This window comes from Pipistrellus hanaki (genome assembly GCF_964339955.1).
Source record: "Pipistrellus hanaki genome assembly, chromosome: 3".
Taxonomy (NCBI): Eukaryota; Metazoa; Chordata; class Mammalia; order Chiroptera; family Vespertilionidae; genus Pipistrellus; species Pipistrellus hanaki.
This window is the reverse complement of record NC_140505.1, coordinates 133,307,396-133,374,488: the sequence shown is the minus strand read 5'-3', so window position 1 is coordinate 133,374,488 and position 67,093 is coordinate 133,307,396. Positions and strand designations below refer to the sequence as shown.

At 40.6% G+C, this 67,093-nt stretch overlaps 1 protein-coding gene and 1 long non-coding RNA gene across 2 annotated transcripts; both read right to left on the bottom strand.

The window, feature by feature from the left end:
• Positions 1–14,503: 14,503 nt before the first annotated feature.
• LOC311619361 lies at positions 14,504–40,234 on the bottom strand. Its single transcript, XR_014794485.1, has 3 exons — positions 36,404–40,234; positions 34,451–34,618; positions 14,504–15,330 (listed from the first exon to the last, which is right to left on the bottom strand). It is a non-coding gene; the product is annotated as an uncharacterized lncRNA (long non-coding RNA).
• Positions 40,235–59,629: 19,395 nt separating this feature from the next.
• On the bottom strand, positions 59,630–60,182 carry LOC311619017 (transmembrane protein 254-like). The gene has a single exon (XM_084876891.1). It carries the CDS (start codon positions 60,170–60,172, stop codon positions 59,792–59,794), a length of 381 nt encoding a protein of 126 aa, XP_084733017.1. The 5' UTR covers positions 60,173–60,182; the 3' UTR covers positions 59,630–59,791.
• Positions 60,183–67,093: the final 6,911 nt, after the last annotated feature.

The window sequence follows — 67,093 nt, the reverse complement described above, 5'->3', positions numbered from 1 at the left end:
AGCAAAGTACCACAAACCGAGCGGCTTAAAAAAAATAGAAATTTAATGTCTGACAGTTCTGGAGGCTGGAAGTCTGAATCAAGGTGTCCACAGGGTTGGTTTCTTCTGAGGGCTGTCCACTCCAGGCTTCTCTCTTTGGCTTGTTGATGGTTGTCTTTATGTTCACATGATACCCTCTCTCTATGCATGCCTGTCTCTAAATTTCCCTCTTTTATATGGACACCACTCATGTTGGATTAGGGCCCACCCATATGACCTCATTTTAACTTGCTTACCTTTAGAAACACCCTATCTCCAAGATAAGGTCACATTTTACAATACTGGGTGTTAGGACTTCATCACACAAATTCAACTTAGGACACCCAAATTAGATTATCCAGCAGAGCGTTTTGGTAACTTGCTGGGGGTTTCTGAATACCTGGAGGGCAGGAGGACTGGAGAGTCGGCCAGGGAAGAGGAAGGGAGGGGAGGGGTTGCAAGGACCAGATTTGGCTCTTACTCTACTGTTGCCTCTGTTTGGCCCAACTCCCTGATTCCTGTCAAGCTGGCTGTACCAAACCACGAGGAGTAATCATTGCCTTTCACAGATAAGGAGGAGGTTGAAGTCACTTCCTTTGCACTAACAACCATCTTGCAAACAGAGAGGATCTTCTCCAAATGAATATCTCCCTCTTGTCATGGGAGAGCTTAATCCAGAGTTAATTTTGACCTTGGCTCTTTGGTGAGAGTCACCTAATCAAAGAATTTCTCCGGAGAAATGTGGTCTTCATATCCTTGCCTCCCACAGCAAACAGCCTCCTTCTGTAGGGCTCAGAGTTACTTGGCTGTCAGAATTATGTAGTGTCTAAGGACAAATCCAACGAAACAAATACAACGAAGGCAGGTTTCAGTTCTGTGTGGAGCCCCTCAAGAGAGGGCAGTTAATAAAAACCAAACTATTTGAGATGAATTTTGATACTTTTTTTTTTTTTTAAAGCTTGTTTAGGCAGAACAGAATCAAAGTTTCTGTGTGCCTCTGTGGGCAGCATCTTATTAATTGTCTTGAGGAATTCTCTGGAAAATGTCAGTTGATTTGAACCCTCCTATTATTTTTATTTAATTTCCAGATGTGCTCTGATGTTCTTTGGAATAAGCCCTCATGATTAATAACCCCAGCAGTGTTCAATCAGTAGAGATGCTTGGGCTGCAAGTGCTATTTCTCCTTGCCTAATCTCTCCCCTCCTCCCCTTCAAATAAAAGATGAGACTTCATTGTACCAGGTAAGGGAGAAGAAAGCAATATTTTAAAAAAATAAAGATACAGCAACTTTCTGAAAAGCAAGCTATGTGGAATGAGTTTTCTTCCCCTTCCCTGGCAACTACTCACTGTGGAAGTAAGATGACAGAAGAGACAGTTTGGAAATATAACTCAGAGCTGGGAAAGAGTCATTCATTCTTTTAGGATAAGGAGGTAAAGGAAAAATGCTAACTAGAGGTTCATTTTCTTCACGAAGAAGGTCTGATTAATTTTTAGATGCTTCCTTTTGGGGCCCAGACACTATATGGATTTCTGCCCCTTCATCAGGAGAACCTGACGTTCATTTCTACTTCTCCACCAGCGGAAAATGTGGACTTGCCCAGGCATAACTGTCTGTCTGAGAGACAAAGGCTCTGGGATGAGTGCTTTCTAATAGTCAAAGGCATAGCCAGGAGTTCAAAACTAATGCACCACACTTGACGAGCAGAGGGGCAAGTTGAATAATTTGGAGGAGTCACTTAAAGTCTTCAGCACTGTGAACTCTGTATGGGCTGGGAAATAATGTTTACATTTGAACTGAAGCAGAGATGGGACAATTTTTCAGGACCCTGTCCGTGTGATTGTGTGTGGACAGTAGGATCATTTTGTTACTGTCGATATTTAAAGGAATGTAATGTATGTAGAGTTTAGAACAATGCTTGGAATGTGGTAACTAGACGGCCACCTTTTTGACAGAAAATTGTCTGGGAATGTGTTAAAGCTACAAGCACATCATTTGTAAGTTGGGATTCCAGCTTCCTGTTTGGCTCTTCATGTGTAATTTTGGGAAAGTAGGACTCTGTGAGCTCTTCTGCAGAGTGAAAAATATTGTCAACGGAAAGTCATTTTTCATTCTTATAATTTCACAAGTCATTAAAATCAAGATTGTACTATTTGAGAGATCAAGTGGGACAATTGATAGTAAAAATTTATCAGGGGCTTACCATATGCTAACTGTTCTGGACTCTATGCTCATGGTTCCATTTAATTCTCTTAACAGCCCTGAAATGTAGCTTTCAAAAAGTAAAATGATTTGTGTAGTCACTCAGTTGCTGGGTAGAGAGTTTGAATTTCAACCCCAAGTCCATCTAACATAAAAGCTGGGGCTCAGACACTGTGTTACATTTTGTGTAGGCTAATAGTTTATCAAATGTTTAACCCTGATCATGGGGCATCAAGAATTATGCAGCCTTTTAATCCATGTGCAGTTAATTCTTTTTATTTACAGTAGTTATGTGCTACGAAGTCACTACAAACACTGAGTTAGGGAACACTGACTCACAGCTCCTAGAGGAAATGTGGGGTAAAATACCTGTCTCTGATCACAACGTTTTTGTTAACCAATCAACACATAACCTTGTTTAATATGTTTCTGTTTAAAGTTTCCTTATCTGTTTTATTCTATTGATTTATTACCTTTGAACTCACGGCTAAAAGCCTTATGTCTGAACAAAGCTTATCTCACAAAGCTTATATTTTCTCCATAAAATACTTCACAGCCTTCTTACACTTAGGAACACAAGACAGCACTACATGTGTGGGGCATTTTAAAAAGGAAAAATGCCAAGAAAAAGCACAAAAATGCAAAAAACATGGCAGGAAATAGATCACAAAAGGGAAAAATTTTTAATTGTATGGGAGTTGAAAAATGTGTGTGTGTCTCAAATTTTCACCATTGTGTTCATGTCAGTGAAGGACTGCAAAAGTGCTGTGAGTATTGATTTTAGGGTTACAAATAAATTGTAGTGAGTGACAGTTATTAAGCTAGTTCAGGCAAAGAAATCTCACATTTCAGAGAAAAAATGAAATACTGTTCTTTCAGCCTAAATATTTGAGTGCAAAAACCAGATCATTGCTAAATATATGCCTTTAGTTAGTACTCATTTAAATTCTCTGAGTCTGAAGTTGCAACTCTTAGTTTATTGATTTGTTCCATGTAGAGAAATACTTTTACAAAATGCATTTACCTTTGAAGTTTCTAAAATTTCTTTTATTGTAAATTAAGTTCTTTTTTGTTTGTTTGTTAATCCTCACTGGGGATATTTTTTCTGTTGATTTTTTAGAGACATGGAAAGGGGTTGGGGAGACAGAAACATTGATGCGAGAGAGACACATCAACTGGTTGCCTTAGTCAGGGCTAAATGAAGTTCTTAACAAAAATTTTGCCTCTCAAGAGATGAATTCATTAAACAAGAGTCTATAAGTGCAATACTTTCTTTTCTTTTTTTTATTCTCTTATCAATTCTTCTGTAGGCTTTTAGATAGCTGCTCTGCCCAATTCAGTCAAAAGTAGTATCATCAGCCATTTAGCTTCATCAAACCTGGGACACAACTTCTTTGAAATCTCTTAAAGACCACCAGACTCGGTTTTCACCAATAACAGAGATAGGAGGGGTTAAGTACAGGATATTTTGTTAACCACTCACCTAACACACAAAGTCATTTTCAGAAAACTCCATGAAACATGGAAATCAAGATGCTGAAAACCAGAGAAGGTATTTCCAAAATTTTTTCTTCGTCGTGGTTTTTCTTTATAATGAGTGATTGGTGACCACTTTGCCATTAAAGGTGGGGTATGGATGGATAAGAGGATACTTTTTAGAAAGGCTTGCCTTTCCTCTGGCTTATATAGTGGAACAAACTCTTATTTCTCCTTAAAGTCACAGTCAATTTTTTAGCCTGGCAGTCAAGGTTTTCTGATTTGGACCCAGTTTTCCTTGTGCTCTTACTTCAGTGACACTTCAGCTTTCTACCAGTGCCTATTCAGAATTTCTGTACCAGCCAAGTGAGTATTTTCTAATCATAACTGTTAGGAATTTAGGGTGTAGTTGAGATAAAACTGACACCCACAAAAGTGAAAGATGTAAAGGTTTTATATCATTCATTAAGGTGGCATAGTCTGTAGAGTATATATGAGTTTAATAAGAGCAGGGGGAAGAAAAGAGAGAGAATGAATAAGTCAGGAAAAGCACGGTGAATTCAAAATTGTTCTTAAAGAATGTTGAGAATTTTTATAGATCTGGTTCGGGGGGAGGTTGGAGACAAAGAGGAGAGAAGAGTGAATGCAGAGGAAGGATAACAAAGGAGTGAATGTTCACAGGTGGGAATGCAGAAGGTGTTGGTGGAACTGTAAACAGACCTACCTGAATGGCCAAGGCAATGCATGTGGAACAGTAGGGTGTGAGAAATTTGGAGACACAGTAAGTAATTTAGTTGATATGGGCAAATAACAAGTAGGTAGAAACATTGAAATTGGGTGAAGTCGAAAAAAAAAAAAAAGGCAAAAGTATTGAAATTTGGTGACTTTGAAAATAGAAAGCCAATGGAGGTTTTTAAGAAAGCATGTCAATAAGCCACACTTGCACGAAACTGGATGACTAAAATATTAATTTCCCGATTTTTTTAAATTTATTTTTTTTACTATGCGTAACAGGATTTCTGCTAAGAATTCAGCCAGCTTTTAAACAATTTTTATTGAATGACTACTATGTTACTAGGCATTTTGGAAAGTGATAGAGTCATAGGAGTGGACAAGATTAAAATGAAGATAAAAACAGTGTTTATACTCATGGAAATTATAGTCTAGTAATATTAATTTTCATTATTTTTTTTTTCTTTTTTGACTCTATATCGTGGATGAAAACGTTTTCAGGAAAAGTGATAACCTTTACTTTTTTGTGTTTGTAAATAGTTTTGTGTTTACTTAGCTTTCTAAAAATTTGGTACATAAATACAACACTCTAAGCTAAGAGAAGCCTTCTTTATTCTCTCCAAACTGGTCAGGAGCCCCTCACCCATGCTCCTCATACTCTGTGCTTGTCATTATTTCTACATAGTATTTAGATATAGCCTACTCTTGTCACAGCTACTTTCTTGGGATCTGCTGTTGACCTGCTCCAACTAGACTACAAGCACACTGGGTCAGAATCTTTCTTCATCTTTCCATTACCACTGTTGCTGATTAATAAACATTTAAATGAACTGAGTGAATGGAGGAATGAATGTGAGTTTTCCTTATCTAATTTTATTTTCCTTTAGGGCAATTTTTTTTGTGGGGGGGAGAGCAAGGATATGTCTAGTGCAAGGGAAAAGATAAGTTCCATCTTTCTCGTTCTCTGTGTGGTAGCCTTTGTGCAACATGCTTGCTTGTTCTCATCGGGCCAGTGGGAGTGCAGTGACACAGAGCTGGCCATCCCGCCTTAAGGCGATTTAAAAATGACAAGATTCATGCTGTTCACTTCCCTCACAGCTGAAATATTAGTCCACCCCATAAGTCACAACAGTTGGTTCTGTCTTAATGCCATAAGTATTTCTGTACTGTAGACTGTTTGATAAATTATCAGGTGGTTACTAGTAAAAAAGGCAAATTTGATTTAACCGTGGGCATCTTCTTAGAACCTTCCTACTTGCAATTCATTGTCTATAATTCTCCCTGGCAGCTTTGCAACACAAACCTTGGAAAGCGCCTGGAGAAAGCCATTCCTCCTAGAAAACTGGGAAGTCCTTTCAAACCACTCTGAATGCCAAGGACAGTGAGTGAAATTATTTGTCTTGTTTGTGTATTTGCCTGCTGCTGTGCTCCTTCGCTCATTCTTTTATTTGTCTTTTAACTATTTATCCATTCAATTTAAAAAGAAAAATAGCAAAAAAAGCTTAGGTTTTTAAACAGTGTACTCTATGGCTGGGACAATGTGTCAGTCAAACTCTAGGTGGCGCCCCACAGCAGCCTGGGATGTGGGGGAAGGAGCATGGCAGCAGAGCTCTCAGAAACCGTGGTCACTTTGTTAGGTATATAAATGTTGAATAACTATGTTGTACACCTGAAACTAATATAATATTGCATGTTTAACTATATTTTAATAATAATAATAAAAGAATGGAATAAGAACCACAGAACACCCAGGCTGATCCTGAGAGAAGGGGGTAGCTTCCTGTGTGGGGGTGGGTGTAGGGTGGGGCAGAGCAAGATGTGTGCTTGGGTTTCATTTAGAAAAAACAAACATTATATTGCAATATAATTTACTTCTAGATTTTTATTTGGAAAATGGTATAAAAATACCCAACTTTTTTTGTTGAACACCTCCCTCCTCACCTCCTGAATTAGGTTGAGGTCCCTTGTATTTCTTCATTGCAATTGCATTCACTTTAACTGTTAACGTATTTGTTATTATTTGTTTAATATCATCCCTCCTTGGACTATAAGTTCCATGAAGCAGGGATCTGGCAGCATTGTTCACTGCTGTGTGCCTGGTGCCTAACAAAATACCACCTAGCAAATCGTGTGCACTCAATAAATATTTTGTTTTGTTTGCTCATTTGCCCGCTGCTTTTTTTCCTATTCTTTCATTCGGTCATTTATTTATGCATTCCTCTATCTCCACCCACCCCCTTCCCACTCCAACCTGCCTTTATCTTCCATCCCCTCCTCCATTCCCATCCCACCACTGTACCCCATTCCCACCCACCCTACCTCCCTCCCATTTAGCGTGAGTTTTAAAAGTTAACAAGTGGGGAGAGATTAACCAAAGAACGTATGCATATATGCATGTCCCATGGACACAGACAATAGTGCAGCGAAGGCCTGAGGCGGGAGTGGAGGGGGTGGCTAGAAGGGGTCAACGGTGAAAAAACGGTGTATCTGTATTACTTTCAACTATAAGATAAATAAAATAAAAGAAACAAATGGAAGTTAACAAGTGGAGGAAACTAAATGTAGGAAAGCAATCTTTGAAACTCAGACCTTCCAAATTGAGGGAACGAATATTTGAAGGTAAGAAAAGGACATTTGGTCAATGCCAAAGGGAAAGTGCGGTCTCCCCAGCAGCCTTTTCCCACGCGCTGCGGCTTCCCCGGCAGGTGCTGCCCCTCCTGGATTTGGACAGCCAGAGGCGGATTGGCAGAGTACTTCCCTCTCAATGGTCTGGCCTGGGGACAGTTGGCTGGAATCACAAGTGGCTTCCTGGCTAACCCCAGCGGTACTTCAGCTTTCATAAATGGCTCATTTGTGGAGCTGCAAGCTTCCAGCACATGAGGGATTTCCCTTTGTTAGATCCTGACCTGCAGAGCTGTGTTCCCATGCCAAAGCTGTGTGTCAGACTCTTAAAGGGGAAGGAAGGAAGGAAGGAAGGAAGGAAGGAAGGAAGGAAGGAAGGAAGGAAGGAAGGAAGGAGAAAAAAGAGGGAGGGAGAAAGGGAAGAAAATAAATAAGGAAAGGAAGAAATCAAATTTTGGGGAATATTGACTGTTAGACACCTAATATGTTCTTTGTTAAAATATATTTTTAAGTTAATGTGACCTAAAAGAAGTTATTGTGATATTGGCAGCCCCTCTCTGCTCTGCATTTCCTTACATGATTGCACACTTAAGAAAGAAAACATAGTGCTGGAAAGGAACTTCAAGTATAAATGCCAAAGCCTTCGCTGCACAGATTAAAATAATGAGGATCTGAGGTGAGTGACTTATTCAATCACTTAGTTCAGGAGTCAGGGCCAAAACTCAAGTCTTCTGACCAGTCCTGGACCTTTCTGCTCCACAGACTGCAGTTTTTGTTTTAGTGAAAGTGAATTTCAAACAGACCATCCTCCATAAATGTGTTTCCTCAACTCATTCGCCTGTGTCAAAACCTCACAGGGGGCCCAGCTTCGGATGGCAAAGGACAAATATTATATTCTTTAAAAAATGGTCAGAAGAAAACTTGATATCTCAATGCCACCGGACCGTGTGAATAGGAACCCGTCATTATGGTGTGGGCAGTAAAAAGACAACAACAACAATTAAAGAAACAGATTCCATCCCAGCCATGTTGCTCAGTGGTTGAGCATTGACCTATGAACCAGGAGGTCACAGTTCGATTCCCTATCAGGGCACAAGCCAGGGTTACAGGCTCAATCCCCAATGTGGGATCAATGATTCTTTCAATGATTTTCAATCAATGATTCTTTCTCATCATTGATGTTTCTATACCTCTTTCCCTTTCCCTTCCTCTCTGAAATAAGATGATATATATTTTTTAAAAAAAGAAAAGAAACAGATTCCAGTTAATTCCACGCACACTGGCTGCCTTTGAGGGGGAAAAAAGGAATAAAAAATATTTTCCCAACTATTCTCATGTAGACTGCTTGCATCTGCCCTATGTAACCTGAAGGTGATATTTCCCCTTGTAAAATCATTTGTGCAAACCCACCAATGATATTAATCATTTTGTCTGTCTACTGTCTCAAAATAATTGATCTTACATACATTAATCTAATTAAAATAGCCAGGCCCTTTCTTTGAAGAAAACCCAAAGGTCTTTGTAAACTGTCCTTCAGAGGTCAGAAAGGCAAGTCTTCTGGAAGGGTCTAGAATTTGCTTCAATCCATTAAGATAAAACCAAAGAATGTGTTTTTAATGCATCGATAAAAACATACATTAAAATATTTGGTATTTTTAGTCAGTCTCCAACTTACTAAACAGTCATATCCCAAAAGTTAGTGAGTAAATGGGTTGTCTGGAATTCAGCGTGCATTTTCCCATAGAAACAATGTCACCCATAGGACTTAGTTCCCAGACTGCCCTCGAAGTGCTATTTAACCCATAGTGTAGCAAACTGTTATGCATTTTTGTGTTATAATTTACGTTTGATATTCCTAGTGAATTCGCATAAAAATAATTGATTACTTAGTACATTACTTAAAAGGCTAACATCTAAAAGGACTAGATTCATTATAGATTTTTGAGCTAAAACATAGAGACTTTGAGTAATTTCTGTAGAAGGCTAAGGGGTACTTTTAAAACACTAGAGGTAGATAATATTAGGTCTGTAGGTATCTGATTCCAGTTGGTCACTATGACGAAAGGGGGGAAATAGAAAGAAAAAGGCTTGTGGTGCCCATTCAACTTCCATTACTATCAAGGTAATAGGACAAGAACTTGGAAAGGAGAAGAGTACAGTGGTTAAAATTATGTACCCATGTGTGTTCACTGAGCAGGGAACAACGACAGAAGGAGGGGAGTAAGACACACACAAGGGAGGGGAAGGAAAGGGACCTGGTTCTGAGAGTTCTCTTTGTTGTTCATAGTGTTGTTTGTAGTGCTGGCCTTGGGCCATGCAACAGAAAGTTCAAAAGGGAAAAAGTGTTAGGGGGTAGTCTGCTTGTGATTGTATACACTGATATATAGGATATTCAACCAACAGGTATTTGTTCTCCAGGAGAAAGAACCCAGGTTGAATGCATATACACACCTACTGAAGAACTACATTGTCCCAAGAGCTGGGGGTTGGGTGGGGAGGGGAGATACAAGGTCAAATGCAAATATTACCAAGCTATCATCCTTTACTGGTGGACATAATAGCTGGCATTTCTTACTTGTTTTTACTCATTTCATCTTCACAATGACTATATGAAGTATTATTATTATCATCCCATTGTAAAGTTGAAAAAACTGAGACACAGAAAAGGTAAGTAATTTGCTCAAAGTCAGATGGCTAGTAGGTAGTGGGCCAATATTTGAACTCAGTCTGAGGACTGAGCTTGTATTCATAACCATTGGGCTATACTTTGCCCCGACATTTCTCTGGACAACATTCTTGTCTCTTGTCTGAGCCTGATTCCATCTGGGATTCAGAATGCCCTCGGAGAAGTGGCTGTGTCTGGAGCCTGGAAATGGAAGAGGCATCCAAGATCATGCCTTTTAGCCTGCCTTCAAATTCTACAGTTACTGTGAAGAAAGTTGCATTCCCAAAGAGAACATGTCAGACTGGAAGAAAATTATTACAAAAGGTCTCCAGAAGGACCTCTGAAACTTGGATCCTTTTTTTTTTTTTTTCATAAGCCGAAAGCCAGTTTTCCTAAATCACAGAATGAAACAAAGTACATCTTTATCACGTATTGTTTTGACACCATTGCCCTTCATATGACTGAACAGGCATTCCCATTGTCTCTTTAAATAATTTTTAAATCCTCCTGAACTTCGGCTTGGAGACTCTCTTTTGAAACAAATCTACCTCCCTGGACAGACTAACTCATATTTTTTTTTTAAATTTCGACCTGGCAAAAGTTATTATCCCTCATAAAACTTTACTTTCTCTTTTCTCTAAGCCAACACATAAACCATTCTTCCTGATTATACATGCCTCTTCTCAAGCTGTAACCATTACTCTGTCAACTTCCCATTGAGGTTAATCTACAAGTGAGAATTTAAGTGGACCCCTGGGGCAGAGTATTCTCACAGTGGACAAAGCTTAGGCTGAAATCAGCCAGTCCAGGTTGAAATCCCAGTTCTGCCATGTGGGGCAAGCTAGTTAACCTTGCTAAGTTATTGTTTCCTCTCCTGTAAAATGAATACGATACTAATAACATGGGTAAACAGTACAGTTGTGCTGAGAATTAAATGAGATATTGTATATAAGAAACTTAATTCAGGGTAAAATCACCATAAAATTCAACAAATGTTAGTCTCCATTTATTATTATTATTTCAGAATGAAAAATAATCAGAGATGTATACAAAGATAGATATTAAGAGATGTTCAACACAATTTTTTTATGAGTAAAAAATTTAGAAGCAGTTTATGCCCTACCAGAGTTAAATACACAGCCAGTTAAAAGGTATGTTCAGAATATTGGGAACTATGCAGACTATATCAGTTCAGACTATATTTAAAAACTGAACCACAAAATCTGTAGAGTATGATATCTGAGGGGGAAATGTATATATAGAAAAAAGATGGAAAGAACCTATATCAAGAGAAAATTGCAATCATCTCCACAGAGACAAGGGGTACGAAGTGCAGATGGGTATTGGAATTATGGGTGATTTTCAAAAAAAAATATGTTGTATTTTTCTGTGTTTTCTAAGTTTTGCACATTTTATAACTAGGAAAATTATATGCTATTGAAAAATACTATATGAGGTTTAGTCCTCCCAATGATCTCCTCCTGGCTCCAATTAATTCAGACATCCAGTTCATCCCCTTCCACAATGCCTTTCTCACTCAGAGTTGTTTCCTCTGCACAGCTGCAGCTGGTTTTGGATACTTGGCAGGGTCTGTAGTTGGTGTTTAGATATATTTATGTGGGCTCTTTCTCCCTCATCAGATTGCATTTCTGCAAGAGTATTTTCCCTGTGTTTTTGCTATAATTGTGCAGTGACTTGGAAACTCTTTGTCCCAAATGTTAACTGATTGAGGTCATTGTAAATAATTTGGGGAGAAAAACAAACTTGCTTAAATTGCTTCATTAAGAGCATTAACATTTATTGGGAGCTAGGTTCAAATGTCAGGAATGGAGAGGCTTATAGACCAGTTGAGAAGCAGGCCAGGTGCCTGATACATGCTATATATTTCTGAAGGTATTTCATTTCTCCACAGAAATATCACATTTCCAAGGCCTTTTACATTGAAAAGGTGGTCACAGGACTTGTTCTGTCCTCTAGAATGGGAGAAGTGGTATATGCCAATTTCAGGCATTGAATCATTTCTCTGTTCTTCTGTGAATTCCTGTTTCTTTGCTGGCTGGATAGTGCCAGGGTGACTTTGAAGCCAAACTATGGTAGAGCCATGAGATGAAAAGGACCTTGGCCCTGGAGTCTTTGCTTAGAGGAAAACCACCCAAGAGAACTACCTGAACAGAAACATCTTAAATGAATGGTATTCATGAAAAAGATAAGGCTTTGCTTTGGCAAGGTGGCTGAGTTGGTTGGAGCATCATTCCATATACCGAAAGTCTATGGGTTCAACAATTCCTGGTCAGGGGACATCAAGGTTGTGAGTTTGATCCCCAGGTGGGATCAAATATTCAGAAAGCAACTGATCAATGTTTCTTTCTCACATAGATGTTTCTCTCTGTCTCTATCTCTCTCCCTTCCTCTCTATCTAAAAATCAATGAAGACGTATCTTTGGGTGAGCATTAAAAGCAAAGAAAAAGATAAGACTTTTATTATATAAAGGCATTGAGATTTGAGTATTTGTTCTTGCAAATAACCCTATCCCAACTGAAAAAATAAAATTATAAGTAAAGAGTTCAAGATAACATATTCTAAGCACCAAACAAATAGTAGAATATACTAAACAACATTTGTTTATTGCTTTACTTTCCACCAAGATTTTCTGACTCCAAATACTGTGTTCTTCCCCCTATTGCATACTGATTCCTTACCTCTAGGCATAAATACTACAAGAGTTCAGAGCAGTGACTAATGATTAATTGTTATGCAATAGAAGATGTATTACCTAAAATGTTTAGGCACTACTTCTCAAACATTGGTTCTATGAGAAATTAATACTCTACTTCCAAAAAATAGCATTCAAAGAACAAATGAGTTTGGAAATTTAACTGGGTTAAACAAATGTTTTCTATTTACTGCCAAGTTCTCAGGGCCTTTAACTTATAAGTTGGAAGCTCACATAGATAAGGTATGCTTGTCTTTTACTTCTTTCTACAGTCATCAGGAATAGCGAATACTAAAACCCCGAGAAAGGCTGTTCTGGATCGTTTCCTCAGCTCTCCATTGCACCTTGCTTCCATGTTAGTTTGCTCACTTTCTCTCAGTTTATTTCTCAGCTAGTGTGTTAGAGACAGCAAAATTCTCAGATAAGCCCATTTAATCAAGATTAAATGGGACTTCCAGGGGATTAAAGAAATGGTTTTATTTTTTAGCTAATTCCAAATAAGAACAGAGCATATTCATTGCAACTGAAAGATATACAAATTTGTATGAGAACAAAAATAAAAAGATGTGCACCAACCAACTTCTATCAAACCCAACCAGCAGAGGCAACCTATGGCATTTACTACCACAGGAGACTGCCGAGGCAAGGGAGAGTAGGATTTGAGGAGGGATTAGATAATTTTATGAGCATGACTAGCATTTAAAGCTCTGTGAACTAGAACAAAAAAGATACGAGGAAATGAAGTCTCATGTTCCAAGATGTAAAGTGATCACATGTAGAGGGAGGGGCAAGAAGGAATTCTCACCTCGCAATCCAGCGTGGGATATTACACAATGGGCCAGGTGCAAGGGGCTTGACTTTCCCCTCTTTATTTTCCTTTTCCTTTTCTCTGGTACATCTGATTCTGGCTAAACAGGAGGTGGGGATATCAGCTCTGACAAATAGCGATTTGATCCCACAGGGCAACTCCGATTGAAAATCAAGATAACACAAATATTTTCAATTCTTCAAGTTGAACCCAGACTAAGTATTTTGTTTTGTGGGTGATCTCTCTGTTCTCTTATTAAGGGAAGATCGTTTTATGAGAGCTAAGAATATTTGCATTCCTAGCCTGGGAAGAATTTAAAATTTCCAACCAACACATTGTTCCAGTGAATAAAAAGAACTAGAAGTTTCTGCAAGGTAAGGTAGGATTATCTGAATTAGTTGAGACTCTTGAACAAGGATGAACTCACTTTTGAAGTACTGGCTATATTAAGAGATGCTTTCATCTTAAGCAGAAAAATCAATTTGAGCTGCAGTACTCTGAGCTTAGTGATGATTGGAGGTCCTACAGGAGGCGATGGCAGTTTTTACTGAGTTGTATGTGTTCTCACCCTCCATCTCTCTATGGGAAATTTTATGAAAATATTTAACTCCACTGATTCCGTGAAAAACATTTGGGCCCCAGGGAATCAATGAGAGCTAAGTTTTACAGAATGAATCCCATCTGAGACTAACAAAATTAAGAAAGCTATGGGAGACAGGCAGGAAGGGCAAAACCAGCCTCATGGTTAGTCTTTCAGCATTTAATCAGTTAACCCTTCAGCATTATGATTCTCTAAGACTACAATGCAGAATCAATCAGATCAGGGATAGTGGGCATTTTTCACTGTAGGACCTTAGTTGAGTTTTTCCTTAAGTCCGAATTATTTGGTTGAGCGCCAGTCCTGCATTCCAGTAAGAACCCTAAACATCATGTTTGTCAGAAACAACTTTTCTTCTTGATATCCAGCAGTTTTTCTGAACTTACGGCAATGGCAGACGATGATGTCTATACAACCCAGTTTTCCAGCCTACCTTGTACCTAGGGTTGGTTATGTGACTTTGTTCTGGCCATTTCTACCTGGGAGAAATCTAGAACATATTTTTCTCTCTCCTTTTTAATCCTCACCTGAGGACATGCCTTTATTGGTTTGAGAAAGAGAGAGAGAGAGAGAGAGAGAGAGAGAGAGAGAGAGAGAGAGAGGAATGAAGAGCGAGGGAGAGAATGTGACATTGACATGAGAGTGAAATATCAATTGGTCAACTCCTGCATGCACCCCAACCTGGGAATAAACCAGAAACCTGGGTATGTGCCCAGACTGGGAATCGAACCTGTGACCTTTTAGTGTACAGGATGACATTCCAACCAACCAACCCACTCAGGCCAGGAAAAATATTTTTCTTTTTGATAAAAGGAGAGAAATATGGGAGGAGAGGTGTGTTTTTTCCCCTTGCTACCTCTTCTTCTCCTTTTTGATGTAGTTGTGAAAGAATATGATGCTTGAAATTGTGGCTGCCATTTTGTGACCACAGGATGACAAGCCTGGGGTACAAGTGCACTGTCATAGGATTGGCGAATTTCAAGGGCAGACATGTCTTGATGTTGTGATATCATTGAACTACTGTTACAATCCTGGCTGGGACCATGTGCCTCTTGATTTTTTATTGAAGCCACTGACAGATGGATATTGCATTCTAATTAAATACAACTGAAAAGGTGGCCGTGTGTTCCAATAGAGAACAGAACTATGAAGAAACACATTGTGTGTGGCTTCTGGTCATCCCTAATTCCTGACAGTCATAGATGTAGTTTGGCATGTTCACCCTGGGAAAAATGGGAAACCAGGACTTGCCTGACCTTGTAATTCACTGGCTAATGTTGGCAGAGCCAAAGGCCACAAACATTCTCATCATTACTGAGGAAGCAGCAATCATTGATGTTACCACTTCAACACGAGAAAGAAAAGGAGGATTTTATCCTATATTTCACACTGTGTTTACCTTTCTCATTTCTCACAATCCCACTTTTCTTTGTTTCTCACGTTGACTTAGGAGAGCTTCTTTTACTTTTCTATTTGGTGAGTTCTGATGTCATATTTCTGCAACACAATGAAGCAAGAAATAGAAAGCTGGCTAACTGATTCAGAGCACTGCCAAAAATGTATGTATGGAATGCTAGGACATGCTGTATTGAATAATTGGAAATTTAGTTAATCTCCAAAGGAATCCAACACTGCCGCTCCCCACCACCATCCCTGTCCAAATGTCACATCCTCTGATCCCAGTAACTGACTCCCCAGACCGGCAAATCTTCCACTCTGCACACCCTACACTAAAAGCCGCAACTACTGTTACTGAAATGGTACAGCTCAAAGGCCTGTGAGAAACTTTGCACTATGGGAACATATTCGTTTAGATTTTTGTTTATTTCAGAAGTTCCTGTCCAGATTTCTCTTCTTGAGGAGTTTGACTTTCATCATGCATGAGCAGAGGACGATGACATGTGGCATATTTTGCAACTTAGTTAATTTGAAGATATGCACTTTTCCCCCATTTACATCTGCTGGATTGTTGATTAACAGCATTACCATCCGGAGCTCAAAGCACAGAATAAGAGATGATTAGCGACCAAGACATTCAGATTTCAGTACTGAAAGTAATTTAGAGAAAATTTAGTTTTTCTGGAGGACCAACATTTAGCATTCTTACCTGGAATGTGCAAGAGGAAATAAAAACCTTCCAGAAAAAAAAAAAATGCTGCCTTCAAAGCTACGAGGGTCTACTGGGTATTCCACAGGTGCTTCATATGAGTACGATTTATGTTTTTGTTGGTTGTTTCTGTCTTGTCAGAAGCCTTTTTTAAAATTTTGTCTCTCAGATAAAGGAAAGAAAGGTTTGCCTGAAAATAAGCAACACAGGTTCTGCCCCGCACGACATGCTCCTGGCACTGTGCTGTTCAGTGACTGCTCTCTCATTTCAGGTGTCTATTTGCCAAGCATCACCTTACTTCTGTATTGCACAGACATGGCCAGACCTAACTGCCTCTTGGTGCTGAGAAAGCTCCTTGGCTCCCCTCAGAGGAAACAGCTCTTCAAGTTCAACAATGCAGCCTGCATTAGGTGCATGGCTAGGAAAACTATGATTTATCATTCCTTACCTATAAAAATTAGAGACAAATCAGGAAGCTTTCTGGGCTTGTTTGCTCTGCTGCTAAATATGGATGGTTACTCTGAAACCGGTTTGGCTCAATGGATAGAGCGTCGGCTTGGGGACTGAAAGGTCCTGGGTTCGATTCCGGTCAAGGGCATGTACCTTGGTTGCGGGCATATCCCCAGAGGGGGGTGTGCAAGAGGCAGCTGATCAATGACTCTCTCATCGATGTTTCTAACTCTCTATCTCTCTTCCTTCCTCTCTGTACAAAATCAATAAAATTTATTTTTTTAAAAATATGGATGGTTACAATGCAATCTTTTCTTGCAATGTTGTAGGAAGGAATGATTATCCTGTCTAATGAAGAGGGAGTATGCTAATTGATCCTCACATTGTCACAAAGATGGCAGCACCCACAGCCAATAAGGAGGGAATATGCTATTTGAATGCCCTGTCCCCAAAGATGGTGGTGCCCACAGCCAATAAGGAGGGAATATGCTAATTGACTGCCCTGCCCTCAAAGATGGCAGCACACACAGCCACAAGATGGTGGCACCCAGTCCCGTCAGTCCTGCCTAGGCTACAGGCACTCAGCAAGGGCCCATTAGGGAATGGTTTGCCTGGGAGAGTTCCCCGGTCCCTTCAGCCTCCCAGCCGCCCAGGGCCAGCTCGAGGCGCAGGCAAGTCTCAGATGGCAGCTGCCCAGCCAAAGCCCAAGGTGCAGGCAAGCCTGGGATGGAGGCTGCCCAGCCACCCAGGGCCTCTCAAGGCTCAGGTAACCAGGGCCAACCAAGGCTTGTGCTGCTGGCAGTGGCAGCAGAAGAGGTGTGATGGGGTGTCACCTTCCCCTAATCGCTGGGTTGTCTCCTGCCTGTAAGGGCTCCTGGACTGTGAGAAGGGGAAGGCTGGGCTGAGGGATCCCCCTTCCAGTGCATGAATTTTCATGCACTGGGCCTCTAGTTAACAATAATTATATAAACATTATATAAAATGTTCGCCAACATTTGTCATTAGGAAATGGCTAATTGAACAATTATGAGATACCAGGAATTCTCCTTCATTGCTGGTGGAAATACAAGATGGCATAATCATTTTGGAAGACAGTTTAACAGTTTCTTACAAAATTAAACATACTCTTCGCTTCCGACAAATGTGTATTTTGGTATTTTACCCAAAGGAATTGAAAACTTATAACTACACAAAACCTATATAAGGATGTTTATAGTGGCTTTATTCATAATTGCCATAACTTAAAAACAAACAAGATCATATGTGAATATATAAATAAATTGTTGTATTGATATAATGGTACTAAAGGCCCAGTGCATGAAATTTGTGCACAGGAAGGGGGTGTCCCTCAGCCCAGCCTGCAATCTCTCCAATCTGGGACTCCTCGGGGGATTTCCAACTGCCAGTCTAAACTGGCAGTCGGACATTCTTTTCGCAATCCAGGACCACTGGCTCCTAATTGCTCACCTGCCTGCCAGCCTGATCCCCCTAGCTACTCTTCCCTGCCAGCCTGATCATCCCTAACTGCTTCTGCCTCAGCCCTGCCACCATGGCTTTGTCTGGAAGGACGTCTGGAAGGACATCCAGAAGATCTCTGGTTTAATTAGCATATTACCCTTTTATTAGTATATATTATTCAGCACTAAAAATAAATGAGCTATCAAGCCATGAAAAGACATTGAGGAACTTTAAAAGCATATTACTAAGCAAAAGAAGCTAATTTGAATTATATCTGATTCTGGAAATGTTATAGACTATATGTTTCCAACCATATGACATTCTGGAAAAGGCAATATTATGGAAAAGGTAAAAAGATCATTGGTTGCCTGGATTTGGAGGAAGGAAGAAGAGACTAATAAGTAAAACATAGGGGATTTAAAAAGTATATACATATATATATATATATACACTGAGTGGTACATTATAATAGGTACAGTATAATATATATAATTAGAGTCCCGATGCATGAATTCATGCATGGGTGTGGTCCAGCCAGCCTGGCCAGGGGGAGGGGACATGGGCAGTTGGCCGGCCTGCCTGCTGGTTGAACTCCTGGTCTAGGGGACAATTTGCATATTCGCCTTTTATTATATAAAATATACACCGAGTGGCCAGATTATTTTGCGCTCATAAATCATAATAATATGGTCACTCAGTATATCTCTCTTCCTTTCTCTCCCTAAAACCAATAGAAAACATATCCTCAGGTGAGAATTAAAAATAAAAAAAACAAATGAATTGTTATAAAGTAGAAGTGTCTATATTTACTTACTTATATGAATTGGTAGAAATAATTATTGAATGTATGCTTTAGGATTTGGTTCAACTTTATATGACAGTAATAACAAGGACAAAATAAGGGGCTTAGGAAAAGATAGATAGAAGACTATTTCTCTGTTATGCCAACAAGGCCTAGAAGTTGGCAGTCCTGACCTGCAATGGTGACTCTATAGAGATTTTGTAGACCAAGGCTTCTGACTTTGCTGAGACTCCCACCTCTGCACTACCTACCATCCTATTGTCTGATATGGTTGCCAGAGTTCCAGCCATTACATCTGCATTCCAAAAAGCAGAGAGTGAGGAAGGGGAGAACAATGGTATGCCTTCATCTCTTTTATGTAGACTTACTAAAAGTTCCACATTATACTTCTGCTTCTATCATTGGTCAGGCACTTAGACAAATGGCACACCTACTTGTGAGAGTCTGTCAAAGTTTTAACTATTTAAATTATTTTAAATGTGAAACAAATCGGGAAAGGCCCAGCTACATAGCAGAACTCTATTTCTAAGTAAAGGGAGAGGAAGCATGTTGGAATAGGCAGCCAGCAATCTGAGATATTGAGCAGCAATTGCTATATTTAAAATGCAGTGCTAGATGCAAAGGATGTAAAGACATTAGTTCAATAAGGGAAATAAACATATAAGCATATAGACATTATATATGATGGTAATTTGTTAATGACACAAAGATTTCAGAAGAGGAAGTGAGTATACCCAGTGGGGTGATCAGAGAAGGCCTCCGGTAAGGACAGATATTTAATAAGAGAATTTGGAGAATAAGAGGTGGAATATAGGGCAAACTTAGTATATGGATGGCATGAGAAAAGGCAAATTGTTACTTGATAATGAAGACTATGCCTGTCATTGACCCATTTTACATTCTGCACAGTTACAAACATTTCCCAGACAAGGAGAAATTGATGTCTGTAGTTTGGGTATACACACTAATGATATCAGTTTCTCTCTTCCCGATCTGTCCACCATCCCCATGTGATGGGGAGTGAGAAAGAATTCCATTCAACAATGCACACTTTGAGTATTGCAGGCCAAGAGACTTTTTTTGTTGTTGTATTTATGATAAAACACCCAAATATATATCCAAGTGGGATTACCAGTCTGGGTTGGATCCAAGAGACTTTGGTTACCAGAGCTATTTCTCATCATAAATCCCTAAACAAGTTGAGTTTTTCACTTCCTCCCCTCATCTGCCATGGAGCACAGCCGAGTTGCTTGAAGTCATCTACTTTTTGGCAGTGGCTACAGTTCCAAGATGATAGAGCGATTCTTTTCCATATACATCATTATTATTTCTAATGTAAATATTTATCAAGCACTCACTGTGCAATGGAGAAGAGCTCCTGCTTGGTGGTCTCCCCAGCTGAACAAAACAAACATGAGTCAAGGCCAAGGGAAGAGGTGGGAAGAGATCCTCAGCTGGTGGGAAACAATAGGAATTGATTCCTCACCCACCCCCTTTTATTCCTTTTGAATAGTACTTGAACTTGACTGCTGTATTTCTGATATGTAAATTAAGTGTGTTTTTATTTGTTTAACATACACATTATAGGGTGTGCTACGCATTGTTCCAAGCTTTTTACAGAAGTTAACTCATTTAATCGTCACAGGAATCTTGCGAAAGAGGCATTACTTATTATACCATTTATAGATGAGGAAACTGCAGCATAGAGTAATTTGCCCAAAGTCACCAAGTCATTAAGCTCTAGAGCCACACTGTCCAGTAGAGCTTTTCCTGCTATAAGAAGTGTTCTATATCTACACTGCCTCAAAGGGCCCTATGTAGGTTCTGAGCACTTGAAATGTGGCTTGTGTGAATAAATCACTGAATTTTTAATTTTATTTAATTTTAACTAGCTTTAACTTAAGTAGCCACTTGTGGCTAATAGCTACCATAATGGGCACAGCAGCTAAATTAAAGCCCATACTTTGTGCTATTGTATTATGGTTTTCTTTTCTTTTCTTTTTTTTTTAAGAGTAAAACCCAAGAACATAGGTATTCTTGTGTAGAACAGAGTTCCTGTCTGGTGCATTTGCTGTTTAATTATGATAAACAGTGTGAGATGAAAGTTTATGGGAGAAAACAAAGAGATTCTTCAGGTAGTGCCATTCCCCATTTATTCCCTGGCTATTAAGGAGGACTATAATAAAGAGCACTATCTCCAGTGAAAGTTTCACAATTTGTAGCAGATGAGGTCAAAAGTGAGAGACCAGGGCTGGTGAGATCATGCATATTTGGTAGCATAAAAATGTTTTTAAAAACAAAAGATGCCCAGCCAGCATGGTTCAGTGGTTGAGTGTCAACTTATGAACCAGAAGGTCATGGTTCAATTCCTAGTCAGGGCCTGAGTTGGGGGCTCGATCCCCTGTGGGGGACATGCAGAAGGCAGCCTATCAATGATTCTATCTCTCCTTCTCCCTTCCTCTCTGAAATAAATCCTATATAATAAAAGGCTAATATGCAAATAGACCGAACAGCAGAACAACTGAAACAACCAAACAACAAAGCAACTGGTCTCTATGACATGTGCTGATCACAAGGAGGCGTGTGCAGAATATGGCAGGCATTGGCCATGGCAGGATGGTGGAGCAGGTGAGTGGGGGTGCCAAACCAAGGTGGAGCACCAGTTGCTGCCGTTGGGGTGAGCCTTTGGCGGTTACTGAAAATTCTTTGCTCCCACGTGTTGCAGTTCTGCCCAGTGCTCACGCCCAGCACTCACGCCCAGCCCTCACACCTGCTGCTGGTGCCCAGCGCTGGATCTGATTGCTTGGCATCAATGGTGGTGGGGGCAGGGCTGCTGGCAGACAGGGGACTGGACCATGGTGGGAGAGACCGGGTGGGGGCATGGAAGATGGGCTGAGACTCACCCTTGTGCGCTCCGCAGCCTGATGGCCCACAGTTCCTTTTAAGGTGAACGAATTCATGCACTGGGCCCCTAGTCCTATATAATAAAAGCCTATGTGGTCATAATGCCCTCACACTGTGACAAATTCATGCATAATGAGTGATCACCAGGAGGCTGTGTGTGTAGTGGGTGCACACAGGTGGGCAGGGGCTTGACACTGCGTGCACAATGCAGAGGCAGGTCCCACGGCTCTGCATGGAACAGAGGCAGGACCCCTGCTCTGAATTATCTCTTTGGGGCAATCCATTGAGGAGCCCAGATGGGTGGGCAGAGCCTACCTCTTTGGGGTGATTGATCACGGGGAGGTGGGCCCTTGCACTATGAGAGGGCACAGGCTAAGCTGGGGGATCCCTCCCAAACAAGTACACAAATTTTATGTACCAGGCCTCTAGTATCCTAATATATAAAAACCCAGGGTCCATAACAACTGACTGAAGGCTTGACTGAACACTGGAAGTCAGTCCTGCAGTCAGTGCTGGGTCCCGGGTGTAGTGACCCAGTGCTGACTGCTGAGGAGGATACAGATTAGGCCTGTGTAGAGGTCTGGAGAGAGAGGCAGGGTCTGATCCGCAGGTTCTGTGGCAGCTGTTGATCATCTGTTGCCTCTCTCTTTCTCTCCAGACTTCACCTTTATTCTTTTTCTCTCCAGCCCTCTACACGGGGGCTGCTGATCAGTCCTGCCTCTCTGATCAGGCCCAGAGATAGGCCCAGAGAGGCTGACTGGCATAGAAACTGGCCAATCAGAACCAAATCTGGGTGATCTGTAAGGAGCCAATGGCTGCCTAGGCGGTGGAGCTTTTGACTCTGACTGGCATAGAAACTGGCCAATCAGAACCAAATTGGCCAGCAGAAGAGGGCAGTTGGGGACAGGATCAGGCTGACAGGGGAGGGCAGTTAGGGGCAATCAGGCAGGCAGGCAGAGAGGTTAGGGGTGATCAGGCAAGTAGGCAGAGGTAGTTAGGAGCGATCAGGCAGACAGGCAGGTGAGAGGTTAGGAGCCAGCAGTTGAAGATTGTAAGAGGGATGTTTAACTGCTGGTTTAGGACTGATCCCACAGGGCAGTCGGACATCCCTCAAGGGGTCCCTGATTGGAGAGGATGTAGGCTGGGCTGAGTGACCAGCCCCCTCCATGCACAAATTTCATGCATCAGGCCACTAGTGTATATGTATATGTATATATATATATATATATATATATATATATATATATATATATGCAAAAGGCAACATTATAATATCTGGTATCTGCTTAGAAAGGTAAAGAGCAGAACAATGTCATTGTTCTAATTTCATGAAAACTCACATTCCTGCTTTCTCTCTTTTCCTCCCTATTCTTATGCACCTATATTCTACTCTCCTTTCAAAGCTGACCTCAAAGCCTCCTCCTCTTTGATGACTACTCTCATCTCTTCATCTGAAAGCAACCTTGAGAGTGTAGAACCTGTTAAATATCAGAAGAAAGACACAGTCATGCTATGTCATTGTTATGTCAGCACAAGCCCTAACTCTCCTATTGCAATGATTATCTTTGTACTTTTTCTCCATAAAATATGCACAATTCCCAGCTAATATTCTAAAGATGATTTTAATTTCATCTCTGTTTCCCTATGAGAAACTCTAGTACTGTCATTTTTATTATAGCACTAGAGGCCCGGTGCATGAAATTTGTGCATGAGGGCAGGGGGTGTCCAAACTGCTTGCCTGACAGCCTGATCACCCCCTAACCACTCCCCTGCCAGCCTGTTTGACCCCAATTTCCCTCCTCTGCTGGACTGGTCACCCCTAACTGCCCTCCTCTGCAGGACTGATCACCTCCAACTGCCCTCCCTTGCAGGTCTGGTCCCTCCCAACTGCCCTTCCCTGCTGGCCATCTTGTGGTGGCCATCTTGTGTCCACATAGGGGCAGGATCTTTAACCACATGGGGGCAGCCATATTGTGTGTTGGAGTGATGGTCAATCTGCAAATTACTCTTTTATTAGATAGGATAGAGACCTGGTGCACGGATGGGGGCCAGCTGGTTTGCCCTGTAGGGTGTCCTGGATCAGGGTGGGGCTTCTCTTGGAGTGTGGGGCAGCCTGGGTGAGGTGGCAGTGGTAGTTTGCAGGCCAGCCACGCCCCCTGGCAACCCAAGCGGAGGCCCTGGTATCTAGAATTTATTTACCTTCTACAATTGAAACTTTGTAGCCTGGAGCAGAGCCAAACCTCCTGCTTGCTCCATGGCGCAGCCATTTCTGTTGGAATTTGTGTATCTTCTATAATTAAAACTTTGTAGCCTAGAGTGGAGGCCTGGGCCAGCCAGGGTGTGTGGAAAGCTTTGCTTCCACCATTGCCAGGGGCAACCCTAGCTTCTTGCTCTTTCCAGCTCCATGGCTGCCGCCATTTCTGTTTGGATTTGTTTACCTTCTATAATTGAAACTTTGCAGCCTTGAGTGAAGGTTTAAGTTGGTAAGGGCAGGCAGAAAGCTTGGCTTCCTCCATTGCCTGGGAAACCCACGTCTCCCTCCTGCTCTCTGTGGCTGTAGCCATCTTGGTTGGGTTTATTTGCATACTCACTCTGATTGGCTGGTGGGCATGGCTTGTGGGTATAGTGGAGTGGTGGCTAATTTGCATATTACTTCTTTATTAGGTAGGATTGACTGGGTTATGTTGAAAAATTTGATGATAATCTCTCTCCAAGATTACAAACCCTTTTAGCACAGCACCATTTTCGTAATAGACACTCAATAAATGGTGAACAAATATTTGTTAAAGAATTGGTCAACATCAGAAATTTGAAGTATATTTCCTTGTCTTTTGTTTAGAAAAAAATAGGACGCTGCTCCAATGGCATTATCCTGTACTAGCAGATTAAGCATTAGGTTATACCAAGCTCACCTCATCATTTTATCAGAGCACTGGGTGGGGAGGGATAAAGCAGAATTATCATAGACAATGAGGAGATTTTCTTGCTTAACTTTGCCAAGGAAACACAGGTTATCTAAAGAATTGAATTTCTGTGCATTGTACAGAACCCAGTATATAAAAATTGTGTGAAAAATGACCATTAGTCAAGACACTGCACTTTTCTACAAGTTAATGAAGCTCAAACTTAAAAGAATACTTTTGAGAATTCTAAGAAGTGTATGTGAAGGATGTTTTGACATTAGGTGAAGTGGAGGGAGGAGCAGAGAGAGGCCGAGATAGACCAAGATCACGTTAACAGCCTTTGATTTAGTTTAATTGATTGAGCGCAAAAACAATAAAGGGAAGAAAAGAATGAGGCGATGGCGAGGTTGACAAATGTAAAACGCTGTAACAGAAATTGCTGTAGCTTGCCTTAAGTAGGAGTGGAAAAGTTTGTTATACTAGGAAATAGTCATTTAAATGGAAAGATGGTTTTTCATGTCTTTTATGGCTGTTGTAAATGATTAATTAAATACTCTGAGTGTTTCATTAAAAGTATACATTCCTTCCAAATTAAAGTGTGTAGAGACTTGTTATAAATAAATTCATTGGGTGAATGAAAGAAGCATTTACCTCTAAATGAATATTACTGGCAAATTTCATTCTTGACACTGATTAAATAGACTGAATTTATTTTAATGTGCAATGTGAACAAATTACAGGGCTAATTGGTTTTCTACCTTATGATTGCATTATTTAATGCATTTATAAGTGATCCAACGATTTTAAGAATTCACTACACATAAAAAGCATTTTGTTATTGAAAATAAAAGAACAGATAAGACATGTGTTCTGTTTCACTTATTTTCCACCTTCATACTTCCTGGAACAATTTTAAATGCCTACTATGTGCAAAGCATTTTACTAAATGCTGCAGATAATAGGAAGAAAAAAAAAATTAAGACATTTCTGCCCAAGTTCAAAATGTCATAGAAAAGACATGCATAAAGAAACTTTAATATAAGACAGACTCAGGTAAGTAAGTGCTAAAATAATAAAGGTACAAAGTGTTTGGGGAGTGTAAGGAATGGAGGGATTAAGTCTGATGGGGAGGGGATCAAGAAAGGCTTCTTGGAGGAGGAAGGATTTGAGCTTGGCCTTGAGAGATGGTTGCGAATTTAACAGGAGCCACAAGGGGAGAGGAGGAGAGACCGGGTTTGTGTGGTCTGGGTTGCTGGGCTGCTCTATGAAGAGGTTTTAGCGTTTCTCTGGACAATTGAACTGTCATGGAAGAGATGTGTCACACAGAAAATACACAGATCAACTAAGGACTGGTCTGCAGATAGAGCTTTGTGACTTCTGAGAGAGAAACCATGTCAGGCTGGGATGTGGGCTACAGAATGACAGGTATAATTAGACATTGAGCAGATCAGCCTTTTTTGATTAATAAGCCCAGTCTTCCTATACATTGACTCATGGGCCTAAAAGGAACCTCAGGAAGTGATTTAGGTCACCTCTGACTGTGATGTTTTTCTATGTTGTTCCCTTAGCCTTGGCCCTATAATCCTTCAGGCTCTGCGTGAAGACCAGTACAATAAAACTCAGCAGTGGCATCGGCAGAAACAGCCTCACAACAACACCGTTTTGTAGCTGTATTAGTGCCGTTGTGTGGGAATTGAGGCAGGAATTCATGGGTCTCTCTGCACCCACCGCAAGATACCTCCTGCTGGTGTCCTACATTCTGGCCTTAAGAAAATGTATCCCTCTCTGGCTACCAATGAGAAGCATAAAGTTATAGAATGTTAGAGCTGGAGGAGCTATTAGGAATAAGCGACCCAACCCCTTCATTCGTCATTGAACACTGGAGGAAAGAGACTCACTGGGAGAAGTGTTTTGCCTCAAGTCGCACAATTAATGAGTGGCTTACCTGAACCAGAACTGGAATGCAATTCTGCAGGTTTCCTAACTTTCTGCAGTTTCCTTCCTCTGCACCATACTGGCTTCTTTATTTACTTGTATGGGTGAGTGAGTGAGCGTGGTGTGTGTGTGTGTGTGTGTGTGTGTGTGTGTGTGTGTGTGTGTATGTGTGTCCACGTGTGTAAATATTTCCAAGAGTTCGGCTTAAAGCATTCAGTAGGATCATATAGAACAATGCATGCTAAGCTACAGGAGGAAAATGCATTCCATCAAAACCCTCCCACTTGGAAAAACATTAGAATCCTGGGAATTTCTTGAGATGTAAGAAAACTCAGCCCCCAGGACTTGCAGTGTAAACACTGTGGCTAATTTGTTGAAGTGAGATGCCATTGATGATTCTCCCTGCCTGAGAGATGACAGGACTTCCCGATGGAACAAAGCAGATTGCTGTTAGCAGATTTCAAAAAGTGATCAGGAAAAGACAAGACATTTTACTGAGACAGATAATCTTTCTTGAAGAGGAGATGGGGGTGGGGGGTAGTCGAGGCGGGGGAGAGACAACTAAAAAGGCATTCTCCCATAAAACTTGCCTTTCAGAGGGCACCCTCTTCCACAGCTCTGCCTCCGCCCAAGAATGTTGGCCATAACCTGGAGGAAAGCTTGGTAAGGCAAGTGCATCCGTTCTGCAAAAGCAGTTCTGGGAACAGTGGACAGGATACCATGGAAAGCAACCTGGACACTTGACCTAGGCATTTGCAATATCCAAGTTAGGTGAGAACTACATTCCACATGTTTCTAGGCTCTTGTTATTTTTTTAAGCTTACCCTTATAAATAAAAGATACGCTGCTTCTCAGTCTATTTTCTTATCAAAGGAAAATGTCCTCAATTCTTTCTGTAGAATAATCTGTCTAACCTACAAGGGTTTTGCTATTTTGATGTGGTTTGGTTTGGGGTTGTCCTCTTTCTTCCCGTTTACTTTGAAAATTATGTTTATAGCAACAGGATAATGTAATTTCATGGAGTTTTGTTTTTACTCTTTAAAAAAATTATTGTTCCCAGCCATCATTAGAGTACTTTACTTCTATTGCTACATAATAACTTTTCTTCTGCTTCTACAATAAGGAGGGTTAACTTGATGTTACAGCAAAAAGCTACCATAGCAGCCATGGACTCCCATACCCTATACTCTGGTGGGTGCAGGGACATCCAGGGGTTAGTAGACATCCCAGGTTCACTCAGAGGAGGAGCAGGCATAGTCGGGCTAGGGCTCATCTATCTGCTTCCAGTTTTTAAAAAAAAATATATTTTTATTGATTTCAGAGAGGAAAAGAGAGGGCGAGAGAGATAGAAATATCAATGATGAGAGAGAATCATTGATCAGCTGCTTCATCCCCACACTTAGATTGAGCCCACAACCCGGGCATGTGCCCTGTCCGGGAATGGAACTGTGACCTCCTGGTTCATAGGTCGATGCTCAACCACCAAGCTGTACCAGTTTGGCTGCTCCCACTCTTGTGCTCTTTCCTGCAAGGTCATTTGCCTTCATTAAAACACCACATTAAATCACGTCTCTCTTAGGAAATACTACTCTTTTTGGTTTTTTACTTTGTTCACCTTCAAGGACGTTTTAGGAAAACCACAAAATGCCTTCTCTCCAATTTAAATGGAAGGTAGAATTTTCTTTCCGTCTTAAATTCCAGGGAAGGAGAGCTACCATTGTTAAGCTCATTATGTTTATTTATGACTATATTGGTCATCTATTTAATGCGCTACTTCTGGGTAACAACCAATTCCCAAATCTCAGGCTCACTGCAACAAAAATTAACTTTTTGTTCCCAGGTGTATGGCTTGTCAGGAGGTTCGGTTCAGGCTATAGGCTGAGTTCAGGTTTGCTCTACCTGTCTCTCATTCTGGGACCAGTGGCTGATGACTACTTGTCCATCTAATGGCAGATAGCAAAAGCCCAGGATAAGATAGAACACTCAAGCACATTGAAATCCTCTGCTCAGAACCCACCTGCTGACTTTCCATTGGCCAGAGCAAGTCACATGGCACAGCTCAAAATCAGAGATGAATGCTCTGCCTGCTCTAAGAGGCACTCCAACTTCTATGGTGGGGACATGGGATCAGGATGCTATTATATGACGGGAGTGAAAAACTGAGACTACTATTCACATCTACCAGTCTGACAATTAAAATAGAAAGGAAATAGTACCCATCTCTAGAATCAGAAACTATTGAGTTCTCCAATGTGCCTAAGATAAGACAAAGCCTTACCTAAACATTTTCATTTTCTAAATGCCTTTATTTTTCTTGTATTATCTAGCACAGAGTAGATTATCTAAATATTCAATAAGTATTCGAGGGATAAAAAAAAATATACTGTGTCCACTAAAACACTGCTTCTTCTGTAACATTAGCTCATTCATTCATTCAAGGAATATTTGCTGAGTGTTATCATGTGCCAGGCACTATTTATGATTGTATAGGATATATCAGTATACAAAAAAAAAAAAAAAAAAAAAATGCTTGCCTTGTGGAGTTTATCTTCTAGCAAGGAAAGAGAATTCAAAATAAAATAAACATAATAAGATAAGTAAAGCCTATAGTAGGTTAGTATTTGCTGTGTGTTTTAAACAAAGAGCAGGCCAAAAGCACTAAAAGGACTAAGGGAAGGTGGAGAGAGTGTGCAATTTTTCTTTAGTGTGATTAAGAGATATTCTTACCAATGAGGTGACGTTTGAGCAGATATTTCAAAGAGGTGAGGGATTTTCTCGGTCTTCTCCAGGTAGACATAAAGTCCCATAGTGGATCCTTGGAGAGCATTTTGAGAGTGATTGTTGGGGAAGGGGTGCTTGAGGGAATACTAAGAATCAGGGTGTTCTGCTACTTCCCACTCACTCAGACACAACCAGAGCACTTCCAATTTTACACTGCAATTTAGCCATAAGATTTATTCTAAGGAATATCCTGCCATTGAAAATGTATATTAATAAGTGCCTCAAAATATTACATTACACTGTAAATTCATCAAGGTCAAATATCTGGATTAATATCTTAAATAAGAACCTTGACGAGGTTATTAATTAACTTAATTACATTTTTATGATGGCTCAATTTTGTAATAGTCAACTGCCTCAATTGACTATTGAGACAGTGGCAAATCTTTCTCTTCTCTCATTATATTTCTCCTTGGATATTTCATCTAGTCCTGTGACCTTAAATACCAGCCATGTCTTAATGATTCCTAACTTTATGCTATCCCTAATGCCTCCAATGGACTCTAGACAGTTCCACTTGGATGGCTGAACATTCTGCCTCCTCCATCATAGCTCCACTTGCTCAGGTGTCCTCTTCTCTGCAAATGGCACACACCGTCACTCATCTTTTTCCAGCACCTTCAGCTCCACATCCAAAATATGTCTTGTATCTTCTCACTTCTCTCCATCTCCACTCTTGCCCAAGCCCCATTTTCTCTTGCAACAACTACTGCTATGGCCTTCCAGCTGGTTTCCCTAATCTACAATAGATCAACTATAATATACTGTAGTCAGTTATCTTTTAAAAACACAAATTATAGCATGTCAACTCCTCTAATGCTTACATGACAATGAAGATAAAATAGCAACTTCTCTATATAATCTATAGGACCCAGTGTCATCTGGCCCATGCATAGATCTCTGACCTCTTATCCTTCTCTCCCCCCAGCACCCCCCCTACACACACATGACCATAGTATACCACGTTTGTCTCCATCTTAAGGCCTTTGAATTTGCTGCTTCATTTCCCCAGAGAGCTTTGCCTCCACCCTTGACCCCATATATTTGGATGTGGCTGGTTTTCACAAGTGAGCCCCATCTCAGCTCTTCAGCAAAGTCCTCTCAGATCACCCAGTCATTCTACTATATCGTATCATCCTTCATAATGCTTATCACTCTGCTCAATTATGTTGTTAATTTGTTTATTTGATCATTGTCTTTTCCCAGCACCAGAATGAAAGCAGCACTGAGCAGAGGTCATACTGATGTATGAAAAGCACCTGGAACAGGTGCTTGAAAAGCAGTGGATGAATAAACGATGACTGATGTCAGTGCCTTTTCAGGGAGAGGCATTGCTAGGGAGAAACTGGAGAGGGCCCCATGGCACAGAGTGCTGCGAGGTGGCCGTTGGGATGGGAATTGTTGGCTTCACAGCCTGGAGGAAATGGAAAAGAAATGGGAGTTCCAAGAAACAAATTTTTGTTGCTGTACAATTACAACTGTGTCCGGCCCCAGATATTGGCCTTTTTGACATCTCAGATGCACTTCGTCTACCTGGATCTACCAGGTTCTTTGACTACAAGCACAGAAACCCACACTGAAACAGCTAAGAAAAAAAAGAGAGAGAAGAAGAAGAAATAAAAGAGTCAAAAGATTAAGGAATAGCTCATAGATGGGAAGCGAAAAATTTAAAACAGCAGATCTTAGTACAGGAAAAGCTTCAAGGACCTGGGGCCAGGAATAAATGGACACTTTCTTCAAGCCACTGAGGTTGAGGTGAAAGAATTACAGCCATTTTCATTTTTGACACTTTATTCAAGTTTTAATTTCTGAGGTAGCAATGTCTTACCCAATTGGAGTTTGGGGCCTGCTCCTGGATCCAGGCATAGAGTGAGCTCCCCGTGCCGTGAGCCCAGTGGACTGTTATCAGAATAACAGGTAATGGACATTGGACAGGCAGCACAGCAGCTGTCCACTCCAAGCCATGCATATCTTAGGGTGAGGTGTTTTATTTTAGAAGGTTATAATCTAGTCTGTAAGGAAATAAAATGAGAGGTCACTTTTCTCAGCGAAGGTACTGTGTTATTGCTGGGAAAGGAAGGCGTCCTTCCTGTTGACCTATGAGAAACTAACAGAGGTTTAGACATGCATTTTCTCTCCTGAGGCCCATTTAAGATCAGTGTCTTTCGTCTCCTGCAGACTGTCAGCTGGGACAAGACCTCTCCTGCTTTCACCAGGGCACTGCTCACTCCTGACTGCAGGACTTCCTCTCCCCTAGTTCTCTCCAGATTTCAGAGCAACGTGGGCAACAAATTTAAGTGTTAAAGTAACTCTAACCATAAGCCTCAGTAATTCACAATCAATTCTTCCAGTGCATATAAAAGCATAAACGTATGCGTGTGTTGTGTGTGTGTGTGCGTGTGTGTGTGTGTGTGTGTGTGTTGTGTGTGTATATGTGCATGCATACATATGTGTTAATGAGAGTTTGAGGCTAAGGGAAAAGAGTATAAAAAGGGAAGGAGAAGAAAACTTAGGAATGAAGGCTCAACAATGGAAAAACAAAAAGGATATCCATCTGGTGAAAAGATTCTATCCCCCAAAGCTCATGGATTTTAGGGCAATTTGCCCAGTTAGGGATAGGAGAGTTTGAACTATTAAGAGAAGAGTGATCACATGCATGAAGATTCATTGTTTTATGTCAATAGATATAGACTATAATTTCTATGCCTATTTGTTTCTTCAACAAACCTTTGCTGTGCTTGTGCTTGTACATACCGGAGTGATTCAGGGGTGTTTCCCTCCTTCACGGATCTGCCAGGGCACTGGCGGCCGGGAGGCAGGTGGAAATAACAGAGACCTGGATGAACATTTTTTTTTTTTCCTGGGTTGGGGGGTGGGGTGAGGTTGCCATGGACTCCTGTCAAAGGAGAAGAACAGTGAGGCCTCCATTCTATCATGAATGATTAAATTTGTTTTTGGTGTTTTTAACTGTTGACTTTAGTCAATTTTTGGCTTCCAACCTTACATGTCTGAAGATTGAAAGAACTTTCCATGGACTAGCTTCTGTCTCTGAATACTTCAGACCTTATTTGTCCTCCACAACTCATATATTTCCAGTGCTTCTGCGATGTGGTATATAGGCTATATTCTGGTCCTGACAGGACTTCTGGCCACGCCCCTTTGTGCCAGGAGTGCGTTTCTTCCAGGAGTGTCGCTGGGAGTCATTCCAGCACTGGGGAGGCCAGAAGAGCCTGTGAGCTACGGAAACATATCTCAGTAAATCCCCATGAAGCTCAACTTTCCCTTAGCTGGTTGCCAGAAATGTCCCTCACCACGAGGGGAAGTATGACAGAGTGGAAGTGGTAGTGGAAAGAGACAGTAGTGTTAACTGATGGTAGTTGTCTATTACTCTTTCACAAGTTTCATTACCCAGAGGACCATGTGAACACATGGTATGGGCCTTCTCCCGGCCCTGAAAGAAAACCGTGCAACTGAAGGACTTTGAAATTTGTTAGACCCTGAATAGACCTACATATTCAAGAAATTTCAGAATAATGACTCATTATGCAAAGATAAAAACAAACAAACAAAACCCCACAACTGAGGATCAACAAGAAAAAATCTGTAATCTAAAGTGTTAAGACCTGGGAAACAGGCCTGCTATTTCAAGGGGAAGAGAAATGTGTGAGGTTCATAGGGTGTTAACAAGTGCCAGGGTTAGTTAGAGCTTCTGCACTTGAAAAAGGACTAATCCAATATAATAAAAGCCCAGCGACCGAAACGGTGGAACAACCAGAGACCAGAACAACTGTGACCACTTGTCCTGACCACCCCCACTCTCCATTGGGGATCTCCACCCTGATTGAGGGTGTGGCTGGCCTGCAAACTGCCCACAGTCCCTCGACCCTGCTGGCCCCACATCCCAGTGGGTACCCCCACCCAAATCCGGGGTCCCAATCAGGGCAGGCCGGCCAGCCTCCACCTGTGCACCAGGCCTCTATCCTATATAATCCATATAATAAAAGGATAATCTGCAAATTGACCCTAATGGCAGAACTATCAGAATGATTGCTTGACCTCTTGGTTCCTCCCCCCAGTTGGCAGGCTCCCATCTCCTGATGGCGAATGGGGAACCAGGGATCTGTGGTGGGAGGTGTGGGTGGCGCCAGGCCAAGGCCCCCCAACCCTTAGGTCACCTCACACACGGAGGGCAACCTGCAGCAGGGGCAGGGCTGTCAAGCGGGTGGGAATGGCCTACCTCTTGGTCCTTCCTCTACCTCCTTTCCCCCCAGCCATCAGGCTCCAATCACCCAATGGTGAATGGGAAATCGGTGGTGGGTGGCAGCAGGGGGTGGGGCCAGCTGCAGGCAGCCAGAAAAATGGCCCTGATTGTAGGCCAGGCCTAGGGACCGTACCCACAAATGAATTTCATGTTCCAGGCCTCTAGTCCTAATAATAATAATGATGATAATTAAAATGCTAGTAGATTTCCCTCAGTACTAGGTATTGGCCTAACTTTCCATGTACATCATCTCCTGTTATTATATTTGTCATAGCCAAGGAAACTGAGGCACCAAGAGGTCCAGTGAACAGTTCAGGTCACACAGTTCATAGTGGAAGAGCTGACATTTCAACCAACATCTGTCTGTGCCCAAACCTTCTCCTTCACTCTCACACCCACTCCTCCAAGCTGAAGGAGGAGTGGGTGTGAGAGTTACCCCCTTCCTAGCATCCTTTACCCCATTGCCCCACCATACCTTGTCCCCAAGGAGGAATCTTTTGTTTTGGGCTAGGAGGGGCTCTGCTTTATAAACTACTGGACATAAAGTAGAAACAGAATGAAAACCTAAGCAATAGAACCAAGAATTAAAAATTGGATCCCAAGCATTCCAGTTGTGCAGTGCCAAGTTGGTTATACCCCATGGAAGTTTAGTCTTACATTTTCAGGATGAAACATTGAATCTCACCTAGCCAAGGCCTTCCCAAACCAAGTGCTCTGATACATAACAGATGCACTAATGTAGCACTCGCTGTGTGCTAGCCATTGTTCTAAAAACTGTAGATGTGTGGACTGATTCTAGCCATTGTTTAAAAAACTGTAGATGTGTGGACTCAATAGTCCCATGAGGCAAGAGTGCTACTATTACCTTCATTTTTATGCAGTTTATCCACATGTTTGCACAGCTAAATGAGTGGTTGTTCTAAGATTTGAGCACAGAAAAAGTTTGGCTCCCGCATCCATTCTCACACGCCATTTGCTATACACCATTGTCTTTTTCCCCTCCAGCCTGCTCTCACCTGGTGGCTTGTGCTCTGTCAGTGGAGTCCAAGATTTGATCCTCATGTTTGTGAAGATTTATCCGTGAGCATCCTTGAACCCCTGCTATAGTGAGGGGATGTGCTAAGCACTCAGTATAAATTGGTTGGAGATAATAGACATGCTCTTGCCTTTCCTGAGCTTGCATTCTAAGTGGAAGCAAACAGGCCTTAAAGTGATAAACATCTGCATTCAAAATTAGAAAGTCAATAAATAAGAACACAGCTTTCAATCATATTAAATGAGATGAAGGAAGCAAACAGGCACTCTCATAGGTGATTACAGGAGGGTCTGCTTAGGCATGTGGTCAGGGAAGCTCCCCTCTGATTTGGAACCTGAGAGCTAAAGGGTGAAAGTTTAAAAGTGAGATAAGGGAGGAGACACTCCAGTTAAACCTGGAAGACAGAAGACATTCATTCATCCTTAGCCCTTCCACAAACCCACCAAAATGGAATGTAAAGAGAATTATTAATGAGAAAGAAACTGAGAAGGACAAAGAGAATGGGTGAGGAGAAAGAGCCTTGTGGTTGCAAAGAGGGAACACGTTGTTTTTTTTTTTTTGTTGTTTTTTTTTTTTTTTTTTTTAAATATATATTTTATTGATTTTTTACAGAGAGGAAGGGAGAGAGATAGAGAGCCAGAAACATCGATGAGAGAGAAACATCGACCAGCCGCCTCCTGCACATCCCCTACTGGGGATGTGCCCGCACCCAACATACATGCCCTTGACCGGAATCAAACCCGGGACCTTTCAGTCCGCAGACCGACGCTCTACCACTGAGCCAAACCGGTTTCAGCGGGAACACATTTTTGAAAGATAAAAAGTGGAAGGAGGACTTAGCAAAACGAAGGACACTGAATGCCAAGTGCTTGCTAACAGGGCACTAGTGTAAAAGAAGCCAAGTCACAGCACTGAACTCCCCAGAAAAGCTGCAGGAAGTGAAGACGCCTATGTGTGGCAGGAAAGGGTGAAGGCACGGGGAAGGAATCAGGAGGATGATATGAAAGTCTGCATAGCATACACTGAGATTCCCAGATTCACCCCTCCACCTCATCTCTCCAGACCACTCTCCCTCCCTCAGCCTGCCAGCATTCCAGAGGGTTTTTATTCCATGGAAAAGTTGAGAGGCTCATATCCAAGAGGCCAGGCCCAGGGGAAATGGGTGAGATGTGCATGGATGTAAGATTCTAAGCACAGTCCATACATTGAATATGATTTCTATAACCCCAGTCTCCCAACCTTATGGGTTTGGGTTATAATCTTGTAGTATTATTTGACTCTTCAATTGTGTGCTTTTATTCCTTTCATAAAAATTATACATGCACATACACATCTGCTTTTAGGCATTCTTAGCAGAGGGAACAGTATGTGTGAAGGGTCTGATTGGTGCATTCAGGGAAAGGAAAAGAGGTCCCTGTGGCAGGAGAGCAGGGGAGGGAGGAGATCTGGGCTCTGGGGTTAGAGACAGAGCAGGGCCAGACCATGCAGGACCTTGTGCACCATCAAAAGGAGTTTGATTTTTCTTTGAAATGCATCCATGAAAGGGTTTTCAGCCATGGGTAACCTGATCTTATTTAGGTTTCAGGAGTTACTCTGGTTGTATAAAGAATAGATTGTCACATATTTTGCTGGGCCTTCTCATGAAAAATTATGTATCCCAGTACTTTAGAGCGGAAAGGACCTTCAAGATCATTTAGTCCAACCCTTCCTTTTAAAAGATAAGCAAACTAAGACACAGAAAATTTATGATTTGCCCAAGGTCATATAGCTAATAACTGTGTGAGGCTTTTAAACCAGGAGTTGGAGGGTGATAGATTATACTTTTAAGAAATCATTCTACTCTATATTTCCTTTGGCCAGAAGTGATGTCTCCCTTTTCTGAACTTTCATCTCACTGTATTTTTCTCTCCTATGGTACTTACTCATTTATTACCTTGATCATAGGTCTTTGTGTTCACATCTTGTCTTGTCCCTTTTTTGAGATTATAAAGCAATTTCTGGAGAGCAGGAAGTACGGACTCTACCTAATGTGTCTCTGTAAGGCTTTGCACATGGTAGGTGTTTAATCACCATTTGTTGGATGGATGGATGGATGGATGGATTCTCCATATGCTATAAACAAAACAGAATGTCAATTGACTGGATACACACAAGTAAATTTTATTCACTCTGATTTATCATTTTAGATTACCTCCTAGCTATACTTTCATTCATATGAACATATTAAAAAGTGGTCATTTTTTTAATCAGATGAAAAGAGGTGGCCTAGAAAAACATTGTATTTCTAACTCAGACAATTCTTTCTCCAAAAATTAGCAGTAGGGAGAGCCTCTCCACACGCTGCCCCCCTGGCTGGGCTTATACATTCTTTCTACACACACAATCCTTTGGGAATTTATTTTTTATTAGAACTCTTTTCCCCCAGCCTCCTGCCTCCCAAGAAATGCCCGAGACTGCCCATAAGAAACCAATCAAGTGTCTCAGGAAAACACAAAAGAAAATATGTTTTGCTTAAGTACTAAACAGAAAATGCTGTGTTGTACCTATGCTCTCTCTAGTGGACAGACAAACATAACATTGAAAACTAATATTGCCAATAGTGGAGAAAGCCCTGGATTATATCCCTGCCTCACTTCAAATTTGATTTGGTGAATGGCTCTGGTAATCTTGAAAAAATTTCTCTCTCTCTTTCTCTCTCTCTCTCTCTCTCTCTCTCTCTCTCTCTCTCTCTCTCTCTCTCTCTCATCTCTCCTCATTTATAAATGAGAGATGAAAATATTTGCAACAACCACTCATAGATTCAGTTTCTACTACAACTAAATGACCAATAAATTCTGCCAATAAAATTAGTCAGACTGGTTTGGGAGGTAACTACCCCATTTTTGGACTCACTGACTTGGCTTTCTGCACGTCTGTACTTAAGGCTCATGCTGAGACTCTTTGCCAGAGATGAGGTTCTACGGTGTATTAACTTCCTGAATAGAGACATGAGCTTCAGGGTGTGGGACTTTGAATGATCTAAGATCTTCACTCAGGCAATAGGCATTCGGAAGACAAACATGACTCACTGGGCATGGGATCTCACAAACACGTAGGTTTGAGGGTTGGGAAGGTCTGGAAGGGATTCTAGAGTACAGCTTAACTCAGCAGGGTACAGACTGTTTCCTTTGTGAAGTGACACATGTCAGAGTTGTGAAACAGTGGAAACTGGAAAAGAGTACTTTGTGCTGAGCCCCATGGAGTCATGTTGTGCCCTAGCCCCAGACAGCTCTTGCTTTCTTCTCTGGTGTTCTACCATTTGAATGAAGCCACTGCTCTCAGACCTTTTCAGCTACTTTACCATATCAGTTATCTCTTGCTAAGAATTAAAGTGTCCTAAAAGTTAATGGTTTAGGTGTCCTGTGCACTCAAAGGTTGCTGGTTTGATTCCCCAGTCAGGGCACAAGCCCAGGTTGTGGGCTCGATCCCCAGTAGGGGGCTTGAAGGAGGCAGTTGATTGATGTTATGCTCTCTCTCTCCCCTCTCCCCTCCTCTCATTCTAAAAGCCAGTTAACTCTTCTTCAAAAAGTAAGTTAGTGGTTTAAGGTCACAGCATTTTATTATTTGGCTCTTGATTCTGTAAAATGAGCGGAGCTCAGCAGGGAAAAAATTTTGATGGTCTTGGTTGGGGTCACACTTGTAGGTAATGTCATCTGGAATCTCAACTGGGCTGGAACATCCTGAATGACATCACTCACATGCATGGACCTCAACTGGGAACAGCTGGGCACTGACCTGGCCTCTCTCTCCCTCTCTCTTCCTCTTTCTCTCTCTCCAGTGGTTTTTCCTGCAGAGTAACCGAACTTCATGTCATGGTGATGCATGGCTGGCCAAGAGCACAAAAGCAGTAGCTGCCAGGCCTTGGTAAAGCTATGCCCAGAACAGCCACAATGTCAGTTCTGTGGTGTTCTCTTGGTTAAAGAAAATCACAGGTCAGCCCAGATTCAAGGAGGGGGAAACATTCTACATCTTTATGCAGAGTGGCAGAGAATTTCTGGCCATCTTTAATCCACCACAAATCCCAATCATGTAGTCAGGGTTTATGGAACAAAGAAACATCTTGTTGCCTGCTCATTCTGTTCCCCCCACTACCAGCACCGCCCATGTCCCATTTGGAGGGAACCCCCAACTCCAGGTTTCCATGGTGGCTTCCACTTCTCTGCCACCATCAGCCACCTTCTCTCTAATAACTTTCTTTCCACTTCATAATTTCTTATTATTCATGGGCTCTGTTGCACCATGGTATTACTGCCCTGTGGCTTTTGCAGCTCTAAAGGTTAGTGGCATACAGAAAAGAGTTGATGTAGAAGGCCTGAGACTGCTATGTATAGGAAGACCTGCTTGCAAGGTAGAGCCTTGGGTTTTGGGGGGTGTTTAGGCAGGGTTCTCCAGATAAACAGAACCACATGGATGTGTGTACTTGCGTATGGAAAAGAATCAGCTCGTGTGTCTATGGAAGTTAGCACATGTAAAATCTTCAGTGCGGACTGGCAGGTTGGAGACCTAGGAGAGCTGGTCAAGAGTCTGAAGGCGGTCTGCTTGACAATTTCCTTTGGCTGGGAGGCCAGTCTTTTTGTTCTACTCAGACCTTCAGCAGATTAGATGAGGCCCACCACATTATGGAGGACAATCCATTTACTCAAAATTCACTGATTTACATGTAACTCATCCAAAAAAATTCCCCTCAAATTGACATGTAGGTCTAACCATCACAAAAGGATTCCCACATCCTCAGAACTTATGAGTGACTCATTGTGCCTAAACTGTTTGTACAAGGATGAGGCTCATGCGGAAGCTTCTATATTCCCACAGAGAACAGGGAATGGAATTGCCAGTTTGGAATTTTATTACGTGCTAGGCAGAGTCCCTGTGTGCTCGGCCCTCAGTAGCAACCCTCACTAATGAACTTCCCTGGTAGACAACACTTCACACATGTTGTTACAACTCATTGCTGGAGGGGTCAGCGGGTCTGTGCCTTCACTGGAGAGCACTCTGGGAAGCTAGTGCCTGGTTTCCTCTGGGTCTTGCCTCATGCTCCTATCTTTTCCATTGGCTGACTTTGCTTTGTATCATTTTGCTGTAATAAATCATTGCCATGACTATATGCTGAGTACTGTGAGTCCTCATAGCAAATCACCAAACCTGGTGGATCCCCAGCACAAGTAAGAAATGTAAATATTATGTCCTTAGTATAGGTCTGTCCCTAATCCTTAATACAACTGAAACAAAGCTGGAAATTATTTCATGTATTTAAAGTTTTATATGAGTGTAACACTATACTACACATCATGATGCATTCTAAGGAAATGTTAGGAACCTAAAGGAGTGACCCAGGCTTCTTAGAGGGGTGGGCTATTTGAGTAAGTAGGGAAATGAGCAAGGAAGGTAGTGGAGCCCAGTGTTTAGAGTTCAGACTCTGGAGGCATGGCTGAGTCCAAATCTTGGCTTTAGTGGCTATTAGCAAGTCATTAATCAACATGAGCTTTAAATTTTCACATTAGAAGGTGTCATAATAACAATAATGGCTAATATATTATTAAATGCTTACCACATCCTAGCCACTTCGTGTGTTAACTCACTTAACTCCCACAACAATCCTATTAGATATTATTTTAATCCTTATTTTACAAATTTAGAAACTGAGGCCCAGAAAGGGGTCTTGCTAGTACCCACTACATAGAGTATTGGGAAGCTTAAATGAGCTAATCCATGTAATGCTGTTGGATAGTACTTGGAGCATCAGAAATACCCACTAAATGTTAACTATTATATTTTAAAACATAATAAAAAGGAGAGAAAGGGAAGAAGTTGGGAGCAGGGCCACTGCATGAACAAAGCACAGGAATATAACATAGCATAAGCCTTCTGCGAGTAATGGGGAGACTGATGAGTGACGAACTTTGATTGAATACTCTGTGTGCCATGCATTGGATTAAGCACTTCAGCCTCCCACATACAGGCAGGGATGTCTGATTAATGAGGGCTAGAAATGTGACCTCGGCACCATCAGTGGGTGTAAGTGGTGGCTGCCAGTCCCAATCATCCATGTAAGTGGTGGCTGCCACTCCCCTTGTTCCTGAGGGGTGATTGGGGCAGCAGCTGCTGCTCGCACCCACTCCTGGTGCAGCCCCAATCACTCAGTGCCATCAGTGGTGTGAGTGGGGCTGGTGCCATCAGCATGTGGGAGTGGTGGCAGTGGAAGCAGGACTGCTAGCAGAGAGGGGGCTGGGGAATGCAGTGGGAGGAGTCAGATGGGGGCATGGAGGATGGGCAGAGACCTGCCCCTGTGCCCACTGCAGCCTTGTGGTCCACAGTTCCTTTCAAGGTGCATGAAATTGTGCACTGGTCCCTAGTTCTCTTTATAAACGATGCTTGTCTGAATGTTGGGAAGAGTCAAAGATGGCCAGAGGATTTGAGAGCGCCGAATCCTAACCACTAGACAACCAGGGACGCTGGCCAGAAGGATTTGAATACAGATGCCTAGGACACAGATGTCTCCAGGGAAAGCAATAAGAAAGAGGGAAGATGAATCCAGTCTTGAGAGCAGATGATTGGCTTCATTTTAGGCACATTGAATGAGAGCAAATTTTGTAAGTTTGCTATGCTGAAAAAGAGATCTTTTAATGAGTATGGAAAAGTAAAATTATAATCTTTGAGTGATACATATATGATTATTTTCCTGTTTGTGGCATGGTGAATGGCCTTTATTGTCCTATTAATTTAAATTATAGTGTATAGAAATATTTTCAAAGAAATAATAGATTTAGGGCAAAAAAGTGAAAGGAATCCTAGAGTCTAGAACAAATTGCACACAATTTGTGATATAAGGGATTTTATATGATAAACTGTGATTATTGTATGACTGCTTAGCCTTACAGTGATTATACAAATTAAAACATACTGTGCATGGGTGAAATAAACCTTTTTGCATGGCTTTCTGTAAATAGTTCAATCATTCATGTCCAAACTGAGAGTATCATTGGAATCAGTTAGTCTTAGCTTGAATTCCTGCCCTGTGTGCACATTTGGACAAATTTCTTAATCTTGCTGAGCCTTAATTACCTAATATGTAAAGAGAAATGGAAATTAGACCCCTTTTATAGGACTCCTATGAGAATTAAGTGAGATTATATTTGCCACTCACATTTAATTGGTAATTATATTGGCCTCAAAAAATATAAGTTCTCTATCCCTTTGTCCTCTGTATAATGATATTGAAGCTATTCACTGCAGAAGAAAGTTATAGATATAATTTGAAATAGAACTACCGTATATTTATTTTTGGGCTTTTGCCTTAATCAATGGAAGATGATGTACAAAATATATTCTAGTAAAGTCTTAACTGGGTGACTAAGTTCAGAATAGAAATATTAACAAAAAACACATTGCATTAAATATTAGTAAAACACATACCAGGTTGTATCTATAAAATCATTATTTTAAATCTTGATGCTTTACAATTCCTCCTTTCAATAAGTATTATGTGAAAAACCTTCCAATAAAAATCTATTTAATATAAAGTTGGAGTTGGAAATTCATTGATTTGATTGATATCTCATTACAAAATGCTAGCCTTCCCTAGGGAAATATGATGAAAACACCACTGACCAATGTAGCCAAATCACTTACACTATTGACAACTGATCTCATAAATGAAAACTCATAACATGGTCTTGCTGACCTTGAAGATCTTATAAGATGCCCCATATGCCATGAGCACTATTGTAGCACCTAGAACTTATCCCTGGCTCTACACCTAGCTATACTCATGTAAAATAGGTCTTTCCCTCAGGCTCTTAAGCTCTGTGATGGTAGGGAACATATTTGTCTATCTCATTGCTATTTTCCTAGCATCTAACCCAATGTCTAGCACCTCATAGACACACAATCAATGTTTGTGAAAGGACGAAGGCAGGAAGGTTGGAGGGAGGGGCCTCATACAGTACTTGGCAATGCTGTAAACACTTAAAAAAAAAAAAAAAAGCTTGTTTAATCGATGGAGTAAGTCATATTTCCTGTTTTTCTCTTAGTCATGTACTTTGTGGGACAGAATGTATCTTAGGCCTCCAGGAAAAGTCTCAAGGCAAAGATATTAATGAAAACCATATTCATTATATATAATATTCACTCAAGTTTTATGAAGTGCTTACTGTGTGCAAAGTACTTTATATACATTAATTCATTATATTTTCATCATAACACTATAAGAGAATTTCCATTGGACAGATGGAGAAACTGGGGCTCAATGAGTTTTTATAAGGTTGTTAACAGTGGAAATAGAATGAAAATCCATGTCTGCCTGATTCTTCACTCCTCTTCACACCTCCCTCGGGCTCATTGGCTTCCATGTCTTCACTCAGAGCACAGGGGCAGGGTGGTCGAGCCTCCTGTGGGCAGGCTAAGGGAGGTCACATCTGCCTGAGCACACAGAGACGACCCTCCTGGGTTCATGCAGCCCATGCATGACAGGTGTTCTAAGTGTCTGGCCACACACAGTTCAGAACCCAGGAGGCCTGTAGGAGAAATGAATGGTCAGGAGCAGCAAGGCAAGTTGTCTTCATAAAAGACCCAGTCAATAACAAATCTGAAGAAACAAAGGTCCTGAATCCCAAGGATCAGGCAGAAGACTGAAGCATTACTGTTAAAAAGGGGACATGGGAGCTCGCTATAGGGGTTTTAGAAAACTTAGCAAAGGCATTGGGTCAGAACGTGATTGATAGAACACACTAAGAAAGAACCTTCTTCCCAAGGCATGATTCTTTGTTCGCCCCCAATCCCACCCCTACATCTACATACCATCTCTCCTCTCTCTCTCCCTTCCACACACATGCTTATGCATATGCACATGCATACACATACTAATGCTGCTAAAATGTTCTTACATGCTCCAGGTTGTTGGCTTCTGCTCTTCATTCAAACATGTTTGGAAAGCAGGGTTAAAATGTCTGGATCTAGGATTGAACTGACAGTGCTTATGTCTCTGTCTTCTTCATCTTGAGGCAAGAACGCGTATTCCATTTCTTTTTTTATCCCCCTCACAGCACCTATTACTAGATACCATATGCTCTGCATGTACTTGGCACTCAATAAATGCTTGCTGAATGGCTGACTTTTCTTGTCTCCCCCACCCTTTCCTTCCCACTCCTACGGCATTACTTTAAAGATCTGCTTGCAGAGCTATGGGGCGAGGTTTAAAATCCGTTTTGACAAATAACCCTTTTGGGTGTTTAAAGCCAAAAGATCGAATATTTAAAGCAGAAATATGAGCTGTGACTTCATGGGTGTTCTGTGAAGAGATGCATAAAGCTGTACAAATAGATAGCATTTCAGACAGGACATAACAGACCCAGCTTTGTGCATTTGCAAATATATAGAGAAGAGCCCGAACTTCACTTTGAACCCTATGTTTCCTTCTGAAACCAGTTTAAATAAAAGAGTGAAAGTAGTTAAATCTATATTTTTAAAAGATCTTACAAATACTTTTGGCTTTAAAAGCCTTTGTCATTGATTCATAATATTAAACCTATCCTCCCTCACTCCTTCCTCCATCCCCACAGACAGGAAAATATAAGCAGAAACAAGACTGGATTCCACAGGAATTGTGGGAGTGAATTGATTGCTGTAAAAAGGAGCTTTTAGACTCTCAGACAAGAGCTTTTGGTGCTGGGAAGTCTTAGAGGACTAAAGTAAGCATCTAGAGTCAGCAGATGGTTGAAGTACCAGAGCAGAATCAATCACACAGTGGCTCTGGTGAATGATGATAAAGAGCTTAGAATATAAGTCCCAAGAGAGAAATTAGCAAGAACTGAGCAGGTCCATTGCCCCATAGGGTCTGTTTTCTCCAAATGATGTTCAGGGTTCCCTGGCTGCCTAGGCTAATATGGCAGAAACCAGAGTGCAGCCTGCCTCTTCTCCGGCTCCAGCTCTGACTGTCCCATATTCTCTTAAAGCAGCTGATGTGGAGAAACGGTGAATGTCCTGAGCTCTTAGTTCATACATCTATGTTCTAGAGGTGCTTTCAGCAAGTGGAAGCTGCTTGACCGGTCTTATTTTTTGTTTAAACTTAGGTAAAACTAATTTCCACAGAGCTACGGCTGTCCAGGTGTTGAAGAGGTTACTTGGAGCTAAGGGTTTGTAACGCAGTTGGACTCAAATGAACTTTACTACCTAGCTATATAAATTAAATTGACCTTACTAACTCTGGGTTACTTTACTAACTTTTCCATTGCTAAGATCAGAAGTGGACTCTCTTTCCATTTTATCCTTTGTTCTCATTTCCTATAAATTTAAAGCAGATCAATATCCTTGGGTTCTATAGAAATTATTTATATTTGTGCAAGGTGATTGGCCAGATGATAGTCATTTGGATAAACAAAAATATCTTAGTTTTCTTGATAATGTTTTATAGTTTACAAAGAATCTTCTCATTTCTCATTTATGTAATGCTAAAAAAAATTATATGGTAGGAATATTATTATTGTCTTTTAACAGATGAGGAAATGGAAGCTCAGAGAATTTTATTCAGTGTACTCATTCATTTGATTATTATAATTTTAGACCCAATTATAGGTTAGGCACCAGAAATACAAAGATAGAAAAAACCTAGTCATGACCTAAAGGAGTTCACCATCTATTATGTATAACAAATAGGTAAATAAAACAATGATAGTGGCAACCTGGCCAGTGTTGCTAAATGGTTAGAGCGTCAGCCCACACACCGAAGGGTCATGGGTTCAATTCCCAGTCAAGGGCACGTACCTTGGTTGCAGGTTTGATCCCAGCCCTGGTCATAAAGCTGTACAAATAGATAGCATTTCAGAGTATATACAGTAAGTAACCAATCAATGTGTCTCTCTCACATTGTTTCTCTTTCTCTCTCTTCCCTTCCCCACCTCCCTTCCACCCTCTCTGAAAATCAATGGGGGGAAAATATATATATACTTGGGTGAAGATTAACAAAATAAGATCCACAAAATAATTATTGTGGCATATAATAAGTACTACATTAGGCAGAGGTACTTCTATATACAGTGATGGCAAAAAGAAAGAATTAACAAATTTAGTTGGCTGTGAATGAGTAGCCTTTTCAAAGGAGGAGGCCTTTGAAGTGTGTCAGAATAAGATGAATTTGCCCAAAAGATGAAGTATAAAGCAGAGGAGCAGCAAGTGGCAAGGCACAGAATTATAGGGTAGGCACCGGAATGATTAATTCAAGAATAGCAAACACTTCAGCCTGGTTGTGAGTACAGAAGGCAGGAAAACGAGATTGGGAATACATTACCAGCGGGCAACAAGGAGGTTGTGGACTGATGTGGTGAGTCAGTGAAGTGAAGTCTTCAGAAACTCAAGTTCATTTGAGTTGTTTCACCACACGAGGCTTCCATATCTAAGGTTTCTTCCTAATTCGAAATAATTACTCCAGATTTAGCCATTGCTTCTATTCTAAACAGCAAAAAGGAGGAAAAGAAAAAATAAAAGGAACAAAGGCCCAAGCCAACTGTCTTTTAAGAAACTCTCTTAGAAGCTGCCATGGGACACTTCTGCCTACAACTCGTTAGTCAGAACTAGTCACATGGCCACAACTGCTGCTAACGACTGTTCATAGATTCTATTATGGTGACTAACGTGCTCAGTTAAGATTTTGTGGTGCTATTACCGTATTAAGGAAAAAGGAGAGAATGGAATTTGGAAGACAACTGGGAATATCTGCCATTGAGTGGAACGAGAAAGCTAACCATAGATTGTTATAAAATGTGAACTTTGCCTTCTGGATAACAGGATGTCATTGAAGGGTTTTGATTAAGTACTTTAGATGACCATATTTTTATATGTGATCAAGATATATGATACACTGGAGAAGGTGAGATTGGAGACAGAGGAACCAGTTGGAGATCACTATGGTGGTCCAGATGAAAGACAATGGAATCCTGACCTAGGTAGTAGTAGAGATAGAAAACAAATAATAAAGAAGGGAAATATACATTAAGGAAGTTATCTGTCATGATATTTGAGTAGTAAGGAACAGGAGTCAAACCCCTACCTTCAACTCCAAGCCCATGTACATGGAATCCATCTCTCTTAAACAACATGATGGTAACTGGATTTCAAACTCCCACCAGCCCTTCAAGTCATGTTGTGAAAATCAGATAATATGGTCTTGGTCCAGGAACTGAAGAGACTCAAAGCAAGAACACATTTGTGGCAGGATAGTGTTTTGAGATATTTTCCATTTTCTCTTCCTGCATTCAGCCAATAAAAGATTCTCTGCTGGGCTTCTTAGCTTATGGTAAGTCTGCAATAGGACTTCTGAGGTTTGATTTCTAAGTATCAGCACATGCAAGAGAGAGTTGAAGAGGGAGAGATTTCAGCCAGAGTAGGAAGACATTTTTAGATTCTGGAGGAGAAGATTGGCACCAACTGGGGGACATGAAAGGAGATGAGGAGAAATGTCCATGAGGGTTCCCAGGAAGGCCAGATCTTAGGTCTAGTGTCACAAAAGATTTCTCTGCCCTCAGCATGATGCTGGAAGACCAACCTGGTGGGACAATGTGAGCTGGAAATAATCTACAGCTCAAAGGATATTTCAGAAAACTTAGCACCATATGAAATCATGGCAAAGCCTACTCAGCCATTAAATAACTTCCAAAAAATGAGAGCTAGAGGTTACAGTTAATTGATGTGTAAAAATGAAAAGTTCACCGAAATACTGAAAACAAAGTTGAAAATGTACAAAAAAATAAAGAAAAGGACTGGATTCATTCCTACAGCTCTGCAGAGGAACCCTGTGTGACAACAAGGCTTTCTATAGCCTCAGGGGTGGGCAATTCAGAACAGCTCCAGAACATAATTTTGTGACTGCCTCTCCTTTTACTTAATTCTGACAGAAACAAATTCAGATTGATTTGATGTCTATCTGTATCCATTATTTACTTGTAAATGTTCCAAATAACTCAGATCCTCCTTCAGAAGACACTCCAGCATCACTTAACTGGATATTTCAGAATAAATGTACTTCTTATTTGAAAATATTCAAATAGTGTTCTAGTTATAATCTAATTTTTTATTTCATTATTACAAATGCTCAAATCAGGATATCTGTATATAATATTTATCCAAACACCCTTTATTTATATAATATTGACAGCATATACAATCAGTATAATTTGCAAAATCAGCATGATTCTTCTATTTAAAAACATGTTTATTATATTTTATTTCTGGGGACAACATATTACACTTTAAATATGGCTACAAATCAGAAGTTTTGGGAAGACAAATTTTAATCCTAAAAGAAGAAAATATGTTATATCCCATAGAACTTAAAATAAATGAAAATGTTTTAGAACTCTGAGAAAAATCAGTTCTTTGTCTTTCTTTTTATTTTGTCTACTATAAGCCCCTTTTGTCATATTTACATTCTATTTAATTTTCTCAATGCCTTCAAGTAGTTTCATTTTATCTTTAAAAATATTATAATCTAAAAATATGGAAAGGGGAATTCAACTAAGAAAATAATAATCAGAGCCATTCATGGCTCACGTGCCCAGACTAAGCTGTATTTATGGAAGAGTTGTGTGGTTTTTTTTTCTCTAGAAATTTAATGTGTAAATTAAGTTGCAGCAAGGCAAGTCAAATTATTCCCCGGCCATTTGTAGTATGCAATGTTTTATGTGACTTTTTACCCTCTTATTCAATAAAACAATGCGTACTTGTATAGTAGCCAGACGAAGTGGTGATTCATACTCATCTAGGAGATGCCAAGTACTGTACCTCCTTGAGGAAACACACTCACCATGTGTAACGGGAACACTTGGATTTCCTGAAGTGATTCAACTTTAAATTGAATTCAACATTGAACTGAGTAGCCATAGATGTTAACAATCACAAGATCGGATGAGTTTCATTTGCCTTTGTGCAACTCCCACTGGTTTATTACAAGCTAAGAAAGAGACATTTCCTTGTTAGGTTGAAGAGAAACGTTTTCAGTCAAGGAAACTGATGAAAGAATTTGACCTGTTTCTTATTAATACAAAATAATAAAGGATTTGGGCGAAAGGGTGGTCAGCCTTGGCTCTGTGATAGAGAACTCCCACTGAGCTCTTCTCTTAAATTATGCAACTTCTAGCTTAAGAGGAACTCTGAGCCAGACTGGCCACTGGCTACATTATCACTGGTTTGATAAAGTAGGTCCTGGTCTCCATTAGAAAAGATGCTTATAAAAATCCATAGTGTGCTAGATATTAGGTCACCAGAGATTATTGCTTTTAAATGTAGGCAGAGGAGTACAGATTTGATGTGGCAGTACTAGGGATATGCAGTGGGTCATTGAGTGAGGAAATAAGGATTTCATTGAAAATGCAAGTTCACTCCCAAATTCATAAACACAACAGTTTAGAGAAATCCAGCTACTTTATCATTTGGGGACAGTAACCACAAAATGAGGTTCTTGGACTACAAGGGTGAAATTATAAGAGCAGGAGTAAGGATGGGGGAGAAGGAAGCAGCTTTAGGCGCTATATAGGCGTGGCCACTGTAGGGTGAAGATGGCTTTGTGTACAGCTTGAACTAAGCCAATTAAAAAATAAGGTCATTTGGATGTGTATGGAAGGCAAACCGTCACCAGAGAACTTGAGTGTATTATCCACAGCATCTAGGTCCTTTAATCACAGAGTGTTTAGAAGGTTAGAATTTCAACCTAAATTATGAATGAACCACAGCAAGGTTCTACATAAACTGAAAATTGGGGAATCTGAACTGAATTGCCAAGAAGAAAGCCTGAACTGAAATACTTGACCAGTATTCCTCAAAGTTGTCAAGGTCATAAAAAAAAAATCAGAAAAACCTGTCACGGCCAAGAGAAACCTACAGAAACATGACAACTAAATGTAATGTATCTAGTTGTAGTCTCTGGGCAAGATCGTAGAACAGAAAAAGGGAATTAGGGGAAAACAGGAATATTAAATAAAGCACTGCCCTTAATGAATAGTAATGCATACATTTGATTAATAAATTAGGGCAAATGTACTAGAATAACTAACATAAGATGTAAATAGGGGAAACAGCCTAGGGTATATGAGAACTTTCTGTGCTACCTTTGCAATTTGTTTGTAAATACAAAATTATTCTATAATTAAGTTTAGAATGGCCTTTTCTTGGACCTGAAATAAGCAGAGCTCATTCTTTTTCCTTATGAAAAATATTTTTGTTCAAAAGTTGCTGCTGTTAAATGTGCAGAGCCTATGCCCATACCAACAACTTGACTAAGCTGATCTTACATCAAAGCATTTCCTGTTTCCCTGGAGCATGTACTCACTGAATCTTCGAAGCAACGAAGAAATTGGGCTATTATCTAAGTGCTATATTCTATTGTATGCTGCAGTAGCTCACACAGGGTAACTTCTAATGCTATAAACAGTAATTGTATGCTGCTCCTTACAAACTCACATGCACACGAACTGCAAATATTCCTGCTGTTGCCATCCAGAGCCTTGCAGATGAGAGATGTGTAGACTGGACCAGTCATAACACTAAAGGAGAGGCCGTGAGAACTGTCCTCCCTTTCTCCTACAATGGTTTTAATATCTATATAACATCAAGATCACTACTGCAGGCTCTCCCATCGGTGCTCCCAGAAGAGTGATAAGTGAGACACTTTCCCTGAGACAAAAAGGGAACACACAACATTGTGTGCTGTGTGTTCAAAACAGTGCCAATTCAATCTGTAAGATAAAATGTTTTAGAAGATCTCAATATTTAAATTTCTAATTCATACACAGATACCAAGATATCCTCTAGCTTTTTAATTACAAAAAGCAATGCCTTAAAAAATGTAGATATAGTTGGGCTGTGTTATAGAGAATTATCAACTCATTTTTTTCTTCCTAAAGATTTTGAGATAAAATCTAATAACACTTTGAAAATTAAAGTTTGAATTATTTTGTTTCAATGGGTACTTTTAAGAAAAGGAAGTTAAATGAGGTATTTTAGTCAGACAAATTAAGCATAGGCCCTGAGCCCTTACCACATCAGGGGCAGAAATCTCATGACACTTGGTCCTTTGCATATGGTATTTAGGAAAGCAGCAATATATGAGAAATCAAGAGATGCCTGAAATGTATCTCTAAATGCAATAATAATAATAATAATAATAATAATAATAAAAAAAAAACAACATTCTAATGAATTTTCTTAGTAGTTTCCTCTTCAGATGACACCTACATGGAGGCATGATAATGTTCTCAGGTAAAGCATTCTAAGTGAAGACATGTATAATCAATTGGACTTCAAACATTAGACCTGATCCTCTAGTAAAAACAAATACAAATATATCATATCAGGTTGTAAAATTCTGACATTTTGAGCCATTATTTTAGGAGCTACTAATTAAATTAAGTAAGGATACTTAACTTCACTAAAAACCTTTCTTAGTGACTAATTAACTAATTAGCTAATTAGGGTGCTATATGTTAGGATATCCTATCTATGAAGATTGATCATATATGAAGTTGGTAATCCTTAAAATGGTGAAAGTAAAAACTATCTCAGTTTTAACAGTCATAAATTCTACATAACTTCTAAAGAATGACAATCCTATCTAATAAAAGAGTAATATGCAAATTAACCATCACTAGCCATGCCCACCAGCCATGCACACTAGCCATGCCCACCAGCCAATCAGAGCAAGTATGCAAATAAACCCAACCAAGATGGCTACAGCCACAAAGAGCAGGAGGGAGGCTTGGGTTTCCCAGGCAACAGAGGAAGCCAAGCTTTCTGCCTGCCCTTGCTGGCCTAGGCCTCCACTCCAGGCTACAAAGTTTCAATTGTAGAAGGTAAATAAATTCCAGACACCAGGGCTTCCATTTGAATTGCCAGGGGGCATGGCCAGCCTGCAAACCACCACAGGTCCCTCACTCAGGCAGCCCCATGCTCCAAGGGAACCCCCACGCTGATCCAGAACACCCTTCAGGGCAAATCAGCTGGCTCCCACCTGTGCACCAGGCCTCTATCCTATCTAATAAAAGAGTAATATGCAGATTAACCATCACTCCAACACACAATAGCTGCCCCCAAAGATCCTGCCCCCATGTGGACACAAGATGGCCACCACAAAATGGCCAGCAGGGGAGGGCAGTTGAGAGGGACCAGGCCTGCAAGGGAAGGCAGTTGGAGGCGATCAACCCTGCAGGGGAGGGCAGTTAGGGGTGACCAGGCCAGCAGAGGAGGGCAGTTAGAGGTAAACAGGCTGGCAGGGGAGCAGTTAGACATCAATCAGGCTGGCATGGGAGTGGTTAGGGGATGATCAGGTTGGCAGGCAGAAGTGGTTAGGGGAAATCAGGAAGGCAGGCAGGCAAGCAATTGGGAGCCAGCAGTCCTGGATTGTGAGAGAGATGTCTGACTGCCCTCAAGGGGTCCCAGATTGGAGATCGTGCAGGCTGGGCTAAGGAACACCGCCCACCCCTCTCCATGCACGAATTTCTTGCATTGGGCCTCTAGTTCTATATAAAAGATCATAGAGCTGTAAGGTTGATGCTCAGGAAATAAATTAACTAACAAAGCCTGAACAAAGCAGCTGGTAATTAAGGGTTGAACTTGACACCAATGGGTTTAACTTAGTGATTTAAATGATACCTGAAGCTTGTTGATAGCATCCAGAGAACCAAGAAATAATGGAATGCCTACTTTAAGACTGGTGACACCTGGTACGGTCTTAAAGCATCCTTTTACTAGGAGTATACTCTGTTTAATTGAGTTACCATCTTTAATCTAAGGGGTTAAAACATTTTGTCTCCAGTATTTATTATATGGTTTTTGGACCTAAAGTAGCACAGGCTAGCAGTGAACATAGTTTTACCAAAAAATTAGAAGACTGATATAATAGAGCAATTCCAGACTACTTAAAAAAAAAACTTCTCTCAGTTTTTCTGATTGATTACTTTAGAAATGACTTTTATTCTACTTCTAATGAATATTATTAAAATAAATACTCAACCCAAGTCGAAATTGACAGCAATTAATTGACACTCTATAAATTTTAGATTTACAAAATTTGTCCCAAAGATATTGTATTTATTGAAGTTATTATCTCTCTCTCTCTCTCTCTCTCTTTCTCTCTCTCTCTCTCTCTCTCTCTCTCTCTCTCTCTCTCTCTCTCTCACACACACACACACACACACACACACACACACACACACTGGAATCCATAAAATTATTAGGATCAGAAAGCTGATGGAGGAGTCACATTTGGTAAGTATTTGTCAAGAGAAGAAAGAATTGATCCCCATGAAAATTTAAATAAAAATTTATAAGAAAGAAAACAATTGGAAATGGTTTACCTGATAAAGGAATTAGTCAAGGAAAATTTCTACAGAAATGTTTTTATGACAAAAATGCATTAATGTTTTCCCATTCCTATTTAATTGCTTACTTTCATAATCTCAGCCTCAAAACACCCTCAGGGTCAAAGCAGTGAGAATCAAACTTATTCTGTGTCTTCTAAATGTGTTTCATGGACATCACGTGATGTATTTACCTCTCCAGCTTTTACGTGTATTGCTCCCTCTGCCTAGAATTCCCTTCTCTGTCTCACATTCCAGGAGAATTCAAGACTTCTCCTGCAAGACTCAGTTTACAAACATTGCCTCCTGCTTGGTCTCTCCTGATCCCCATGTAGAATTAAATACTTTGACCCTCTGTTCCCTTGGGTACCTTTTATGGCCATTTTGTCATATTGCCATGGCTTCTTATTTATGTGGCCATCTCATCCTCTGCATCTCTATGGTATGGCTCATTATTTTAGTCCTTTGGTTATTAAATCCTTGGCACATAGACACATAATAAAGTAATGCTAAATAATTGAGTGGATGGACAAGTGAGGTCTTCATGCTATCCATGTGATCATTCCCCTTATTTTTTATTTATGAACAAAATGATCAAGTCTGTGCTACAACTTTAACAATGTGTTTGAGAAAAAAGTCCTTCGCTGTAATTTCAGATCAGTACTTCAACATGTATTCGTGGTGCTGCTCTCTTTCTCAGCAAACCTCCCTCCTTTGCATCTCCCCCTTACCTACAACCGAGAGAAGCGGTGTCTGCAGGAGCCCACTGGGGCCTGAGAGGGCCACTTTGGGAGCTCTTCTCCATGGGGCATCGCTAGAGTGTGGGCCCACTTCTGGGAGGTCCAGAGGTTAGGTCAGCCAAGGGATTTTTCTTTCCATCCGTCTTTAATTTGATTCTGGATTCAGCTGAATACAGTTAAAGGATTAATTGCCCATCATTTTGTTCCCTAAATTAGGAGTCATTGTGGTAAGAACCAAGCATGGCAATATGGGCCAACCACAAAGAAATAAATTACTTTGTAAGTTTCAAAAGATTTTCACCAAATTACTGCTCTGTGCAAATGATGTTGGGGTGGGGGAAGAGTTTGTTTGAGAAACGTTTTCTTTTGTGACTGTTTACGTACCCCTGCTGAGATATGAGTCATGTGCCCTGTGATAGGAAATTGTGGCTAGTTTTTGTGGACTTGGAGTTTGATACTAAGTGTTCAGTGCCTCATGCTTCCTATGACTGATGAGTGGATCATCACCTGACTCATAGACTATTTTGCTATGGATCACCAAAGCATAGCTGTTAACATTCAGTAAGGCGGCACCAGCTGCTCAGAGTGTTCACATGGAAGGAGAAACACTGGAAACATGCAATCAGTGCTTTAAAATTGACTTTCTGAGGACACCTCTTTCCATGCTTTGGCAGGATTATCATGAAACTGATCTAGATTGGCTTGTAATTCTTATTTCTAAAAGACCTACAATGCCCCCTTTTAGTCTCAGTAATGTAGGTGTGTCGGTCTGTTCAGGATGCTATAAGAAAATACCACCGACTGGGTGGCTTATAAACAACAGAAATTTATTTCTTACAGTTCTGGAAGCTGGGAAGTCCAAGATCAAGGTACCAGCAGAGTCAGTGTCTGGCGAGACCTGCTTCCTGGCTTATACCCAGCCAGCTCCTTGCTATAAATCTCACATAGCACAGTCGGGGATTTCTCAGGGGTCTCTTTTATGAGAACACTAATCCCGTTCATAAGGACTTTGCCCTCAGGACCTAATCACCTCCCAAAGGCTCCACATCCAAACACCATCCATACATTGTGGACTAGATATTGACATTTGTATTTGGGGGACCATTCAGACCATAGCAGTAGATATACAATAAACATTTGGGTTGTTTTTTTCCCCCCAGATTAAGGACATGCCACCAACCTCAATATTAACATCCCGGAAAGCGAGTCTTTCTTTCTTTCTTTCTTTCTTTCTTTCTTCCTTCCTTCCTTCCTTCCTTCCTTCCTTCCTTCCTTCCTTCCTTCCTTCCTTCCTTCCTTCCTTTCTTCTTTCTTTCTTTCTTTCTTTCTTTCTTTCTTTCTTTCTTTCTTTCTTTCTTTTCTTTCTTTCTTCCTTCCTTCCTTCCTTCCTTCCTTCCTTCCTTCCTTCCTTCCTTCCTTCCTTCCTTCTTTCCTTTCCTTCCTTCCTTCCTTCCTTCCTTCCTTCCTTCCTTCCTTCCTTCCTTCCTTCCTTCCTTCCTTCTTTCCCTTCCTTCCTTCCTTCCTTCCTTCCTTCCTTCCTTCCTTCCTTCCTTCCTTCCTTCCTTTCTTTCTTTCTTTCTTCCTTCCTTTCTGCAAGAAATATTTATTAGATAAACAAATGTACCCCCACTTATTGAGATAGACAGAGATGAATTAAGGGGAGGCCCCTGCAATCAAAGTTCTTAAGTGTGGTGCATGAAACATACAATTAAATAGGGCAAGTGCCACACTAGGGGTGTTCACCAAGTGCACAGAATGAGAAGTGATAGATCGAAGAAAAAGCATGTACAAAGGCAGGAGTTGGGAGAGAGGACAGCTATTAAAAGATCAAGTCGGTACGGCTGAAGCACAGACTGGAGTATTGCTAGGGAAAGTGTAATGGGAAAGATTGGAGGATTAGAGAGGGAAGCTAGGATCTAGATCTTACAGACTTATGACTTTCTCTCAGGATCTGTAAGGGGCCCTGAAAGGTTTCCGCAGGGGGGTGACATGACACAGTTTGCTGCAGCAATAAGGAGAGATTAGATGAGGGCAAAGTCGGATGGAGGTGGGTAGACCAGTAAGGGGCCTACCATGATGTTTGAAGGAGAAAATGGCATAGAGCCTGAATGAAAGTAAGCTCCATGGGAATGGAGAGCAGGGGAAGGAAACAGAACTGATGGGACCTGGGAAGTGACTCTGAGCTCTGATGATCAGACTCTTAATGTTGGAGCCCGATTCCCTGCCCAACCCCAAGGGCTCAATCTTTAGTCCTCTTCTTTTTTTCTGGAGAACACACACTCCCTTGGCAATCTCCCCCAATCTCATGATTTACATCTTCAGCTCATACATGTCTGAACTTCAGCTATGTCACATCTCCACTTGGATGTCTAGTAAAGATGCTAAGCGTATCATGCTCTGACCTGGAAGAAAGCCTTTCCTTGAGGCCTTTTTCACCTGTAGTGTTCTCAATTTTGTTAATGACAATTCCATTTCCTAATGTTCAGGCCCAAAACTTTAATGTAATTCTTGACTCCTATATTTTTATTTATACTTCACATTTAGTCTGTCAGCATATCCTTCTGGCTTTAACTTTGAAATTTACAAAGAATCTAACCACTTCCCAGCCTTCCACTGCTACCACCCAGATCTAAGTCATCATCATTTTACTCCTAGATGACTCTCATGGCTTCCTTACTGGTCTTTCTGCTTCTTCCCTTGCCCATTCCCCCCACCCCCACCCCCCACAGTCTACATAGCAGCCAGAATGATATAACTGCACCCTGGCCAACTTAATATATATGTATGTATTGATTGAAGAAAGGAAAAGAGAGATAGAAACATCAATGTTGAGAGACAAGCATTGATCGGCTGCCTCTTGCACACTCCACACTGGGGATGGAACCCACAACCCAGGCATGTGCCCCGACTGGGAATTGAACTGTGATCTCCTGGTTCATAGGTTGATGCTCAATCGCTGAGCCAAATCGGTCTACAGAAGAGTTAGAAGAATTGTACAATATGAAATGTCTTTTACAGTGTGTTGTGTGTTTTTTTTTTCTGATCCAGGATTCAATCAAGTTTCATGCATTTATTTGTTTATTATATCTTTTAGTCTCTCTTAACCTAGAAAAAAAAATGCCTGCTTCTTTTCTTTTGAAACATTCATTTTTCATATAGACTATCCCACACATTTTTAATTTGTCGGTTTCTTCACAGATTAAGTGTTCATACTGCAGCCCATCAGGAGGCACGTAATGTGAGTTGTCCTGATATTAGTGATGCTGTTTGATCATTGGTTAATGTGGTGACCTGTCAGAGCTCTCTCTTATGAAGATAAATGCCCGCTTTGTAATTAGTAAGAAATTGTGGGGAGATATTTGGCACCTTCCAAATGTGTTATTTACCACAACCTTTTACTCAATGCTTTTAACATCTATTAATAACCCTTTTTAGACTATTTATTATACTGAATGTTGCTAAATGGTGATTTTTAAAATACTCCCATTTCTATTTTTAACAGACATTTTAGTAAAAAAGTGTCCCTTTCCCCCTTTTTCCTCCTCTCCCACCCTTCACCTACTTGCCTTCTTCCTCTTCCTCCTTCTCTTCTTTCTTCTTTTGCTTTTCACAATGAACTCATAGATTCTTTTTAATTCAATGTGTAATAATCAATTACCACAAAGTAATGCATTTAAAATGTGTATCAGATCATGCTCTACTCCTCGACTTGAACCTTATTGATTTCACTCAGAGTAAAAGCCAAGTTCTTATGGTGGCTTCTAAGGCCCTTCATTATCTAATCCCCAATTCCTCTGAGGTCTCTTCTCCTTGTGCTCACACCTCCAGCCATTTGGTTTGGGGACTATTCCTCAAACACTCTATTCATGCCTTAGGACCCTTTCTCTGTAATGCTTCTCCCCAAGATACTCACTTGGTTTCATGCCTCACCATCTTCACATCTTTTCTCAAAGTCACCAGAGCAAATTAAAAAAATTAAAAATTAACATTTTCCATCTGCCTTACTATACTTTATTTTCTCGCTTAATCTTACCATCTTGTATTCATTGCCTGCTCCCAACTATAATGTAAGCTCCTTGAGGGCAGATATTGTATGCTCTGCTGCATCCCAGTGGCTGGAATAGCGCCTCTTCAGTAAATGTTTAGAGTGAATGGATGGATTAAGTGGATAAGAGATTAAAAAAGAGGGATATGCCCATTTTTAGGTTTGGCTATCTGAAATGACAGTGTTCTCTCTGAGATAGGCAACATAGAACAAGAAGCATATTTATGAACAAACTTTGGATATATTGAGTTTTAGGTGCCTGTGACATAACATGTGGAAAAACCCAGTAAAAACTCAGGTAGATCTGTATTGACTGGGTATGAAGTAGTTTCCAAACACCTTAAGCAAAGTCATGTCTTAATTCATTTTAAATGAATTGAACTTTACTGAAGTGCGTTAATATGAATGAGAAGGGCTAAGCATCTTTCACCTACCACCTGGCATGTCAACCAAGCGTGGGAAGAGAGCTATTAACACTTTCCTGAATCTGGTAGGTTTTGAACTGCTCCACTCAAAGACAGCACTAAACACCTGGTAGTAGTTCTGACGGTTTGTCAACAAAGCTGGACCTGTTGGTCCTCTAGGGTGATAACTGTTTCAGTAGTCTAAAGACTTGGTTAAAGACATCTGCATCCTGTGTATAGCAATTAGTAGTTCTAACATGTATGGGTGTTGTTGTTTTTTTCCTATTGATCTAGACTCTAACCTTTGCAATTCCTTTAGTCAAAGGATAAGAAAAGCAGCATCCCAAATTCTTTCTTTCATTTGGCACTAATCTTTTCTCTTCCTTCATGTACCTTTTAATTTCTTCTGAATCTTGAGAAAGCCTCCAATAGGTGAGCTATAAGAATGCAAAAAGTTTGTCTTGTGTGGTATCGCCAGAGTTTAGAACAGTGACTAGCCTAAAATAGGTGCTCAGTAAATTTTATTTAGTAACATATTAACATCCACCTTCTTGATTTCCAAACTACCATCCACATCTCCACTCTACCGCAAAATCTCAAGTCCCTGTTTCTCGACAAAGTCCTGAGCCACTCAATCAGTCCTTATAGTTTAAAATAAAGGTGACTATGAAAGAGGAAAAAGTCAGTGACACCAACCAACATGAAAATTGGCCATTGCTGTGGATGCAAGGGAAATTTGAACTCATTCCAACATCAAAGACTAGACACATACCAATGAATGGGAATACGAGTGTTTTTGGGTGCTCTAGGAGAATTTCCATATTTACTTGTAAATCCTGCCCACATGGTGGGTCAATTCAATATGAGTTCCTAGAAGTCTTTTATTTTCTTTTTTTAATGATAGGGCATAAAGTAGATGCTTCCATTCATGTCTTAAAGAAAAAGAGAGCAAAGTGAAATTATGGGCATAGGTTTCAACAATTTCAAAAGATTTTGGCATTATTTATGTCAATGACAATACTGATGGTGCACTGATCTATAGTACTTTAAGATAGTGTTACTAAGTTAAGGATAAAATAAATCAGAGGAGCCTTCCCTTCCCCTTTAAATACAAGAAAATAATTAGAATTTTACATCAAGGTCAAAAGTAAATGTATATTTCATATGTCCATTGTTTTTTCTTTGTTGTTTTTGTGTTTTGTTTTTGTTTTTGGAGAGATAATTTACAGCATTTTATTCTTTAATTCATTTCATTCAATAATGCACCAAATTGTTCCTGGCACATTAATACTACTGTCATCATTTCCCTTGGAGAGGACCATAGTTTTACAAAATCTGAGTTGGATTTCCATCAATTAACTCTAACATATTTTATCTTACCAAAAAGCAACCCCTCATCAGCTAAGATGGAGGTGGTGTGGGTAAGGTGTTTTAATCAAAAGGTGAAAGCACAGGTATACCAACAAGCAAATTTCATATGTGGCTTAAACCAGATGGCAGGGAGAGAGCACCAGCACAGCCAAGGCCTTGGAGAAAGAGGCTAGAAGTACTCTACCAAATGGGTTAGTCTGCAGAATTGGAAAGATAAAACCTTTTCCTATTGTCTACTTAAGCCCAACCAGAGAATATGAAATAATGAATAACTAGAGGATTGTAACTTTCCAGAAAGCAGAAAGGTGGAGTAAACACACCATCCCCAGATAAAAGTGAGGCTGGATGTCAGTGTAGGGAAAGTTTTGGAGATCTCCTTTAAGTTTATTTTTGGTGTTTTGGCCTGTAAACGATCAAGATGGGGAGTGAGGCTATCCCGAAGAGGAAAGTCTGCAGGAACCAGAGTAGGTGAGCCCGACCATTCGTGATGCCTTTAGACTTGCACAATACCATGGCATACACGGACTCTCCCACATGAATCAGCCAGGCAAGCCAGTACTCAATGTGCAGAAGGGTGTGATGATGGTCCACCAAGTACTGAGTGAAGAGGCTCGGGGGCCCAAGACTCTCATAAGGAATACTCTGAGGCCAGAAGAAAATCCACATGTAATAGCCAAAGGAGAGAGTGAGGACCGTGAACCGGAACAGACTGCCCCTCTGGAAGTAAGCGTCACTGCGTGCCACCTTCACCATGGCGCAGCACATCTCCGGGAGTGCTCAGGGCACCGCTCGCTCAGAGGCAGGGGGCTGTGCGTTGTTTTTTGGCTCATCTTGTTTCTTTTCATTTTTTTCTGGAATAATAAGTGATGACATAGTAAAGTTAGGAAGGCAAATGGCATTATCAGCACTTTCTAGACTAGAGTAACAATGACAAGATGACCAGATATGGGTAGTGTCAACCACGCAATACAGCCACTGAAAGTCATTTCAGTGAAACTGGAAAGTAACAGTTGTTAAACCCCAGCACTGGAATAAACTCTTGCTATTCTGACCTTTTCTAATTGTTTGGGATTCTTAAACAAATTCTGTGCAGAATAGATTTTATATGTAGCAATTAATATCAAAGACATGTAGACAGATGGATGCCATCCTTTCAACTGAAAGCACACACCTTATTAAGCTGAGTGCTAAATTAGGCAATAACAAATTCTCATAATGAATTTTCATGAGTCATAAAGCGGAAAGGAATTAAGAAATACAATAAAATACTTTAAAATCGTTTAATAAAGTCAAAATTTCTAAAACAATAAAAAGAGATCAAACAACTTAAAATAGAGAGAGGATATCTAGCTATGATTTTTATTTAGATAAGCAAGATTAAAAGAGTTGAAAATGGCTAAATAATCTCTCTGAAGTTGGGTGGTTATTATTTTATATATGGTACCTTAATTACTTTCCATTCATTAGCCCATGCATTCATTTTAGAATTCCACAGATGCCTTAGCACTTAAACTTTCAGTCATTGACATAGAGGTGGCAACTCCTGCAAACATCCCATCTGCTTCCAATAAGAAACTTGATATTCTTTAGGATTTATGGGTGGTGGGAGGAGGTTGCCTAAAGTGAGGTTTCAGAAATGGCCGGAAAATCCTTGTAGGTGAAACCCATATTTCTTTGGCTGCATGTAGTTCTACATTTTTATATAGAATCTAAACCATAATTATAGATGAGTTTCTTTGCCCAAATATGGGTAAATTACAGATTTCTGATTAATCAAGTGTATAATAATCTGATTAATTTGTGTATAATACTTATACACAAATCTTTTTGGGAAAGGGGAAGGTGTGGAGGATGGAAAACATCTATTGACAGATTTAAAGATATTTTTAGTTTCACACTCATACAACAGTTCCAGATAAAGATGATAATAGTAACAACAACAACAACAATAATAATTATTATAGACCCTGGTTATTGGTGTTTGACTCTTTCTTCCCATCCTATTTTCAAAGTCTAAAATGCTTCTACCTGGTCCCAGTTGAGAACTGACCCAGAAGATGCTCTACATGAAGGGTCAAAGCTACCTTTAAACCAAAGAGGAATAGGCCAAAGAACCGCAGACCCTGTCCTTTACCTTGTAGAGACCCTAAACCAACTCTAGCAGTCACCTCTCTTCAAACTTCCTCTTATGTTAAGAAAATAATCCTCCTAGTTTTGCTTTGTTTTCCTTAGTCGGTTGAGCCACTACTGGTTGAGTTTTCTATTTATTGGAAGCAAAATACATTCCTATCTGAACCCACCCAGCCCCAGCTTCATCTGACACTCAAAACCGGGTTAGATTTGAACTGACCTCTATAGGCTTTGGAAAGGAGGCCCAAGCCTCACTGTGTGGATTTGACTAAAATTAAAATAGCACAAGGTATGCAATGAAAAAAGAGGGAATCGTCTGACTCTCTTCCTCTCAGCAGCACGTTTCTTTTGCTTATGTGCACTACTCCAACCCAACACAAACCTAGTAAACTAACATGTCTCCTCCAAAATCTTGATATTAAAAACTCATCCCCTGAATCCTAACTCCTACCCTTCCAGCTCACTTACCCTGATGCCTCCCACTGCACAGTCTTCTACTTCAGTGACCCCTCCTCTTTTTCACTGGTCATTTATCCTACAACACTTGCACTAGTCCTGACCCTTGATGTCTTCACTTCCCTTTTTTACTCAGTTTAGATTCTATTGTGTGTCACTGCAAACACCCTCGCCTCCCTTCCTTCTCCATCACATTCTTCCGGTTAAAAGGAAGAAATCAAAACAAAACAAAGGAAAACAACAACAAAAACAACTTTACTTAAACCTAACCCCCTTCCATCTCTCTGCATGAACCAAAAGTGCTCATAAGATCCCACCAAAAGAACCTATTTTAAAATCAAAACCCAAATCCCAAAATCACTGCCCAATAATTCTCATTTATCCAATCTGTAATGTGTTTTCTTACTCTCTGAGTTAACGTTTAATACTTTCTCCTGTTGCCTCAAACCTTCCTTATTTCTGCCACACTATCTAGGGTATTGGTGTCTCATACTTCACTGGGAAAAGGAACTTCCCAGCATTCCAATGGTTCACCCAGATATTTACACATTTCTCTGCCCATTTAAGCATATTGCATGCTTTAATAGAATAATTATCTCTACACCTAAAAAAAGTAAGAAGTCTTTTCCTTTGTGGTCATGTACCTTCTCCTCTCCCATTCTCAAAGACATTTCTTTGCCAGATATTTCAGCTTCTGGGTGGCACTAGCTTTTTTCTCTCTACTGAGTCATTTTCAAATGTTAGCATCATCCTTTGACAACCCTCCATTCAACTATTCACTCATTGCCCCATTTCTGTTTCATTTCAGAGCAAGATTTCTCAAAAGTCCTCTAAACATGCTGTCTACACTTTAGTCAGCTCCCATTTATTCACTATTAATTGCATTCCAACCTAGCTTCTGCTGCCACCACACTATTGAAAATGCTCTGGTCATAGTCACTGGTGGCTTCCATATTGCTAAATCCATGCTGCTAGAACCTTCAGAAGAACTGAATACAGTTGACCACCCTCTCCTTCATGAAACACTCTACTCTCAGCTTCCATCACACCACACTCTCCTCCCAGTTTTTTGTTTTGTTTTTCCTTTCTCACTGATAATGTCTTAGTCTCCTTAGCTAAAATCTCCTTTGTTTACTTAACCTCTGATGTTGGAGAGCCTCAGGTTTTGTTCTTCAGTCTTCTTCTCTATTTATACTTCTTCTTTAATAAATTGCATCAATGCCTGTGACTGACTACCATCTTTATGCTGTTGGTTTTCAAATATTTATCTCCAACCATGACCCCCTCCCTTAAGCTTTAGATATTTATAGTCAGCATCATATATGACAGCTCCACTCCACTTGGATATCTAATAAGAGTACCAAGCTCTTAATGTGAGCAAAATGAATCTCCCACCATTTCCTTGCTCCCCTGGATCCTCTCTTTCAATAAAGGCTATCATTTCTATGCACTCATTCAAACTAAATATTTAAAGATTATATTTAGATTCCTCTCTTTTTCTCAACACCCATATCACCAAGTCCTCTGGGTGCTAGTTCCAAAATTATGTCAAATTCACCAGTTTTTCTTCATCTTCACTGACTGACAAATTTTTATTAATTTATTTATGATTTTTTTAAGCCACAAACTATCATCTGGACAACTGCAATAATTTCCTACCTCTTCTGGCCCCTCTTGTATAGCATTCCAACACCAAGTATCCAGAGAGATTCACTTTATATGTACATTTGATCTTTTAGAATAAAATTAAGGTTATTTTCCTTGGCCCACCAGGTCTGCATGGTCTTGGTCTCCCTCCCTCTGCAGTCTCTTTCCTACCATCCCCTTACTTCTTACCATAGTTCAGGAACCTTTTCTAGCCCCAGGCTTGAAAATTTGTTGTTCTCTCTACCTAGGATTTGCTTTCCCCTCCTCTTCGTATAGGTGACCCATTCTTATCATTTACTGTCCAACCTCCTCAGAGAAGCTTCCCTGACCAGGGCATCTAAAAGGGCCTTCCCCACTGACTATCTCATCAACTTTGTTGTTTGCAAAGGACTTCTCACAGTCTGTGATTATTTCATTTGCTCAACTATTCATAGGTTATCTCCTGCTAGAATATAACCTTTGTATCCCAAGTTCACTTCTGTATCCCCAATGACTAGTACAATAATAGCTCAATATATTATGTTTACAAATGAATATAACTCTATGAACCTTGATGTTTTCTTAATAATCTGGAATTCCAGAAGATTACATAGGTAAATGGACCTTAGAATAACCTAACCCAGTTATTTAATCTGTTGATAAAGGCTCAGAAAGATTAAGGGACCCTTCTGGGTTCATAGACAATTTTAGGACAAAGCCGATTCTGACTGCCTGTCTAATGCTTCTCCTTTTGTCTTGTGACAACTACCTCAGGTTCTTCAGTTGTAAGCTAACCCCGTAAACTGACCCTGGCTAATTTAGGCAAGAAAGGAATTATTAGAGGGGTTTGAGGTTGTTCCAAGAATTAAGGGAAATCTGCTACCCTAGAAAGGACAGACACTAGAGTTGGTTGGGTATTTAGGTAACAGGTGCTAAGGGACAGTCTCTCAGGGCCTTGAAGTCAGGATAAATTAACTCTGATCCTTTCTCTTCATTGTGTCACTATACTTACTGGTTCCATCCCCAGGAGTTAAAATAGGAGAGGCCTAGTGTGCACCTTGTACCCAATACTCCTTGGGTAATCAAGTATTGGTTTTGCCAATACTGCATGTGATGAGGGCATGATTTCCAAAATGGTAATGGAAGTGCTTTTATCAGAAGAGGAGCTGGACGCTGGGCAGACAAAAACAACAGATGTCCACAGTACATCATCACGCACAGCTAGTAGGAGCCGTGCTTGACACCAGAACATTGACCTCATGAGAAGTCCAGTCCCCAGGTTGGTATTCTGTGTTCCTTGACGTCATTTGGTGATGGCTCTCTTTCTGGTGGGTTATGCAAATTTTCCCGTGTGAGAATTCCCTCACGAAGTCCCAGCAGGCAGACAGAGTGGCCTTCTGTTGTGTGAATGCTGCCAGCAGGCATGGTAGCTCTCATTCACTGCACAGGATGTTATGTTTGTTCCTGTTTGCTTGGGCATCAGGTTGCTCTGAGTGTGGAATTGTGTGTGTGTGTGTGTGTGTGTGTGTGTGTATTTCTCTCTTTCTGTCCAAATGAAGTAATCCTGAAAAACGAATTCTCAGCTGTTGAGAAGGTAGGTAAAATATCTGCTTATTTATGATGCTCCACAACTAAAAAGATTGCAAGAAATATAAGCATTAACTCACCAAATACATATCAATCTCTAGGCATAGATTAAGGTTACACTGAAGAAAAATAGGAACGAAACAAATGCCACCACTGTACTTCCCTTATTCCCGACACCATTTCCCTCCTCTTTCTGCCCCTTTCTAGCTTCATCGCCACTACCAACCACCAACACCATGCCTGGCTCACCCACACCCGAGTCTACTACTTTAGGTATTTGAAAGGAGAGGAAGGCAAAGGAAATACTGTGGAGGGTTTCCAAAGTGGAAATGTAAAGTTCAGAAGAACCAAAGGGCCTTCTCCTTCCTTCACTAAACAAATCAGTAGTCATTTAAGCCAGGACATTGAAGCTCTCAGGCAATCTACCCTCCTCTGTTATGAATGGAAGATATCAGCTATCATTTTACTTGTCTTTTGAATTCTATTCACCCTAAGCTATAAAGTGGGGCTATTGTAAACCCCAGAGCTGCTAGGGACAGTGATGGAATCTTGTGAAAAGATTAATTAAAGATCTACCCAGAGACTAAAAGGAAACAGCAGTCCGGGATGCATCTGAAAACTCAGTTAAAGTTGTTTAATTTGAAATGACTTCTCATAACATGTCGTATAATCTCATTTACCTAACTCTCGATTCCAATAATTACAGGCTGTTATTGTTTCTTGTGATTAAGCCCCTAGAGCAGCGGTCGGCAAACTCATTAGTCAACAGAGCGGCACACCGCAGCTCGAGAGCTGCAGTTTGCCAACCACTGCCCTAGAGTATCTGGCACTTGGCAAAATGCAAAACAAAAATCCTAACTAATACGAAAAGATGTCTCTATTCTGCTCCCTAGATGGGAGAAAATCCTCTGGAGAAAGACATATGCTGTGTAAATGTCAACTGTCCCCCGACACTCCCAACCCTGCATATCCATGGCCCACATGCAATTGCAAGGTATTAAGTGGGAAGCCCTGATGATAAGGCTCGAATGGTCACTTGGGTAATCCTTGGGCTTAACCTGAGGATAGTCTTTTCCAGTATTACTGAGGAGTGTGAAAGGTGCAGCCTCCACAGACAGGTTGGCACTCTACAGTCTAAAGCCTGCAGTCTGTGTGGTAGAATTCTTAGAAAAATCACCTTTATTCCTATTAGGGCAACATGAGTAGATGCCAGGCATGAAACTGAAATCAATGACTTTAGGGGTCTCTTGAAGCTTCATTGTCTAAAACTAAGTTCAATCTCAGGAGCAGAGCCAAATATGTCCATTTCTCTGGTTCATGCTGTAATATGAAAAACAAAAGAAGCACATCCTCAGGTGAGGATAAAAATAGCGTATACTTGGATAACTAAGCCTACACACACAAAAAAAAAGTATTAGATGAGGCTAGAAAGCTGGCAGCCTGGTTTCCAAGGGCCTTGAGAAATTAAAGATTTCTCAACACTCAAAGACCATAACCCAATATATGTTTAAGGAAAGACCAATATGTAATGAGGATGGATAGTAAGAGAAGAGAGTAGAGAAAGGCAAAGCAGATTACTGTTTGTTGAAAGCATACAATGAGAAACAAGGAGCATTGAATGGGAAACGTGACCTCAGTGGAAAGATAAGTAAAAGTGGGAGTCAAGGGGAAATTATAGTGGCACAGATCACAGGAGCAATCAAATGATTGGTTGTAAGGAGTAAGGGAGCAAAAGAAGTAGACATTACTGAGATAGCTCATCTTTATTATAAAGTTTCAATATTTTGTTTGTCATGTTCTTTTCACATTAATTTTTATTTTTAAAGAAAATATTGCATTAAAATATTTATCTTGATTACTGAGTGTATTGGTTTCCTAAGGCTGATA

Coding starts and splice junctions, on each gene's coding strand:
- LOC311619017 (XM_084876891.1), bottom strand. CDS start 60,172: ATGTGCTGCGCCATGGTGAAGGTGGCACGCAGTGACGCTTACTTCCAG.